Raw genomic sequence first — 71,328 nt, forward strand, 5'->3', positions numbered from 1 at the left:
GTGATGCTCAGTTAGAGGATGCAAACTTCCCTCTTGGGCTCACACGGAAGTAACACAACGTATAAAACCACAGCATTCTCAATGAAAGTAGTCTAAAAATGAATGAATAGTTTTGAATTTCTGAATGCCTCATCTGTCAGCCTGTTTAACACTGAAACCTCATTTCGTCCATAATTTCTTCCTGAAAAAACACCAGATTTTCCTCCAAGTTAACTTGAACTCGAGATAATTTCACTGACAAGCAGAAACGGTCGAAAACTGTGAGCGGGGGTCCCAAGCAGAATTTGAAATTGGGCCCCATCTACCAGCTAAGCACATCACCCATCAGCCACCAGAGCACGTACGTATATCTTTTAAATTGTCCAGACTTCAGTGTTAACAACCTGATTTTCATGGTTCTATATGAAGCTAGAATTTTTTTTATTTTGCATTATTTAACAAATAAATAGGACTAAACAATATGGAGAGATGTTTTTTCTCTGTCTTACTCTTTGGTCTGGCAGTTATGTTGTTTTTTTGTGTGCCATCTATTTACTGACCAATGTGCACTGAGCAAGTGCACAAAATATTAAATGACTCAAAGGGTTTCCTGAATTCAAATTCTGGCCAGGGCCTTTGTGAATAGTGCTTGCATGTTCTCCTGGTCCATGCATTTGTTCTCTCCGGGTACTCCCACAGTCCGTAGCCCTACATGTCATGGTAACTAGGTTCTCTAATTTCCCCTCGGGAATGAGTGAGGGTATACATGGCTGTTTGTCCTGTGTCTCTCTGCATTGCCCTGTGATGGACTGGTGCCTGGTCTGGAGTGTACCATTACTGGAGATGGTGACCCTGACAGGGAAAAAGAGGGTATAGACAATAAATGGAAAAACATTTTTGAAGACAAAGTTCTGTAAAATGAATGAAAATTATTTTGCTGTCCTAATCGGTGCAAACAAATTACCAGACACCTCAGCAACCCCCCCCCCCCCCCCCCCCCCCCCCAGAAAACACAATTAACTTCTAAGTGTTGATTTCCTGTTTAGCAACAAAGCGGACAAAACGTCCACTTCAACGAGCGATACGATAAGGCTTTTTGAAAGTCTTAACAAGGAAGTGGTCAATGGATGAACCCGTCCCTCCACCTGGGACAGTTGACCTGGTTGTCCCCTCCTGTCAGCCGCTGTGTCGGTTCAGTTTCTGGTAAATTTGCACAATACGTTCTCTGTTGACTAACCAGGATATGCTATTTTGGGTTCTGTAGGTTTTTCAGTTACCTTCTGGCTGTTCAGGACAAAAAAAAACAAAAAACTGTTTTAAGACCGATATTTCTTGGCTTCTTGAATAAACGATTGTTTGTTAACGTGTCAAAGGTTTAACCTGTTCTTTGACGTTACTCATTGTATTTTTTTTCTGAAGCTACAAATTCCAAAAGCGCTAAACATAGGAGTAATAGACCTTTGCAGTAAAAGTTTTTTCACACCCAGATGTTTCAGGTAGGAATGGAGCCGGCAGCTACTGGTTGTGTTGTACTGCCCGTGTCTCAATTTGTACCCGCCAGGGGGTCAAGCTAGTGGGGCTTTTAGTAATTCGAATCAGAATCAGCTTTAATGGCCAAGATTTTGGGCAAAAAACAAATATTTTGACTAAATTTCACAGGCTCAGCTCATACAGACAATAAGTTATAATAATATTCATTAAATAATAACATACAAGTTGCTAATATTCAAATAAAGTATATCAACTTATGTTATCCAGCATAAACTGGCAGCTTTATTGATTGTCGGTCTATAAGATGCCTCGCCAGGTTTGTAGTGTTACTTGACTTTGTAGCTAGCTGTAGCGCACCTAGCTAGCTAGCATCAGGGCTTATCAACATCCCTTGGCTTTTCCCGCTGGTCTGCCTCATTGGCAAAATGTCTCCAAACAAACCTTTTACTTTGACCTTTCCAACCAAAGACTCCTATAAAGGCTCCACTCCAGATCTCCTTGCCATGTTAGAGGAGTTTTGATTCTAGTTGATTCTCAGCCATGAACGTTCAGGTCAGATGCAGGCAGGAGAGGCAGAATGTTTCTGTAGTGTGCCGTATTGGTAAGAGCCGACTGGCTCAGTTTATATCAGTTTTGACTCAAATGAGTAAATTGATTTATACAATTATATAGAATATTGAATGTTTTGACAACCTAATACCTGCTGAGCAGAACATGGGTTAAAAACTCCTTCTCCATTAGAGACCACTCTCTGAATGTTTATGCCTTTTTTAGTCAGAATCTTAATGGCTTGAATAAACTTGCAGCCTGTAAACCCCAAAAACAACCCAGCCAGTTTTCAGTCTTATTTTTCCTGCTTTGCATTCTCACTGCTGCTTTTGTTCCTGCTTTAAACTTCCTAGCTGTAAATGAAACAATGCGATGAATTTCCTGCTGACCCGCTGCTGCTCAAACAGCCTGTCTGGCTGACAGCAACCTGCTGAGTATGGACGGACTGTCAGTAGACGCTGACCATCAGTTATATAAAGCTCCCCCTGAACGTCCTCCGTGAACTTTCCAAGGAACTGTTTGTGAATGGGTCGTTTTCAGGAGAGGAAACTGGGGATTAAGAGATCTGCAGTTTACAGTAATGTAGAACTGGACAAGGTACAAAAACAGGAACCGACCTCGACTCTTCCTGTGGGCTGTTTTATGTTTGAGGCGTATGTGAGGGCAGAGGAACATCTTTGCTTCCCCAAAGCCCGTTCAGGTGGACAAAGCTTGTGTGATAGCTGGAATGTGCATGGGAGTCACGGGAGCTCCTCAGTAATGACAGCGTCTGTCATTCTCTCGAGTGTTCCTGGAATCCTTCAGAACGGGAGGAAGGACATGAACATTACAGAGTGCTGACACACTAGGAGGTGATTATCACCTTCAGACCGGGCAAACATGCCCAGCAATGTTATCCAGACACAGAGCAGGGCAAGCGAAGGCAAGGCGAGTTTATTTGTACAGCACAGGTCAGCAGGGAGACAATTCAAAGTTCTTTGGATGGTGAAAACGTAAGAAAGAAAACGCATTAAAAAGTACATTACAATGACATGATAATGGAAAGTACAGAAAAGTTGGACTACGGACTGTAATCAATGTTTCACTTAATCGTTTCAATAGAATAGTGAAATATAACTCTGAACAAACCTTGATTATAAGGAACACTTTTACGGTCTTCTGGGACTTAGTTCCAGATTATTGGAGCATAAAACCTAAATGTTTTTAATTCTGATTCTGGGGATGCAGAGTAGATTTGAACTAGGAGACCTGAGTGGTCTGCAATACTGATAGAGCAACAAGTCTGTGATGTATTTAGGTGCTAAACCATTCAGGGATTTATAGACTAACAGAAGTATTTTAAAGTCTATTCTCTGAGATCCAGGGAGCTAGTGGAAGGACTTTAGAACTGGGGTGATGTTCTCTACTTTCTTAGTCTTAGTGAGGACGCGGGCAGCAGCGTTCTTGCAGCTGTGTGGCCTCTAAGGACACCTTTGCAGCAATCAATTCAACTGAAGATAAACACATTGAATTAAATTGCTTTATTGTCCCGCGTGGGAGAAATGATGTTTCAGTACAGTCACTGAGGCCTTGCTGACTTTTTAAAGGTGCTACCTTTTGCATGGATTAGTTTTTCAATATTCTGCAGAGACATTAAATTTTATTTATAAAGCGCCAATTCATGAAACATGTCATCACAAGGCTCTTTCCAAAGTCACATTCAATCGGATTATACAGATTGGTTAAAAAAATGTCCTATCTAAGGATAAGTCCTCTAACCCTGGAAATATTCTTCAGGTGGTAGAAGCCCGACTTTGTCTTTATGTGTTTTTGAAGGTTCAGGCCTGAGTGCATGACCAAACCCAGATTTCGAGCCTATTCAGGGTTCTAGCTGTAATATCTGAAGCTGTCTGTTGACTCTTGACTCTTGATAGACGACTGTATCCAGACAGCGCTATCAGATGTTTTAGGCTGGAATGCAAACAGAAACCCAGAACAGCAACAAACAGACTGATGAGAGATAAATCAAGCAGCGGATTGACCAGAAATGATGATGATGATTTTACAGGAAAGAGGTTTTTTTTTATTCATCAAAACAGTCATTTAAAAACATCTGCCAAAGGGGTCATTAATGGCATGAAAGTGTAAAAAGGAAACTGGAAACAAAGCAGCTGTATGTCTGAATGTGACTAATAGGAAGATTCCTCCCCTTAAATATCTCTTGACTGACTCTTACAGTTTCCCTTTCAGGGTCACGTTTGCTTTGCAGACACGACCCTGTGAGCGGCACGCCAAGGTTCACAGTTGTAAGGATAAGTTAGCATGGATTACATAATAAGTGGATTTCAGAGTCAGAGTCCATTGCTACTCTGTGTGGTGATGGTTATGCTCAGCAGAGTCAAGATAATATTCAGCAGATATTAAGCACACCATTTTATAATACTGGTATTCATAAAAAGTTTATTTATTCTGATTAAGAGCTGGGAATAAAAAGTTAATATAAAAATATACAATACAAAAATAAATAGAATGTTTTGGCTGGCTGCTTGATTAAAGGACAGTTCATTTTAAAAGTTAAAGGTTCAGAGGGTGGTGCCAAACACACGGCAGATAAAGAAAAGGGAGAGTCAGTAAACTGCACTGATATCCAGGTGAAAAATCCCTTTTGTTTTATTTTTTTTCAGTTCTTTTCTTTTCCTACTTCAGGTCAAACAGGATGGACATTTTTATGGTGAACACTGTGGTTCAAAAACAAAAACAGTACGAATCTGGTCCAAGTGGCTGGAGCTCACAGACGCAGAGAAGTGTCAGTGCATCACAGAGCTCCCTGTTAGTGTTACTGTCTTGTAGAAAATAAGGCAGTGTACAAACCAGTGAACGGTCTTTTCAGCAGACTTCTCTTACTGAAATCCGTTCTCAGCACGTGTTTCACTCAGGAAGATTATTGGTGGCACACCACTTCCTACCTCTGTTTCCAATGTAAACGATCATTAGCCGTGTTTCCATCCAATTTTCATGCGAACTTTGAAATGTTGCAAAACGAAAAAAATGATCGTCAGATGTGATTCCTCTACTGGTCTGTAACAAATTAACCAGGCAACGCATACTGTAATGTCATACTGTAATAAACAGGAAGTAGAGGTTGCTAACTAGCATAGATCAGAGATCAGTAATGGAGCCAGGTTTTAATCAATATGTTTTTTTTTCATGGCTAAGACTAAGAAATGCTTAAATCTCTTCTTCGGTCCACACATAGCTATTGTTGCTTCCAGCCCTGTTTTCGAGCCCTATGGGAACATCCAGGAAGTAAATGTTCGCTACGTCAGAACTGATTCAACAAACGTGTTTCCATCTCCTCTTCACGCATTTACAGTTTTCCCGAAAAAAGTCAAAAACCACCTCAAGCAAGAGCAACAAAGTTTTTGCGAAATTTTGTGAGTTAATAAAAATTTTGCTATGCAATATATTAAAATGCGCATTAAAAAAACGTTGATGGAAATACGACTACTGGCTTCTGTGTAAGTAAGCAGCCAATAGAAATGGGATGGCGGTTTAATGTGTCACAAAGCTCACATAAACCTTTGTCACGTTTCTGAGACCGGGGTTGTTGTAGTTCAGCAGAGGTCCACCGTGTTCTTTTTCTCTGTCGGAATAGCCATTAGCTTCAACAACTGGGACTGGGGGGCCTCATGCCTAAAAGAGGACGGAGCATTCACGCTTAAAGTTGGTGGTGGCGAGGAATTTTGAAACTTGCGGCGTACAAAACCCATCAGGTGTATGAAATTGTGTGCCGACGTGTCACAGGATATGTTGCCTTGATAAATCCAAAAGTGTGCACATGTATTTTGGACCGCCCTCTCTATGTCCCTAAGTACATATGTAAACCTGTACAATAATCTGGTAGGCACACACAAAACTTTATTGATTATTTTGGGATTATTTCAAGTTCAATGGACTCAGAAACAGAAAAGTAAAAGAGAAGGAAAGGAAGTGAAAAAGATGAGGTAAACCGATAAAATCAAGATAAAGTGACAAAAATAGAGCAGAGGAAAAAGGGGGTACAAGATAACATCCTCAGAGTCTGCTTCTACACCTGCAGTGAGAGATAAAAAAAAGAACAGCAAAACTAACCAAAAAAAAAGGATCACAGGCACAAACAACCAACGCCTATGATAACATCACTGAAAAATATGTAGTATTATTTATTACAAAATGTATAAAGTGACAGCCAAAACTAATTCAATTCAATTCAATTTTATTTATATAGCGCCAAATCATGAAACATGTCATCTCAAGGCACTTTACAAAATCAAGTTCAATCAGATTATACAGATTGGTCAAAGATTTCCTATGTAAGGGAACCAGTTGATTGCATCAAAGTCCCGACAAGCAGCATTCACTCCTGGGGAACCGTAGAGCTACAGGGAAAGTCATCTGCATTGTACATGGCTTTGCAGCAATCCCTCATACTGAGCAAGCATGAAGCGACAGTGGAAAGAAAAACTCCCCATTAACGGGAAGGAAAACCTCCAGCAGAACTGGGCTCAGTATTAACGGTCATCTGCCTTGACCGACGGTGGGTTAGAGAAAACAGAGCAGAGACACAACAAGAGAGACAAAAAAGCACAGAAGCACACATTGTTTCATAAGGTTTTCAGTATAGACGTGAAACTGTAAGGACCTGAATCCAAGCAACTGTTGGCGTTTGTGAGAGTGTGCTTGTGTATGTAAGGTTTATCCATAAGACAAATGCTCAAAAGTGGTTGTGAGGAGCCAAAGACCCGCCCCACAGAGAGCCGAGGCAGACACCGGGGAGACCAGAACCTCAGACACCCGAAACAGCCCCCAAAGCCCAAGAAAGGCCTTCATCATCCCCATCCCTGGGAAGAGCAGAGGAGAGCCCCAGGAAACCCCCCAGCAGCCACATTGCTAAAGTCCCCTGGGGCTGCAGCGACTATTAAGGGTTTAGGAGACTTTTATGTGTCTGAACAACATATGGATGCGTCCGTCCAATACAGCTGGTTTAGGACAGCTCAGGGATGACTGGGAAATTCTCCACCTGTCAGACAGTTGTTCCTGGTTTCCTTCTGTAACGCTGAGTCCAGGTCAGAAATAAATGCCCTGGGCAATCTAAACCAGCCAATAAGCCACTCATCATCATAGAAGTACTTTTATTGTCTCCCACAACGAGGAAATTCGGGATGTGGCAGCAGGATCTCGGAAAACACATTACCTCCGCATTCCTCCATCCGCAATGTTCTCCAGCAGTGCCGAAGCTGCCACAGTTCTACATTTACACACAACGTTATGCAGCTATTTATTGGCGTGTGATTGTTTCCACTTTAGGGATCGAAACCCACGACTTGTTGTGAGTTAATCTGCTAATCCGACCATGTTTTCTTTTTTTTTGTGAGATTGAAAGAGCCCAATAGATGACTCACATGTATTTTATCCCCTACGCGCACATACCGATGCACATTAACATTCACATGTGAAAAACAAACAAACAGTGGAACATTTACAGTTTAAATTTGATTGTGGCTGTTTCCATCATTTTTGAGGTGTGTCAGGTTGTTGTCGTCCATACCAATTTATATCATGATAGGTCAAACACAAGAAAAAACTACAGGTTTGATGCTCTTTGAGTTAAATACAGATAAATGAAGTTATATTTCAGTGTTTTTGAGGGATTTTTAGTGCTTTGTTATTGTCAATTCAAAACGTTTGGGAGGATTCTTTCCCAGAACATCCATTTTTATACACCCAGAGTTGTAGGTTAAACATTGCGCTGCAGGTTTTTTTGTGCATCGGCGTGCTTTATACACGAGTCCCCAGGTTTCTTACCGATGCCAAGAAACCATGACTGCAGGTCAGATATTCTCTGTTTATGTGGTTTGAACAGAACCTGATTTCACAAGTTCTAAACTCCTGCAGAATTTTCTATAGCCAGAAGACAAAAGGACTTTGTAGCACTGGGTGCTGGATTGAGTGGTTTTAAACCAGAGCAGTTTTATTTATGGTCCTAATACTGCATGTCATTTTTACCCTCTATAACATTTTGAAGTGTTTTTTTTTTTTTCTTTGCTTGTCTTTTTTTTTTTTTTAACATACCAAACTATTTGAGTTCCAGTAAAGGAAATGGTTCAGGTTTTCCTCTTGTCACACTATGTTGCGTCAAAAGACATGAAATGCAAGAAAGTCCTGTTATGTTGCAACGAAACATAGCGTTACCTTGCACCTTTTGCTGCGCTACGTTTCATCACGACAAGCGGCAAACGAAGATTCCCTCACAACGCCGGCGCTCAGCGCGACTCGCAGAAAAAGCACGAAATGTGTAATTATGACAGGCAAAATGTACGAGTTCAGAAGGCAGGGCGGCACGAACCGAAGCACACAAGCAGGAATGTGACAGAGTCGCAGTCATCAACAGAGTTCCCATTAGAACTGGTCCTCTGGAGACGAGGAATGCTGAAAGTACACCCTGCAGCAGTGAGTACGCGGAGAAATGTTGCACATGCAAAAATAAATAAAATTACAAGATGTTTTGTATTTTATGGGCCAAAACGCTGCTCAGTTCGGCATGGAGACAATTCATACCTTCGCTTCTTTCTTTTATTTAGAACGCATAAAAACCCTTTATTACCTATGTGTTTAAACCGATTTAAACCATTTCAAATCAGTTTATTTTTCTTGTTCAATATTTTCACATAAATATAGAGATAGACAACCATCACTGTTGTCCAACTTGCATTGCTAAATTGTTATTTCATCTTTTACCTTTTTTGTTCTCTGGCCTCACAATACATACATATATACAGTGCCATGGAAAGGTATTTTCCCTCAATAAAAGATGTCCTGCCATAATTAAAAATGTTTAAGATCATCCAACAAATAATAAAAAAAAAAAATCAGATGATTAGAAACAAAATGCAGCTTTCAAGGGATGGTTTAAATTTGAGAAAAGCTAGACGGTAATCTGCCATCTCCTTGATAAATCAAGAATTAAGTGGGTAATCACGCTAACAGTTCCACACCCAGGCCTGTCGAATCATGAAATCCCCTAAACAGATCCAGGGTACGCTGCATAGTACTAAGGGGTGTCAGAGTAAATACCCCATAGGTTTGATCAGTAAAAAACATTCTTAGCACCATGAATCCTTTCCACTTTACAATTATATGCTACTTTTTTGTCTCTCGTATAGTCCCAATAAAATATATTTAAGTTTGGTGGTGTAACGGGGCTAAATGAGGACGAAAGGTCAAAGGGGTATAATTACTTAACAAGGCACTGTATGCATAAGAAGAATAGTTCTACTTCTCAGTTTGTCCCCGGCCCAGAATTGCTGCACACAGGAAGTAAAAGCAGCACATTTTGGGCCCGCAGACCTGGAGGTAAAGGTTGCCGACAGCTGGATGTAGTCATTGATGTTTTTCTGCCATTCACTGAGAACAATGTTACCAAATTTGGCAACGGGCCGTTGCGGTCAGAGGCACACGGAGAACCGGGAGGCAGACGCTGCCACCAGTGACAGTTGTACTTTTACTTCCAGCAATTCTTTGTTCATAGGATGTGGCAGAAAATAGCAGGGGGGTGAAGTGGCGGGGCGCTAAACGCCGTCGCTGTGTCTCCTTATGCGGAGCCACAGGATGAACGCACACACCATGTGTTGCTTTTTTACGAGAAGCTGACATTGATTAAGCACACTCTCACACACTGAGATATCCGAATCTTGCTGACGTCGTCGCTCCCCTCTCTTCCTCTCTGCAGAGCTGGAGCAGCGAAGAGGGCAGGGCGACTGTGACCCACTTCCATCCTGCTGCGTCCCACATCCTGGCTCTCTTCCTCTGTCTGTTGGACAAGCTAAGCCACACGCCGTCTAGTTACACTTAAGGGAGACAGGTCACCGGCTAACTGGGCCAACGCTTGTGTAACTGGCTTATTACCCTGCAGAGGCTTAGCCTCAGCTGTTGGAGCGGTCCTTTTACACAACAGAATAACAAAAAAAAAGGAGCAGTTCATAAGAACGCTGATTGATCTGAGCGCAAACACAGCCAGATGTTCAATCTACAAAAGCACGGTTTGACTTTTTTCTACTGAGTGACAGTCAGACTAAAGTTTTCTGTTTTTTTGCCAGCTAAGAATCCCAAACATGCTTTTTATGTGCTTAATGCCAGAATAATGAGGGAGAATTGATTTTATTAGGGATTATTACCTCCTTTAAATTCAGACATCTCCATACATTAGGTATCCTTCCACAAGCTTCTCACAGTAGTTTGCTAGAATTTTGGCCCATTCCTCCTGACAGAACCTTTCTAAGTCTGGTTTGTTGGGGAACCTTGTGAAAACTCAGCTTTTATTTTATTTTTATTTTTTTTGCCATGCCCACTAGGTTTCAGAAATCAGGACTTTGTGCTAAAGCCATTCCAAAACACTGACTTTGGTGTCCTTAAGCCACGATGTAACGGATTTGGCGGTGTGCATAGGGTCATTGTTCTTTTGGAAGACCCTTTAGCGCCAGAGAATTTACTTCCTGGCTGATGTCTTGTAGATCTCTTATTTATTTATTTATTTATTTATTTAATTAATATTTCCACATGTTGCCTTTGGAGGCTATTTCCTCTCTCAGGGGCCTATCAGTCCTTGTCCAATGACAATTAGTTTCACTATTTAAAATGTCTCTCTTACCAGCTTCATAGAGTCTTTGGGCTTTTGTTCCAGAGTTTATCCACACATTTTGCATCAAAACATGTTCATCTCTGGGATGCAGGCCCCCTCTAATTCCTGAATGATGTGCTTACCATGTTGTTTATTGCATTTTCTTTGAATAATGTCACTCATTAAGACTTTGAGATGTTGAGATAAAATGATTCGCCTGTGTGCCTCAAGTTAATCAGATGCTTAAAAAGCAATGCCATCAGGATCAGGGCTTTCACAGGTTTTTATTTAAAGGGACAGCAACCACAGTGAATCTCAACATCTGGGTTTGGAGAATTTAACAAAAAAGCTTTCTATCATTGTTCTGGTACTAACACAATAGAAATGATTTTGATAATCTTAAGTGACTCAAGACAGGAAAAGGTCTGCCTGATTTCATGGCCGACATTAAGAACAAAAAAAGTTGAGTCTTTTCTTGAACACTGTGTTCAACTGGATGAAGCTATGCAAGGAATCGTATCTAAATGTCACCATTAGTTTGAATTTCCAGAGGTAATTGTGTGACATTTCACACAGCAAAGAGAGAATGCATTCCAAGCTGTCACGTAATGGGAAACCTGACGGTGCTGCTTTTTCTGAAACTGCTTTACAATAAACGCTGCAGGGTTCCTCGTCTACTGGTTCACTCAAGTGCATTTACAGAACGTGTCACCTGTATCAGCACACTGACTTATTCTTCTGTGTTCTACAAGAGACAAAAACAAGAAGTTGATCAAAGGAAAAGAATGCATTTTGATTCAGAATTGTAATGCCTGAGGGACTAGATTTATGAGAATTGCTAAATTCTTATTGGCTGATTGGTGTGGATTGCTTTTTGCAATTGGACAGCTCTGCCGTTTCTGGGATGTAATAATGGATCTTCATTAAACAGTAGGGATGGGCGGTACCACATTTTTTGGATTCAATACGATATGAATACTTTTTGGGCAAAATAAATTGATGTCAGTACCATTACCAATAACTATTCAACTAATATTTTGTTGTCTTAATATACTATTTAATACCTACCACAAATTTTGAAAATCAATGTTAATGTACTGCATCTAAACAAACTATGTGTAATAAAGATTACATGTAAACTGTATTTGAACATATTGACTCAAATGTCAATTGTATCATTTCTATAATCAAACTATGTTGATTGCAATAAATATTCAGCATCACAGTTAAAGTAAATAAACAAAATCAAAAGTGTTCTGCAATTGTAAGAAAGCCCAGAGTGAAATGTATTCCAAGTAAAAAAAAAGACAGAAGCTAACCTGAAATGTGCATCGTAGGGCTCAAATTAGATTTTTTGCAACAATATTTGTGGAAACAAAGAGCAACCTGTTAAAAATGTACACGAAACTGCACAAACTTAAATTAGAAAATAAAACTGTCCACCAAACTCCTCTGTTTGGAAGATTTGGGGGAAACAGTCTCAGACTTTCAATTTAATTAAATAGTATTTGTGTAGCGCCAATTCACAACGTGTGTTATGAATTGGCGCTCTTAGTAAATTGGATTTTATTGAATTTGACTTTTGTAAAGTGTATTGAGATGACGTGTTGTGAATAGGCGCCGTATTAATACATTTTTATTTTATTTAATGGAACATGTCATCTCAAAGCATTTTACTTTAAGTCAAATTCAATCAAATCATCCAGGCAGATTGGTCAAAAGTTTCCTGTCTAAGGAAACCCAGCAGATTGCATCAAGTCTTGACAAGCAGCATTCACTCCTCCTGAAAGAGCGTAGAGCCACAGGGACAGTCGTCTGCATTGTTGATGGCTTTGCAGCAATCCCTCATACTGAGCATGCATGAAGCGACAGTGGAGAGGAAAACTCCCTTTTAACAGGAGGGAAAACCTCAAGCAGAACCAGACATCCCTTTGTTTTGCTTCTGCTTTAGCATAACTCTGTAGGTGAACTGACTTAAGGTGTTGGAAAAGATTGCTTGTATTGCTGCAGCGTAGGACTGCTTCTTTGCTAATGTTCTCTAACGTATCTCTGAGAACAGAACACCTGGGTCAACACTGAGGTTAAACAGCACACAAATTTACTAATCCAGTAACTTCTGAAGCCATTTGGTTGCACTGGACTTTATTTAAGGGTATCAGAGTAAAGGGGGCCTAATTCAAAAGTATTGCCCACTTTGTAGTTTTAACACGAGAGAATGTAAAAATAAAAGTGCAGGAATTCTTTTGCAAGACACTGTAAGCTTCAGAACGTCATATTCTGAATTTACAACAAAAAATATCTTAAACTCCAGAAGGTAACGACATCAAAATGGACAACAGGAGTTTCTAAATGTTATGGAATCGCCCAGTTTTCACCCTGCATCAAATAAGAGGATTTACATTTTAAAATGCGTTCAAACACAACATTGTCGCACTGAATCCTGCTTTTTGTCAGTTTTCATTGACCTTTTATAGCCCGCCTGCTGTAGCAGGTTATCCTGCTGCACGAGCAGCACTGATTTTTGTTTGTGAGCTTTTTTGTTTCAATACAGGACATTCATTCTCATTTATTAGTTTATTTATACAGCCCACCAGAAGGCCAAAGTGCTTCACAATAAAATTGTGACCATCCATCCATTTTCTGTACCTGCTTACCATTTCACCGGTAGGCGTTAGAAGAGAGACGGGTAAACCCATCACAGGGCAACATAAAAGACGACTAAAAGTTTAAAATTTGGAATGAAATGCCACAATGCTACTGAGCATATAAAGCCTTCCTGAATAATTATTTTAGGATTTAAAGAGACCCAGGACATTGATTGAATTCCAGTGTGGGAGCCGCCACTGATGTTCATATTTAGTTCTCTGAACATTACAGAAAAGGAGGACCTCATGGATCTATACCACAAATGCAGAAACCCAATAAATCAGAAATTAAGGGTGAGGCCAGACCACTAAAAGCTTTAAAAACAAAAAATAAAAAGTTTAAAAGTGATTCTAAAACCGACAGGCTGCCAGTGGAGGGAAGGTGACGTGCTCGCTCCTGAACACGTCAGTTAAAAGACGTGCAGGAGCATTTTGGACCAATTGAAGCCTGTTATATTTTTCCTTTCATTTTACTGTTAATTAATTGCAAACACGATTGGAAAATAGAAGAGTAAAAAAAAAACATAGAAACATCTATGAGAGATTTCACACTGTTCTACGTTTTGGAGAACAGTGTGAAGACACCCTCATAAAGAGTGTTACAGTAATCAATTCTTGAGCTAATAAAAGCGTGTATAGCCTTCTCAAGATCATCGCGGTTTAAAAAAGGCCTAACTTCAGCTGAAAGACAAAAGTGGTGAAACCTTGAATCAGCTTAACTGCATTTAAACTCCTTCTCAAGAATCACCAGCAGTTCTTTTTTAATAGCGTCACTAAATTTAAAAGTTCAGATCACTGACGTCAGCGGGGACATTCTCACCGAACAAAATAGAATCGACCTTTTGTTCATTTAAAAAACAGGAAATTTTGGTCTACCCACAGTTTTATAGCAGAATTACCCTTCAGGAGGGAGTTTTGTATGTGACCGTTACCTGGTTTTAAAAACAGGTAAATCTGAACATCAGCTGCATAACGGTGGAGAAGTATCCCCTGGATACACAGAACACAAGTCTCCTGTTAACCCAACACACATGGCTGTGGGTAGGGATCACATCTTAGTGTTTAATCACGCGTGCACAAGGGGAACATGCAAACTCAACACAGAAAGGATCTAGCAGGGATTTCAACCGACAACTTGGTTGTTTGTTTTTGTATAACTATACTGCCCTAGGATGGACCGGTAACCTGTGCATGCTGCAGCCTTCCTCTTTCCCATGAATCACTTGGCATCTGCCAAGATGGATGGATGGATGGATGGATGGATGGATGGATGGATGGATGGATGGGTGAGTGGATGATGGATGGAAGGAAAGAAGGGTGGGTGGATGGAAGGAAGGAAGGGTGTGGGTGGGTGGGTGGATGAATGGAAGGAAGGAAGGAAGGAAGGAAGGAAGGAAGGAAGGAAGGGTGGGTGTGGTGGGGTGGATGGGTGGATGGAAGCTGATGATGGATAGGAATGGAAGGAAGGAAGGAAGGAAGGAAGGAAGAGGACGGAAGTGACACCCAGGGGGTGGGTGGGGTGGGGTGGGTGGCTGGGTGGATGGAGATAGATGGAAGGGAAGGAAGGCCTTAGCCGGCCGGCCGCCGGAAGGAAGGCCGGAAGGAAGGAAGGAAGGAAGAGTGGGTTTCTTTGGATGAAGGAAGGTCGTTGGTTTTTTTTGGATGGATGCCGGGGCCAGGCCGGCCGGCCAGGCCTGCCGGAAGGACGGGGCCCGGTGGTGGGTTGGCTGGATGGCTGGCGGACCGCCTGCCGGAAGGGGTGGGTTGGGTGGTTTTTGGGCCGGAAGGCGGCCGGCCGGGGGTGGCTGGGTGGGTGGATGGGTGGCTGGCTAGCTGGCCGGAAGGCCGGAAGGCCGGAGGCAGGGCGGACGGCCGGCCGGACCGGCCGGAAGCCGGCCGGTGGGCGGGGTGGGTGGGTGGGTGGATGGGTGGATGGCTGTAGGGTGGTGGGTGGTGGGTGGGAAGGCGGAAGGGTGGGCGGGGAAGGAAGGCCGGGGGTGGCCGGTGGGTGGATGTTTTGGATGGCGGAGGCGGCCGGAGGGCCGGCCGGACGGCGAAGGAAGGAAGGAGGACCGGCCCGGCCGGCCGGACCGGAAGCCGGGCCGGCCGCCCGGTGGGTGGAGGGTGTGTGTGGATGCTGGGTGGTGGTGTGTGGGTGGGTGGGTGGGTGGGTGGTGGCTGCTGGGAGGCCGGCCGGCGGCGGCGGCCGGCGGCCGGAGGAGAAGGAGGAAGGAAGAGGAAGAACGGACGGAAGGACGTGTGGGTGGGGGGGTGGTTTTTGGGCGTTGGGTGGTTTTTGGATGGAAGAGGAGGACGGGTGGATGCTGGCTGGAGGAAGGAAGGGTGGTGGATGGATGGTGGCTGGCTGGATGGATGATGGATGGATGGATGGATGGATGGATGAATGAATGACTGAATGGATGGATGGATGGATGGATGGATGGCATGGACTGGACGGACGTGACGGACGGCACGGAACGGACGGACGACGATGGATGGACGGCATGGATGATGGATGGATGGATGGATGGCCATCTCCAGCAGATGAACACTGGCAGATGTCCATGTGTTTAACAGGTTAATGAACCAGGAATGAGCTGAAACAGGACCTGACAGGTGGATCCTCTACAGTCACAGCACAGTTCACTCACAGGTCAAACAAGCGGCTAAAGTTCAAAGAAAACTTCTGGGAGAGCTTCAGAAAGTCCACTGCGAGGGAAGTCTGACTCACGCCATGACAGTCTGAAGAAACGAGGGATGTCAAAAGACGTTTGCTCTGTGTGGCACAGGTGCTCATTGATGCAACGCTGTTCTGCGGCCCGTCCTCCTCCGTTCTTACAGACTGTTTCCGAAATGGACGGAACATTCTGAAAAGAGAAAAACCCCAGTCTTGCTTGACAGAGGGCCACGGTGTCTCTAAACTCTGGGGCCTCTTTTGTAATCATTGTGCAACGCCACAAATGTCGGGCGTGAGTAATAGATTTGCCCCGTGAGTCAGTTCAGCGTCGGATCACAGTCACTGCAGATGCTGCTGTGAACCAAGTGGAGCGTGGTTCCTTCTGGAGTAAGGGTGACTGGAGGAGATGTTTATCTGGACTGGATGGTTTGCTCTTAGGAAACTTGTCTGTATGACTCAGCTTTATTTCACTCTGCCACATGCTGCTCACATGCATTCATTTAGGCCCCTTTCAGTCCTCGTGCTGGCTTTTACTGACTTTATTTAGAAACAGATGCTACGTGTCCTACTAAGGTTTCCCCTTTGAAAATGGACAAACATTATTTATGGTTAGTGGTGATCAGAGCATCAACTGTAATTTTCCTCTGGGATAATTAAAGTATTTCTGATTCTGAACTGAGTGGTATCATTTGGTCACACTAGTTGTCACAGCGGTAGAGACACAAATGTAAATATCTAAAGATTAATTTAGTTATTGGCCTAACAGGGAACCAAATTAATATGCATCAACTCCAGGAAATATCCTGTGGGTTCTTCACGGTAAGCAAAGATACCTTTGGATTTGGTGCCACCTAGGGTTCGATAAATTAAACTGCAACCAGCTATAAGTGCCAAGTACTGGTCTTATTAAACCTATAAGATATGTATATCTATATCTATATATATATCTATATCTATATATATCTATATATATATATATATATATATATATATATATATATATATATATATATATATATATATATATATATATATATATAAACTTACAACACAGCGATAGGTTTGATTCCTTTCAGGAGATGATCACAACATCTCACCTGTAAACCAGGCCAACGATGACCCTAACGACTCCCATTGCTAAGTACTGGACCAGTTTCAGTTTAATTTGTATGTTATCTAAACCACGACAAGCCCTTTTTGGGCAATAAAATAAAGCTTGAAACTCCACACTACTCCAGACATTTGAATTGAGAAAGCTTTCTGGATGGAAAGCGAAACGCATTCAAACTTGAGAAAAAAAGTCCAGTTGTTTTGTTTTTTAACTTTTTTTGGAATGATCATGACCTGGATGACTGAGAATCTTCACCAGCAATAAATATCAATGGCTGCATCCTTCGAAGGTGTACGTGGGCTGGGTCCTTGGAAGGCAACATGGCAGTATGCCATATTTGTATTTCCGGTTGGTACAGCCTGACCGAGCAGGCAGCACCTTCTTCTGTACGAACAAGGGTACTACTCAAAAGTAACGGATCATTTTTACGGTGTGACATTTGGAGCAAAAGTGAAAATGAAGGTGTAACTTGTAAAGTTGAATTTGTGACTCACAGCAGCAGATTCGTGCAGTTGTATTCATTGATTTGTATTTGTGTTAAGGGAAAAAAATTGTTAAAAAAAATTGTGAAGATTTTAATACATGTGTTTGAATTTGTTTTGCACCATTTGTTTTAGATCAACTGGAGCAAAACTGAATGGAAGACATTTTTGATGTGCAACTCACAGAACACAATTTGTGTACTTGTACTCAAGAATTTGAAGCGGTGTATTTTTTTTTTTTTTTTGTAATTGTGACAGAATTGTAGAAAAAAAATTATACAATTACAAAACACCAAAGTTACAATGCACAAATAGTTTTGCAACATAAGTTCTGGACCATTTGGCGCAAAACTGAGAATGTTAGAGGTTTTTGATGTGCAACTTATAATGCACAAATAGTTTTGATTCAAAATTACCTTCATATTGGACACAGAGCGCTGTGAACAGCCAGCCTTTAGCAATGACCTTTGTGTCGTACCCTCCTGGTGCGAGGTGTCAATGGTCATCTTCTGGACAACAATTAAGTCAGCAGTCTTCCCCATGATTGTGTCGCCTACAGAACCAAACTAGCCTGGGAGACCATTTAAAAGCCTTGTGACACCAGGTGTCTTCAATATTAGACCATCCATCCATCTTTTAACACGTCTATCCCTTGTGGGGTCATGAGGGGTGCTGGTGCCTATCTCCAGCTGTCAAAGGGCGAGAGGCGGGGTTAATATTGGACCTTTTCATAATATTCTAATTTTCTTAGACACTGAATTTGGGGTTTTCATTAGTTGTCAGTTATAATCTTCAAAAATAAACACTTGAAATATATCAGTCTGACTGTGACAAATTAATATACAAGTTTCACTTTTTGAATGGAATTACTGGGGGGAAAAAAATCTACTTTTTCATGATATTCAAATTATATGACCAGCACCTGTATTTATGGTTAAATCTGAGTGTGTAAAGGGCAGAACCTCAGGCGGTACCGGGTATGCAAACGTTTAGGTGCTACTGTGATCTATAAAGAAACAGCGTGCTGTTGTGTGCATTGTTTTATAAATCAGATTTTTTTTGCCATGCACCATTTTCTTGCCGTACGTACACTTTTAGTATAGATTATACGCAGAGTTTTATAAATCTGATTTTTTTTTTGGCATTCACCATTTTCTTGCTGTACGTACACTTTTAGTATTATACACAGAGTTTTATAAATCAGAGCCCCAGCCCTTCAGGCGGCTGCTGGAAAGCTGAGGAGGAATTTAATATTTCAGCCTCATGGAGAGTTCATGAATACACCTACAGCAGAATGACTCCATGAGAAGACATTTAGTTAGCCCACAGTTCAGAAGTAAATCTGACAGTAAATGTGCAATAGCTGCAGAAGAATAATGCATTTATGATGAGAGCTATAGAAACATTAGCAGGGCAGAACATGGAAATATGGCCATGGTGTGCTAACAGTCTCACCAAAGACGTCTGATATTCTAACAAAAGGTTTTTCACCAATTGGTTGAAGGATTTGCACACTTATGACACTAAACATTTGTTTGTGTCACATTTTTCCTTCTGAAAGATCCATTTGTCTTTTATTTAAATGGACAAGGAAACATGTCTAAATGTGGAAGAAGTTTTGAAATGATTAATTAAAGTCTTGCTTTATTAACATGTTTTAAATGATCAAAAAGATGTGAAAGCAGTGAAAAACGAAACCCAGACAAGGCAGGTTTCCAGATGTTTCGTTTAATGTCCACTTTCTGCTTTTGGTCCAGAGGAAAACATTTGGTCATCGATTTATGTTGATTATCTGCTGAGACTCATTTGTGTTAATTTAAACCATTTAAACTTTCACAAAACTATTCTGCAGGCGACTACTATGAATCCCGGCAGAAAGATAAATGTGAAATGGTACATCATATATAAAATATATTTAGATAAGATAGTCCCACATTTGATTTTATTATATAAAATATATAATAATTTATTATTTTAACAAGGAAAGCATAGTGTCTTCATTTGCCGTTGAACTATTTCATTATAATCCAGTTGTAGAGAACTTCAGAATCAGTGTTTGTGGTCCAGTTAATCTTCTTGTAAAGATGTTACTATTTTTTGTAGTAACTCAGATTATCTCTTCCAATGTGAAAAGATGTTTGTTTTTCAACTAAGAAAAAAAACAATAGTGACTGAAGCTTAATTTCTTCACTCACTTCATTATTTTCTTCAATAATTTCAGTCTTTAACTACATCTAAAATGTAAAAAAACAAAAAAGCAGTCATAAGGTCACTTTCTTGATTTTCTGCTATGTTATGTGATGTTAAATTGAGTAACAACTTTGCTACCCGTTTTATTGGGAATCAATCAAACAATAAAACGCTTTAGTATCAAACTAGACTTCCATCAGGGCTGCAGTCAGAGCTCCCCCTGGAGGCGGAGAGGAGAACATGGAAGAAAACCTGTCAACTGTTCAAGTAGTGTAATTATGCTTCAATGCCATTAGGTGTCAGTCTTGCTCCAAAGATAGGAAGCTCGATTATAGAAACACATTTATCTCTAAATAAATGTTTAGAGATATTTTCTCTTTTCCTATAAGTAACACTGAATATTCTATGGAAACATTGCCAGATGTGAAATAAAAACGTATCAGACTATACATTTTACATTTAAAGAGAACATGGATTTCTGTTTTTGTGGACTTGGGCAGATCGAGACAAGCTTTAGGCATCCCCATCCCTTGCTGGGTTTAAATGTGCGACCCTGACAACGTGTCAGGTTATATGTGAGAGCAGGATCATTCTTGACCAGAACAATCCACGCTTTAAAATCTGCCAAAAGGGTTCTTAGAAGTCCTCTGACAGCATGTTACACAAAGAACTCCTGTCCCCAGCATCTCTAATGGAGTGATGGATGCGCCGTCTCTCAGTGCTATGAGGTGAAGCTGGACCTAAGCTTTTTAGCGTTCCTGGTCTTTTAGTCTGGGCCACAGTGTGACAACAGTCTGTGTGGGTCTGGTGACTCGTTAGACGAGTAGAGGGTTGTCCAGAACGGCCACGCCGGCGGCCACGCCCCCGTCCTCGTGCTCTGAACTCTTGGTCCTCAGCAGGTGACCAACGCACTCATTCATCACCATGTGCTCCCCCTGCCTGAGAGGAGACAAGGAAACATGAGAAAATAGGGGTTTAAAAGTAGCATTATTGCACAAAGAGACTGACCAAAGCAGGCGTCTGTCAGATCCAGGTTCACATCGTTTTAAACTTTATGCACAGTTGAAGCCGGATATAAAAGAAGAGACATAACCTGTTTATTCCCACCGAGGGAAATCAAGGCATATGAGTTTTAAGGAAACACTCATACAGGGTTTGCTACAAAGTCTCCAGAGCATTGAGGAGATTCCTGGAGACAGGCAGCTACTCTAGGTCCTGCTGATGCTGAACTCATCAGCAGGAGCGACATCTGCTCCTTTGTACAAGGAGGAACAGGATAAGTTCTGCCAGAGCTCTACAAAGAGACTTTCACCGGGCCGCTGCCGTGAATGTCTCTGACCAAACTATTAGCAACAGGTTTCATGAGGGGGGCCTGAGGGCCCCATGTCCTCTAGTAGATTTGTTGCATTTGCCTGAGAACACCAGAATGTGCAGGTCCAGTACTGGTGTCCTGTTGTTCTCACGATCGTAGCAGGTTCTCTCTAGTGTTGCGCTGACGCCATTTTTTGGCCCGATACCGATACCCGATACCTGGCTGTGCAGTATCGGCCGATACCGATACCATACCGATACCATTACTTTGAAATTTATGTGTGTGTGTGTATATATGAAGAAAAGCATATTACTTGGATGTAAAATAATTGGGATCATGGCTTTGTCAAGCTGCTACCTTATTAAAGCAGGAAAAAAAGACTAATACAAAGTGAATCCAGTAGAACTAGTGAGTGTCGGGAGAGAGAAGGCTGCGTTCAAGTGACATACAAACATCAAAATGGTATCTGTGCCCTATTTGTTGGTGTTCGCCGATACCGATACCACCATTTTAGTGCGGTATCGGCGCCCCGGCCGATACTGGTATCGGTATCGGTGCAACACTAGTTCTCTCTGAGCTCATGTGACAGACATGAAAGGTTCTGGAGAAGCTGCGGTTCAGGATGATCAGTTTAGTGGTGGGTCAGTGTTGGTCTGGGGAGGCAGATCCATGGTGGGACACTCAGACCTGTACAGGATGAACGATGGCACCTTGTCTGCTGTTAGGTATCAGGATTAAATCCTCAGACCCATTCTTAGACCCTTCACTGGTGTACTGGGTCCTGGTACCTCCTGGTGCTGAATAAAGCCTCATGTGGTAACAGTATGCAGGCAGTATGAAGGAATAACCTGACCTAAATCCAACAGAACATCATGTTTAGCTCCATGCGACACCACCAGGTTGCTCCTCAGACTGTCTCAGAGCTCAGCTGGTCAGGATGTGAGAGGACATACCCCAGGACACCATCATCTCATAAGCAGCATGCTCTGTTGTTGTCAGCATGCATACAAGCACCTGGGGGCCTTAGAAACCACTGAGGACCATTTGGAGCTGCTGAAAGACATCTGAGCATATTGGACCAGCTGCTGCATCAGTTTTCCAGTTTCACTTTCTCGTTAACATCCTCTGTGGTTTAATCTTTTTCATATACATCAAATGGTGAGGCTTCCTTTGATCCTAAACACCATTTCATGTCAGTCTGGATATCCAGCAGCATTTCTTTTCCAATTGAGATCTGATGTGTTTTCAATGTGTTCCTTTGATTTCTTGAGCGGTGTAGAATAATCTAAAATTATGTGGAGAACTGATGAGGAAAGCTACAAAGTATTGATCATTTTAGCTTTAATACTAAACATTTTTACTTGGATGCTTTTATTTTTAAATGTATTCTTTTTCTGGGTTTTGTGGCACTAGTGGCTCATTTTTACAAAGTAGGCTGACAGTGAAGGGGGTTTGAGAGATGGGGGAGAGACTTTTCAAAAACCTTCGTCTCCCTCAGTATTGTGTGAAAACAGCGAGGCACTGGCACGTACCTGACATACGCCCCGAACACTCCCAGCTCACTCAGACAGTTACTGATCACCAGGGGAGCGTCTCTTCTCAGCAAGTAGTTCTGTACTGGAGCGGGATTAATTTTATCCATCAGGATATAGGCCGTCCGCTCTGTGCTCCCCTTCACCGCCTCTAGGACCCGGACAATCTCTGAGCCATAGATGTTGTTACCTAGAGTGACGGGATCAAAGTTAGACATGGATTAGGGTAGAAAGCACCGAATGACACAGAGCCACCTAACAAAGGATCGGATTAGAGCGGCCAGTTTCAGGATGTGGAAAAGTGGACTAGGACCTGAGACAGGACTACACCTGTCCGCTGAGACATTCATCTTCTTTAACGCTTAAAGAAGATGTCTGATAGCTTACAGTAGCAGGTCTACACCAAATTTGGCAGAGGAGCCAGGGTGTTTTCACGGGGGCACAGAACGAAAGAATGAAACAAAAACAACATTTCGTCATTTGACATTAAATGAGCCAAACAGCAAGCTGCAGGTGTCAGAACGCTGACCTAGAAGATGAAAACCGTGATCCTGTCTCAATACGGCTGCAGCTGAGGGTGAAACACCTTCGTTTTGTGATCATTGTTAAAGTAAAACTGTAATGGTAAAAAAATCTAATTGGTCCAAGGGTTCCTGTGCCAGCATATTTCATCATAAGAAATGGATTTAGTATAATGTCTTCAGTACGAGGCCTAGAACAGGAGTCAGAACCCGTGCTATAGGGGCACTGGCCCCCATTGGGCCCCGTCTAGAGCCGCCCATGGTCACAAAAAGCATTTTGTGCTTTTTGTGACCATGTCATGTCATCGAGTAATTCAAGAAAAACTATCTGAACCAGACTGGATCTATGTGAAAAACAGAAAAAGTTCAGTGAAAGTGTTTGGGCCCTTCATCACTGGCATGTTTATGTTTAATTACATACAAAAGAATAACTGGGATGGATTAATATGACTGTATGTAGTTAGCCTGGAATCTGTCGGTTTCATAGGACTTCTTCGTGGCACGATGAAAGTGGTAAAGTGTCTTGAGACACATCTGCGCTATGGAAATAAACTGAAGTGAATGGATTTTGGAGGATTGTTGGGCGTGAAGTCATGCTTCACCACAGACTTTGACTAGGACTCTTCCGTTTTGCTGTCCTTAAGCCAATCAGAGGGGACTTGCTGCTGTGTTTTGGATTATTGTTCTGTTGCATCACCAGGTGTCCTCGATCTTAAGGCCACAGACTGACGGCCAGACGTCATGGTTCCACCAGTTCTGAAGATTTCCCCAGTCTTAAAGATCATCAAAACATGTTTTTTGCTAAACGTGAAACTGGCCTTTGTGTTTTTTAGTCAGCAGTGGTTCTTGCCTCAGAACCATAGATTCCATTTTTGCTTAAACTTGTGCTTTTGTGACTTGGATGACTGCTTGGAGTTATTCTTGTTGGCCGGCTACTCGCGGGAACATTCACTACTGTTCCGTGTTCTCCCTATTTTGGGATAATGGCTCTTTCTTTGCTTTATTGGAATCCCACAGCCATAAAAGTAACACCTGAAGACTGACAGATGCCGATGAAAACATGTTTCTCACCAGTTCCTGATTTTCCTTACCTCAGGGCATGATGTGTTTATTGCCATCTTTTCTTGACAACTTAATGTTGTCCAACTGGTTGTGTTCAAGTGATTTCTTGAATCTGCAGGTTTGACATTAGGCCTGGGTGTGGCTAATGAAATCCAACCCAGCCTTCCTCCCGAAAAACAAGGTTAAATCAGTTATTTTATGATTTAACAAGACAGCACTTGCCTTAACCAATCGTAGGGCCAGGTTGGTTTGAATTCTTTCTTTTTACCTTAACACAAAAACGTAGGCGTGTGTGATGGCTGCATTTACAGCCACACAGATGTGGTAACAAATACCATTTATTTAATTTCATTTCTTTTCATATAGTGTTTTAATTTACAGAGCCATTTTATTATTTGGAATTAATTTATCACCATTACACTGCATTTCAAAATGAGTGTGCACATTTTGGTTTACCCTGTTTTTGTTATGACTGTTTCTCTTCGTCTCATTAAGCGAAGTCAGTTTGTTTGAGTTAGTTTTGTTCTGTTACTAGTTATCTTGAGTAGTTTTTGTTCCTTTCACCTCTTTTCTGGATCCATTTTTGACAAGTTTTTGTACTTTTATCTTTTTTGGGGTAAATAAAACAACCTAGTTTTGTCGGACATATGCATGTGCCCGACTGTCCTTACTGCTCGGTCCATCACAGAGTGACTGGGCCCCAACACTCTTCAATAAGAGGCTCAAAACGGACCCGTCTTACAACCAATGCTTCCTTTAAGGGTTTTAAATAATAGATGAAACCACCTTTGGAAGACTACGTTTCATTTTTACTCAAATGACGCTGAAATTTGTTAGATGATCAAATACGTTTAGGTGAGTGACAGAAAAGGCACGAAACAGAACTGCTCCCTCAAACGCTTTTTCCACAGCAACCCTCTGATAGGGTTTCCTGGGGGGGGGAAACCCTGTAAAAGGTTCTGGACTGAGCAGGTACCGAACACACGCTGCAGCTAAAATCATAAAGAGATGTGATTATTTTGTATCAGTCTTGTTTTACAGATTTGAAGCGTAGCTTTTCTTACTAACAAAATTAAACTGGGCTCAACTTCCATTCTCCATTGCTGTAAGGCTCAAATATGAAAGAAGTGTTCACATCCAGACCCGAGAACTTTGCATATACCTCTAAGAAGAAAACCCCAACTTAAAGGCTATTATGCTTATATAAATCAGTAATACGGCAGGAATCCACGCACCTCCTCCCTCTCGCTGAGGCTTCAGAACAAACCGGTCTGGTTCTGCCAAGGCCATCGCTACCGTGTTGTCACCCTCTGGTCCCTGTGGACAAAAATCACCAAAGCAAAAACAGAAATAAACCAGACAATTTTAAAATACAAAAACAGAGCCAAATCCACTGCATTACATATTTAAAAGCAAAAAGCTTTCGATGACAATAAGCTCTGCTCACCACGTCTAGCGTGTAGAGGCCAGCAAAAGTCGCTCTGATTTGTTGCACCACCTCGGGCCGTTCTGGGAAAAACCTCTCCAGAACTCCAGGCCTGGTCAGCACTTGCTGGACCTTCTTGGTTCCTGCCAGGTGAGTGCTGATATCTGGACACTTTACAGCCCGAGAGCGCTCCATCATGAGACGAACATCCCAGCACTGGAATTCACAAACCAGAAACATGATTATGAATCTCTACTGCGAGGCATACAGACACCGCAGGTGGGGGAGGGTGGGGGGGGGGGGGGGGGGGGGGGGGCGATCACACACACATTGTTACTTCCAGCAAGGCTTTTCAAAAGGCCACTATTCACTGGACCAGCAGGTCCAGCTTTGGTTCCAGACGTGCTCCAGGATTCATGGTTTCACCAGTCATGGCAAACCTTCATCACTCTGGGACTTCCTTTAGGAGCAGTCTTTTCTTTCTTTTTTTCTTTCTTTCTTACAACTTTTGGTTCTGATTTGAATTCAAGTTGGATACTAGCAGTTAAGCAGAGACGTCCCTGTCACCAGAGTTGAGAAGTACAGGTCTAGAGACCCAGTCAGGTTCGCTGGGAGGAGACGGAACAGGATCCGGACCACAGTAAGATGGCAGATTCTGCAGATAAGAAACTGATGTGTCCACGAGTCGTGGGACCTTTAAACTAATTTTCTTCCTCTCAACATTACTTTTAGATACCAAGACTCCAAATTAGGCCTCAACTTCCTTCTCTAAACTCCAGAAAGACCAGAAAAGTTCAACCTTATGGTTGTCAAAGTTATACCTTCCTTTTATCCTTAGCTGGTAAAAAGTGTAAGAGTAAATTAGATGGATTAGCTATTAGCTTAATTTGGGACTATTAGTGACCAGCTCCAGTGATCATCCAATATTGATTGAAGTGATAATTTGGCGTATTTATCGAGATTAAAACCTTTGGGCTGTTCTTAAAGAGCTGGTGGATAAACATCAGGGCATGAATGGGTGGGGATTTCCCACTTATAAGAGGGACTTGCTGAAGTTCTAAAACGACGAGTCAAAACTGCGTAGATTTAACATGTTGGAAAATAGAGTCCTTTGAAACGTCTGAAATGGTTAAACAGTTTAAATAAATTATTAAACATAAAAACACCGTAGCTGACCTCACAAAACAATATCTGGCTAAAATGCTGGCCAGGATTAGATTCATGTCATTTTACTTATTTTGCCTAAAAATCGTAGGTATTCTGACTCTTTTTATTCCAATATTATTGATTATTTCCACGTCATCTTTCTCCTTTGAGCTTTGAACCACTTCAGTTGTTTTTAACGAGCCACACACACACACACACACACACACACACACACACACACACACACACACACACACACACACACAGATAGATATTCTCCAGATCCAAAAGTAAGCTTCTGCAAAGAAGGAAATATTAAAACATTCTGTGCAACATAATGATTTTTTCCTTTGAGACAGAGCCGTCTCTGATGAAGTATTTTTACACTAAATAAATCAGGACTGATCTACTTAACATCTGCTTAATTAAGTCCAAATCAATTAGAAGTTAGCAATAAGGTAACTTAAAGTGGAGCGATTAGCTCCACAATAATCCATGTAGTTTGTGTCCCTTACTGGAGAGACTAAGGCACCGCTGCCTGGCAGCTTTGTAGAAATATAATGTGATAATACATTTATCAGTTATCTTAAAGCAGCAACTAACAGCTTTACTACTTCAGCATCTTTTACTAATCAAACTGCAACGTTTCCCCTTTTGGAAGAAAAAGACTGAAGTACCTGTTCGTTGATGTAGTTCTGTGGCATGTAACCGTCCCTGAAGTACACCACTGCTACTTCTTTTCCATCCCTGAAATTCAAATTAATCTCTTATCTTTATTTATCCTAACAATGCATAGAATGTAGCTTTTAGCGAGGAGGGGGGGTGGGGGGGGGGGGGTTCATACAGTTCTAGGACTTATTGCTGAGAATGACTTACACAAACAGCCGCTTGTCCGGATCAAGAGATCCTGTTTCATAGACCTCATCAAACCGTTTTCTTACTGAGGGGATGTTTCTGAAACAAAGTTTTGGACATAAAAAGCAGAGTTTACAACAAAATACAATCATTTCCCTCACTCAAGCAGATCATGTCCATCCTTTTTAGTATAGAGGCACTGAGAACTAGTCAGGTTTTCAGTTACCTGGCCTTAACACTGGATGGCCCAGTCAGACTCTTGACTCTTTCTAGTCAGTGAAGGCCTCGTACATTCAGATCATAGAAGTATTTTGTTTAACTGGCAAAGGGGTGAACTTATGGAACTATCCCATTTTCTAGGGTATAAACATGGAGGCAGCTGTTTACAGTGGCTAATCCTGCTAGTTATACAACTTTTATGTATTTCTTTTTAAATTAGGAACCACTACTTTGTTACCGGATCGCTGGGAAATCTGGTTCTTCAACAGAAATCAGAATTGGCTAAAATCTGTAACAGCAGGTCAAAATTTTGCCAAAAGCAGAGATCAGAAATCTGCCCCGCATCTCTGATCGCTGTAGCTCTACTTCTTGCTCACGCAAAAATGAACCAAGTGAGTAAAAGGAAACTTTGGGCCAACGCTGAGGTATCTGTGCAAGAGAGACATTATATGTACAGATTTGGATCTGTAAGCTTCTTAATAACTCAGATCCAATTCTTACCTCTTCCAGAGTTCACTTTCAATGTAGCGGTGGTCAAAGATGTTCCTCTGGACTTCCTCCACCAAGAACAGGACAACCGCTCTGAAATGACAACAAGCACTCATGGCAACACGGCTTTCAACTACAACAAGAACAGATCCTCTAGCTTTAAAGACAGGAAGATAAAGACCTGGAACCAGGGGTTCGCAAGAAAAAATAAAATTCAAAATCAAAAAGTTCTTCTCTGTTCTGTGTTTGTCATCTGGGTTCATCTGCTGGTCATCTATTCATCGGAGTTTATTAAAAGTATTTCTGGCAAAATCCACTCTGGGGGAACGTGCTAAATAAGCTTCAATTCCTCCCTACAAACTGTCATTTTCCACTTTGTTTGATTTCTTTGGTTCTCTGTTTCAGATGTTACTAAATTGAACTCTTTTTAAATTAAACTAATCCCCTTTAAAGCAAGTTCCAGGAACCCAACCTGATTAAGGGAACTGCAGCATTTCTGATTCTTTATATAGCGATCAGAACAGTTTAACACCAACCAAAATTAGACCACACACTTGCTTATAACGATATAAAGTGTGCCATTGCTGTACAACTTACTCAGAGACAATTTTTCATATATTAGTGTATGTATATATTTGAGCTTTTATGTAGGATTTTGACCATGTTGATTACAGAAAATCCACCATAACTTTAGACGTCTACTACAAAAATCCAAAAAACAAAGAGCGGCTGTAAAATCTGCGCATGCACCTGTAAGTGAGAAATATTTGAGTTACCTCTCTGATGCGTACAGCTCCCAGGCTTTGGCGAGTGCCCTGGCCAGACCGGCCGCAGGGTTGTTGGCCAGGATCTGACGGCTCTCCTCCAGCCTGCCGCACACCTTCAGGATGTGTCTGTGGAGCCAGAGGCAGAGCACCATGGGTAATCCTTACACTGAGCTTTTTGTCTTTGTCTCCACGTTTAAGCAATCATTTATTCTTTATTCAAATTAAACCAAGTTTGTAGGACATTTTTTTTAAAGATGACCTATTATGAAAAATTATCTTTTGGCATGTTTTGTAGTCACATCTGTACTGCTTCTAGAAACAGTCGAAGTGCTAAATAACAAAAATAAAAAAAACCCGCGTCCCGGAGCGGTTAGCGTGAACCATGTTAGGAGGCCTTTAGTCCTCAACGCGGTCAGCCCGGGATCGACTCCGACCCGCGGCGCTTTGCCGCCTGTCTTCCCTCCTCTTCCTGTCAGCTCACTGTCAATAAAACGCGCGCCTCTAGAGCCGCAAACACATTAAAAAAAAATTTTGTTTTTTCCTGCGTCGCTCTCACAGCATCACGGGTTGGCCTCGGTGTGAGTGGTTGAAATAGCACGTCGATAAAGATGACAGACAAGTGGCTTATCCAATCATATGCAAGAAGTTTTGATAAGGCCCAGCCTTCAATAAAGGCAATTCCTATGGCGGTGTCCCAGATGGATGTGAGTGGAGCTAGGCGGAGCGAGACATGCATCTGGCTGTTGTCAGGTTAGGGCACTGTTGCCTCACCTAGCAAACCAAGCGGAGCTCCTCTAACTTTACAAACAAGCACTAAAAATATTCAATCAAAAACCGGTGAAGTGGCATCACTGCAAAATTATTAAAAAATACAACATGATGACATTTGAAAATTTTATAAATTTTTCATTTTTAAAAGCTATTTTTAAATGCCTTAATGGTCTTGCCCCTGAAGTAATCTGTAAATTTGTTCTAAAGTATACAAATGAAGGAATCAGAACAAGAGCTGGAGCTAGTGGGAACTGCAGGATTAAAAGATGTCGGACATCTATGGGTCAGTCCGCCTTCTCAGTGAAACCATCACATCTCTAGAACTCTTTGCCTCTGGAGCTTAAGTCACAGAGTGATGTTCGACTTTTCTCCACAAGATTGAAAAAATGGCTCAAAGACAATCAAAAGTGTGAGCACTAAACTGGCTTGTATTGTATTGTTTGTTTTAACTTCTCTTGTTTTTTATGCATTTGTGTGTCTTTACTAACCTCCCTCCCCCTTAATGCTTACACCTTTTAAAAGCCTAACCAGGGACGAAGGCTGCAAATTAGCCCATGGCTACAAGCCTTATGTACTTGGACTTCGGCCACCTGTCTGGTTGCAATGTTTAATTGTACTGTCCCTGTCAAATAAATAAATAAAATAAAACAAACTTCGTTTTTTGAGGAGCAGCCCGTTTGGTCAGCTGCTTTTCCCGGAGTATGCGCTGCACAACGGCTGCAGGAGAGGACAAACGTTTTGTTGTTGGCTGCATAAACAAGGCGTGTCCGTGCACGATCTCCCAGTCACGGAGAGCAGAGACGTGTGGCTTCACGTTAGTTTTGATGGCAATCTCCCAGCCAGGGACAACCTTCCTTGACATTGCCATGTTTTGAAAACTACCGACGGCATCTGGCAGGATTTACCAAAAGACTCATACTGAAGCCAAGCTCCACCTCGACTGTTCATTGGAAATCTGCAGCTCATGGAGATGCGAGAACTTTGCTTTGCATTGTTGTTTGGCAAGAACGTGATCTATCATTTAGCACAAGCTAACGCTAACGGCTACTGATAGCCTAGGGCTACTCTTGCTAGCTGTGCACTTCTGTGTCTGGGTGTGACTCGGGATCAAAGACGTACAGCTGTACCACTGCATCAGCTGGCAGACTGTTCAGGTGTATGAAGTCTGAGTGCAAGTTAAACTTTGAGTTGGGAGCGCAACCAGCTTTTTTGCATAAAATAAAAACAGCACATTCTAAATGAGCTCAGAATAGGTGAAACTGGGGAGGTGAAATCTCATTATTTGAGAATGACTGTACAAAAAAACATAGCAAACATGTTTGGTAAAGTCCACAAACCTATCCTAAAGGTTTAAAGGAAGCAGAACAGGTCACCTTTAACAGAAAACAACCCCTCCATCTCCAATCACTGGGAAAAATAAAGAACCTAATTTTGGTCACGTAATTTCCATCTGGTTTCGTATGTGGCCCGTTCTGTGGGATGCACTGCTGACGGACTGACTCACCTGTGTACGTCAGGCGTGCGAGAGGAGAGGCCGCCAAAGCTTGCAGCAATAGTATTGATCTCGATCTGCTTCAGAGAAGATGTTTTCTCATCCTTCTGGTCCAACATGTAGTCAGAACGATTGAGACCCAACACAATAGACTAAACAATTAAAAAAAGAAAGAAAAATAAGCAAATGATTGAGGTCCACCAATGAACATTCAGCACAAACTCAGCAAAAACTGCAAGTTAAAAAAAAAAAAATACTTTTTCCTTTGTGTCTTTCACACTTAACAATTCATCTTTTACCATATTATAGAATGGCTCCATATATGCATCTTTAGCATATATGGAGCCAGAATGGCTCGTTTAAATGAAAGTAGATGCGAACCTAAAGATCTTCCACATCAACATACCTGAGACTTTCCTTCTTTTAGGATCTGCTGGTGGATCTTGAACAGCCTCGCAGTGAAATCGTCTACTTCAATGGTGCTGTAAACAGAAACTGTTCAATTACTGACAAGGCATTCTGAGCAACACGTTTATGGATCACATTAAGATTGTATTCAATAGGGCTGGGCGATAAATGTATTTTACCGATTAATAATTTTTTTTTGCCAATGCACTCTTTGGGCTTCCATGAAAAAAATGCTTTCTATCCAGAAAAGGGGAAATTGTTTTGGTAAATCCATGCAATGTTGAATGTTACATAATATAGGAATATATGTTTCTACCCACCTGCGTGCAAAAATCAACCACACAGTTGCTTCTTTTTGACCAGCAACAAAATCCACAACTGAAAAGAAATCTGGGAGCCCCCATTTGAGATTGTGTTGGGCTTTCCCGCGCGCATCCGATCCATCTCTCGTTTGTTTCTTTCATTTAAGAAACATCTTTAAAATGCGAGCCATGGTCTCTCGAGTAGATCTACAGAACATTATTCATGCATGTGTTTCATCTCGTCTAGACGTTTGTAATGCTCCCTTTATAAAGCCACACAGATCTTCTATTCCACGCCTCCAAGCTATCCAGAACGCAGCACCCAGACTTACAAAAAATAAAAATAAGATAAATTGTAAATTCTCTCACATCCCTCCAGTCTTACATTCCTTACACCGGCTCCCAGTGGATTTTAGGATTGGTTTTTAAATACTTGTGCTTGTCTACAGGGCTCGAAATCCCACCATGTTTGTTTACCAGCATCTTTCACAGCTTGTATTTAGTTGTACTTTGAATTCAGGTCAACTCTCAGACAAGACAAGTGAAATAAAAGCAAGTCTTGAAATATAATTTCTGGAATTTGCTTTTATGAAACAAAAGGGAGACAAAATATCGATTTACTGGACCTGGTATGATAAAACCTGAGACTTTATTTTTAAGCTGTATCGCCCAGCACTAGTATTTCTTTACGTTCTATAGCGAGATTAAACAGTTTACTGTTACTCTTGCCGTGCACGACTGAATCCTAACATCACTCTGCATAGAAAAACAGATGATTTTCATGGTCCTGCTGTATCCAACCTGGCTAAAGCCTCCTGCAGGAAGTCTGTGTCCTGGCTGATCTTGTCCACCATTGTGTTGAAGTGGGTCTGCACCGCAAGAGCCTGGTGGAACACGGGTTTGGGCACAGGCGAAGGGAAGAGAGTGAACGGAGCGTACGTCACCAACTGCAACGAGAATGAAGGAAATATATGGAAAAAAAAAAACTCACTTCCTCAGGTCTGAGGAATAAAAACAGAGAAATAACTGTGCTGAGAAAATAACTTCAATAACTAATACTTTCAAACAGGATTAAATGGAGCCGTCTTATTAAATCCCATCTAGCATGATTGTTCTGCTTGTTTCATCAGCGGTAGCTTACAGGCCCATTCAAACTGAACTGATTCCAGTTTCTGGAGGCTACGCCTATACATTTTTTTTTTTTTTTTATTTTTTTTTAGAATTCACTCTCATCCAAATTTAGTTTTAAAGGGGACAACCCCAAAAAGCTCGGTTACACTACTAATTAAAAGGATCATGGTCACACAGCGGCGTACAGTTTACAGAAAACTAATTATGTGGATCCCGCCGTCTGTTTTTGAGCGACGGGAGCCGACAACTGGAGCCGACCGCATCAAACAGGAAGAAGGTAAGAAGAAAGCTGCACAGCTACTAATGGCTTTTTGTGGAGCTGTGACTGCCACTGCTGTAGTCTGTGTGGGTGTGTATTGAACCTGGACAGCGACATAAACAGAGGACGGATTTCTTCTTGTGAACGTTATCGTACTTAGTAATTGAAACCCAATAAAATAGACGCTAACCGGTCAAACAATCCCTAAACTTAACGTGAACAATAATGCAATGAACAAAAAGTTCGCTCTGCAATTATCTGTTTTTGCGTCTGTGCCCACCACAGGCTTCGGCACCTTCAGCTTGGACTACAAAAATCACTGTGAGGAATAAAAATGGCGGATGTGCGAAATCAGTTTTTCGCACACCTACAAACTCCAAGTACACAGCAAAATACATTGAAGTGCTAAAAGAAAGTAGATTTTGCAGGATATGTCCCGTTTAATCAACCTACTGATCTGACCACAACAGAGTGAGCTTTTTCACACTGGACTTATAACAGCATAAAATTTTTTTTTGACTTTGCAAGCCAGCTAAAATGTTTCCAAAAATGCACCTCAGATGAGTTCGGGGTCTCCTTGGTCCTCATTAATACTCCCTGCAGAAGGGCTTCATCTTTTGCCACATCGGCTAATTCTTTTATCAGAGCAGCGTTCATCATCACCTCATCCGGTATGCTGGAGGCCATTCTGGTAGGAATATGAGACAAGGGGGGGAAAAAAAACAGCTTTATTAAAACTGGGAAGTGTTTGCCTTGCTATTCCTGCACAAACTGTATCATAATAAATGAAACAGGTTTTTTTTCTAATCTGGTTGTGTTTGGAAGGATCTGGCTCTGATATGATTTAAAAAAACGATAAAATGTCTGATATATTCTATGATCAACTTTAAATTAAGATCCAAAGTTATTTCTAAGCTTTTGACCTGCTGACAGGGTTTATAAAGACAACCGACAATGTTCAAGACGCAGAAGAAGAACTCCGTGGTCAACGGCACTGAAAGCTCAATAATTGAGACAAAAAGGGGAAATAAATTACATTTATAAAAGAGGTCTACGCAGATTTAACAAACAAAACAAAACAAAATTTGGTTGTGTGATATTGGTCAACACTGAATCCACACCAGTAAACAAAAAAAGAAACTGTACTATAATAAGCATTAGTTTTACTAGTTTTTGTTAAAATATCACAGAAAAGCAATAAGAGATGAGTTAGAAACATTATTTGAAAACATCCATCATAGAGTCATAGCATCTATTTTGGTGAACAGATCAGAGGTCTCATTTATAAACCATCGTGTGGACTTCCCACTAAAAAGGTACTTACGCAAATCATTCAGATTTAGAAAACCACGCCCACCAGCACCGAATTTCCCTTTCTAGATCCCAGCTGCCCTCTACACGCAAAGCTCCTCATCAACAGCAAAGCGTGTTTAAACAGCTGACCCATCGTGGTGACGTGGCAGCCACGGAGAAAAAGCAAAGAAAGTTTGGAAAAATGTCAGTTTATTAAACATGCCACGTTTATTAGATCAAACGTAAAAGCACAGATGTTAAAAGCTTGTTAAAAATTAAACCATACTGCTGTTTTAAATGCCGCATGAACGCCGTGCTCCGTGTTTGAAATTCCTCTGAGGCCGTGCGCTCAGATCGACCAGGAGGAAACGTTTCCCCTAAGATGATAAAAGACCAAAAATGATAAAAAAAAAAAGCAAACAAAAAAACAAAAACACTGCAAAAAAGCATTTTAGGAAGCCAATGGAGGCTGACTGGGTGCGTTTATAGCCACTTTCCCCTGTAGGTTATAGCAGAATGTAATGCTCAGAGTCTGGCATCTTGCCCAGGAAATGCATGATCCCATCTGCAAGGTCTTCCAGCTGTGCCAATGCATCCATCAATGGTGATCATCGGGGAAAAGGGATGTGATGGTAGAAAACCCCGATACAACGTTGTGCAGAGTTTTATTTTAAAAATATATTTTCATGGTCCTTTCTGTAGTTACGATCAAGTCGATCTACAATTAAAGTCTGACATGGAGTGACATTGAACGTCTGAGAAGATGCAGTTTGGCTGCAATTCACCACCTTACCATCTGTGGCGCCAATTCCCCCGTCTCCAGCGTGAGCGTACGTCTGGGTCACAGTTGGACCGCACGTTTTCCCGTCAAGTTCTTCTTTTCTTTTTTCTATAAATGCCAATTTTTGCGTGGTAAGTGACGTACGCAAGTTTTTCATGCGCCGTTTTCTGCGTACGCAAGCTTTATAAACGAGACCCCAGGTCATTGTTTGAATACAACAGTACATTAAAAGAAATAAAAAAAGCACAGAGATATCAGCTAGAACTAGACTGCTGACCCCTGTCTAGACTCCACTTCTGCGGGAATTAGAGCTGGATTTAAGTCGGGCTCCAGTTTCAATGTTCCGTCTTTGAAACTCCGGCCAGGTAAGGTTCCCACCTGTCTAAAACGCGTCAATTCCACACCTACTGCATGTAGCCGGTTAGCTTCCTACCTTAGCTAGCGATAGCAGGATTATTGTTGTGTTCGGCTCGACATACTCACGGTGCAGTCTGTCGGCCGTACGCTGACGCGGGGGAACGTGTCTCGGCTGCTCTCCCAGGCTATTAAAGCGGACGTCTCTGAAATATGCGCTCCGTCTGACAGAATGAATGAGCGGCTGGCTACGCAACAGGGCTGGGTTAATAATACTCGAATTGAACACATGGCTGGTTACACATTTAAAAGCTCAGCAAAGTGTTTACTTACCTCGGCATGTAGTTTAATACATGCAGCCCCTTGAAATGAGTGCGTCGATAGAGGAAAAACTACTAGTTCGTCTTATTCGTGGGTGAATCTCGACGCTGCGTTTAAAGTTCCTCGGAACTAAAACTTCCAAATTAAAGTGTTTTCGGATTTTTGCGCTTGCTACATCAAGTTTTTTTTTTTTACTGTGAGCAGACAAGGGTCAGAGACAAACTATTCATAAACTACCCAGAGCACCCCTACATTAATGTTGCGTTGAAGCAATAAAGAGTATTACACCTTGTTTTGGTGAATAAGCCAATTTTCCAGTTATCCGCGAATGCAGCAGCACACCTCCATAAACCCAGTAGCCGGGGGCGATTGGTCAACGTACATCTGATCAACCAACCGTGAGTGTTGACGTCACGAAAAAATGCGTAGAGTGCAACGCATGACTGGATATTGCTGACTAAAGGTGAAACAGCAGTTTTATTTGTACAAGAAAAGTCGGTGACGTGACTCATATTTTTGGTGCGTTATGAGTTGCAATTTTATTAGTCCAGTAGATACATAGGTAGATAAAGTTCAAAACCATACACTGGCCTGACCCTAAATCAAACTAAGCTTTTCCTGTTTTATAATTCAGTCTAAATTTTACCAATCTATGTATTGTGCTTTTCATACTTGCCTTAATCCAAGGGAACAAAAGAAGCATTAAAAATATGGTTCTGTGGGTGTGTGTCTTCTGTCCGTTTCACAACTTCTGTGGCATCAGTTGTTTTCCTTTTTGATCTAGTAATGTTGGAATACAGTCCAGATCTCTTTAGAAAAGAAACACATTTGGGTGGATTATTATTATTATTATTATTATTATTATTATTATTATTTTATTATTAAAATTGCTTTTTACTATGTAGACCACTAGGGGGCATTATCTCCTCGTTGATTGGGCACAGCTGACAGAGAACATTTCCCTTTAAAACTTTAAGTGCTCTTGCTGCCGCCCTGGGCCACCCTAAGCCACATCGTATGTGTCAAAAACGCCACTGACCACAGCAAGAGGATGGTAGCTTTCAAAGCCAACGCATTAGTAGTAGTCTGCTGCAGATGTTGCAGTGCCACAGGCATCCTGACTGTCCTTTCCTGTGGCGTGTATCCATTTGTACTGACTCATGACTCAACAGAATAGCTCTCTGTTAATCCAGACCACCTCCTCTTTCACCCCCTTGATTAGATATTTGCGGTTGATGTGGCTTGTTCTGTCTGATATCCACCGTGATATCTTTTATCTGTGAGCTGTTCGGCTGCAAATGGATAGCTCAGGAAGTTCCTCAATCGAGGCCCTTGTACTGGTGATCTCTGACACAATGATGTTCAAATTGTATTCCTGTACACAATACAGCCCAGACTCAAACTGATAATTCAAAAGTGGGGGGAAAGACGGTACCCTGTGTGAACCCATGACGCCGTCCGTTTTGTGCATCAAACCAACTTTCAGAATCAGAAATCAGAATCAGAAATGGGCTACTTTAATAATCCCAGAGGGAAATTGCTGTTTCAGTACAACCGCCATCACAAACATCCCAAACATTTCAGGGGGAGACGATTTACTGAGGCCTTGCTGCCAAGGACACCGCCTTACACGCTGCCCACAGGGCGCTGCCATTACTCTGTGGAAAAATAGAGGCCACAAAAAAAGGAAGGTGAGAGGAAAAAAAAAAACATACCTCATACTTTATTCTATTACAGGATACAGTTTGAGATATCAAAAACCTCTTAGACAAAAAGCACAAATAAGACGAGACACATATAGGGTAGTTCACGCGTGACGTCAGCGCTACATCCGGGTCACGGTGGTTGGCAAAAACAGAGCTGTTCTCGTCTACTACATGACAAAACGGGTGATTTAGAGCGTACTTTTAGTTCGTTTTATTTTTGGAATCTAAACAATGCCTATGACTTGTTGCGCTCCCGGTTGCACACAGAGGCATTCCAAATCGTTGGATGTACGTTTCTGTCGTTTACCGAAGGAGGAAGGACGAAGAAAGAAATGGATATTTTCAATGAAAAGGGCGCAGGCAGACACTCCCAATGGACTGGGGGAGCCAACATACTACGACAGAATTTGCAGTCTACACTTCATCTCCGGTAAATACATCTTAATTCTGCTCTAGTCATTAAATAGCTACTTAAATAGCGGCGGAGGGGAGGTGGCGATCGCTACACGGGCCGGAGAAGCGGCTGCTGCTCCAGACAGCGGCTGCATTACGCCCCGGTTCACGGGCGCTAGTACTTCTGTGTTTACGCTGCAATGTTGCCGACACCCCCACCCATTTTAATAAGACAAAAACACCAAAATAATCCGTAGTGAACAATGTTTTTTTTAACTTACCAGGCGGGTCTTCCTCTCTGCTGAGACGCGGCCTGTGTCCGATGCCGCTTTGTGCTGTTGCACAAACATGTCTGAACATCCGTCCATCCATCCATTTTCTGACCCGCTTAATCCCTCATGGCGTCGCGGGCGTTGCTGAAGCCTTTTTCCCGATATAAAATAATTGTAGCCGTCCAGTGGTTTCAGGGGCTTTCATGCTCTCTCGTCTGTACTGGCCTGCCGTGTTTATAAGGCAGCTGTATGCGGTACGGAACACTTGGCCAGCATTTCACAGACTCGCTCCGTCCCTTCAGGCTTTTGCTGTGTGGATCTGGCAATCTGATACCATCAACAATCAACTTACTCTTAAAACGATCTTGTGATACGTTATCTAAAGAAGAAAAATACGTGGAGAACTCGTCAGTTTCTGTGTTTGCGTCCGCCATTGTGTTCGTCTTTTGCCAACCAGTCCGGCGCGCATGCGCGAAAAACCCGGATCAAAACAATAACAATGAAATGGTCTATAGCAGAAGGTCAACATTTGAGACTAGTCGGGTGTAAGTTCATCAGTTTATATGAGCATCAGTTATGTGTGTCTGTTTGGGTGAAAATGTTTATATTTCTGTGAACACTCTCCAGAGGCCATTGTCCTTGATGTTATCAGCCAGCCAACAGTTCAGAAAGCATCCGCAGATGTCAGCGGGGGAGGAGGGAGCAGGGAAGAGTTCTGAGCACTCTCCGCCATAACAATCCAGGAGTGATTAGATAGGGAAGGCATAGTCCAAATATGTTATTTGTTATGAGACAAGCTGTACTGACTTTCCCGTCAGCTTTAAGTCTTTTTGCTGGCTCCAAATGGTGAAATCCAAATTTCCAAATTGTTGGGCTTTTCCGCGTTTCACTTCCAGATTTTATCCTATCTCCACCAAAGCCAGTCTGTGTTCCAGTGCAGCCAGCTTTTCGGTGTCGCTCCTCCACCTTCCAGGTCTGTCCGTTCACCGCCTTAGTGAGCGCGTCATATGCAGCCGGATCAAGGCCAAATGGCTACCGACATCCGCTGTATTTGCTGATACATCAAAAATCCACCAGATCCAATAAGTAGAAATCCAAGTATCCTGAATCCAAACATGCAAAGTTTCAAACGTCCAGGAATGACAAAGTCGAAAGACACATCGTTTTCCATCTAAGAATATAAGGTGTATCCCACGAAATGAGTCAAATCAGGACCGGACGGGTCCCCCTTTCGTTGCCTACCTGTCGAAACAATTTGATCAATAGCACTGAGAGACCAGCTTACCAGATCCATGTTTTTCAGAGTGCGGGTGATATGAAGAAAGTGCTCAGAAAGACAAGACATAGCAGCAGAAGCAGGAGGGGGGAGGTGAAAGCTGGAGAGGAGAGAAAAAACACGACCGACCTCGAAGAGAGACAGAACAGAAATCAAAGGAGCTCAGGTGTCCTGGTGTCTGGTCTATCGGTAGTGGTGGAGTGAGAAATGGATGGAAGTATTGGGATCTCGTATGCGGTGGGGGTTTTCAGCTGACGTCACGCTCACGTGACTACTCAGCGCGTTCGCCATATTGGGTGGCAGTCGTTTCGCACCGTTGACCTGCATTGTATGACGCCTTAGGCAGTATTGGAAGTGAACAATGGGGAAAACGTGTTTAATGGTTGGTTGCACGGCCCGTGGAGGTGGAGAACAACGCTCTTTCTATCGCCTACTAGCCGTAATAGTGAATCAGTGTGAAAAAACAAAACAGCTATCTGAACAACGCCGTCACCTATGGCTGACACGGATATCCAGGTCCGATTTGGACGGTGTTAAGCTGGAATACGCCAGAGTCTGCGGTGCTCACTTTGTCACAGGTAATTAACTGTTAAGTATTTAAAACATGTAAGAAGAATATATTAATAATAGGGCTTGGGCGTCATGACTTATTACTTTCCGCGGCTGCCGTGTTGACTGCCTCCGCCGCCTCTACTGCCTATTACTACCGCGTACTGTACTCCCTCTCTCAGCCGTGTTTTAATTTGATTAATTTCACCTTAACTTGATTTCAACCATGGTAAACCGTTGCTATATTGTGGGCTGTAACAGCGCAACACATGATCGCCATGGGAAAAACATAGAAACAGATTAATTTTCCACCGCTTTCCTGCCTGGAGGCGCAACCACGGAGAACAACTGTTAGTGATAACAAAGAGTCGTCGGCTCGCTTGGATCGCGGCTGTAAGTCGACCGAACATAACTTTCCACAGTATCCCGATGTCAATGAGAGTGTGTTCTAAACCTTTGAAACACATAGCAGCAAGTTAAAAGTACATTACATGCGTGAGTGGTTGTTAGCGCTAACGGTTAGCATGTGCCAGAGCCCGTCTGAGCACAGCTTACCTTTGAACGAGTTGCTGTGTTCCCACTGTTTGCTGGCTTTATGATCTGCAGCTCCTAGCGCCAATACGGTAAATTCAACTTAATTTTGCACTGGTCATTGTTCTGCTTAAATAATTAAAGCCGCGAGCGGCGTCGAGCGGCCCTGCAGCCAAGCGCCTTCGCGCACCGCCGGCCGCCGGCCGTCAGCCACCGCAGAAGCATGCGCCGCATTTGCGTCGGATCGTTTACATTTTTACCATCTTATTAAAACTCACCCGTCCACGTATGATGGCGATTTCCTTGATGTACATAACCAGATGTGAACTGGTTGTGAGCCTCTAGACCCTTGTAAGCTCTCATTTCCTCAAGAGTGTGCAGAGGGTTTTCACCGAACACCAGGTAATGCGTCTGGATTACGGCTAAACAAGGCACCGTGGAGGGCATACGGGTCCATATGGTCGATCACGGAACATTTCCTCAGGTATACGTCCTTATCTGGTCGCTCTAGCCCGCTGGCGTACTTATCCATTCGCGATACGATAATACGTGTACGACAACTAGAGATAAGGAAGTGAACCACCCAATATGGCGGACCGGAAGTTGGCCAGTGACGTCAGTGAAAACCCCCTATTCAGGAATTCTTCCAGTCTGCAATTGCATAGCTGAGCTAAAATGTTTGGCTGAGCCACAAAAGGGAGGTTTTATATATATACACCGGTCTGCCTACAATCCAACCTTCACCTATGGTTAGTAGGCCAGTGATGATGGATGCCTTTCTCTGATGGGATCAGCTCAGAGTTAAATGTGAAGCTGTGCTAAAAGTAACCGCGGTGATGGGACTTTCCCACTGAGTGTGTCAGCATTTGTAATCAAGCAACACATTTGAGGTGCACTGGTATGAACTGTTCATGAAGATATATTTCAGGGGTTTGTGACCCTGCGCCATACACATAGGGGGAGCTAAAGTGTTTGCTATCAAGAGGAAAAGATTTTCCTTCAGACTTCCTCCTTTCCATGACTTCCTCTAAATGCAGAGATTTCTCCTGGCTTATCGGCTGGTTGCAGTCAGGACTCTTGGCTCAGCACATAAAGAAGGGAAAACAGGTAAAAAGAGTACTTGCATGATTGACTCAGTACGGGGCTTCAGCGTGGTGATCAGGGGTCACTGGGCTGTGACTGCTTGGATGTCTTGTTTGTTTGCGGGTCTGCTTGTAGATGGCGAGTGGACAGCTGTCGAGGGACGAAGCGCTGGAATGCTCTCACAGCAGGCATGCATGCCACGTGATGCTCTACTCTGATACGGCATCTCAGCTGTTTGGCAGGATTCCCATCAGGCACGTTGTACTGGTGAGTACAGTCTGAGTGGTGACTTTCCACACCCATGGGGGTTTGTTTAACAGCCTTGTGTGTGTGATCCGACACGAGCCACTCACATGTGACATGAACAATAACATCACCCTGTTTAAAGCGAAAACTCCACATTTTTCCTTGTGTAACTTTCAATGGACACGTTGTCGCATGAGTATTTAACGGTACCTGTCACCTCAAACAGATGCAGATGCGCTTCGACGGTCTGCTGGGCTTCCCTGGCGGGTGAGTTTTTGCTGTTGCAGTTTTAAATTTAGCAAATTCTCTTATACAGCATTCCCCTTAGAACCTTTGTGTAACCCATAGCTGAACATGGTTGTGGCAGCATTATGCTACGTTTGAGGTGATTGAAAAAAAAAAAAAAAAAAACGAATGGACCTTAAAGGAGCGTAGCGCACGTTCCAGAGTTTTTGCAGAGGTTTGCCCCCTCTGGCGACAAGTTGAAATGACAAAGTGTCGTACACATATATGGGAGAAGTGACTGCACAGGTCTTTTGTTTAGAGGCGTAATGTCTTCTGAGGTAAGAAACTTCTAAACATTGAAGTTAGCCTGTGTTCTCTCGCTATCGTGTCAATGGAGATTAAGCAAAGTAGCCAGGTGAGCAAGGGCACGCAGCATGTTACGTGCACAACCCAGAGAATAAGACCCACAGCACTCTCTTATGAATTGACTAATGCAGCCTCTAGAGGCAACTGCGGTAAACAGAGGAAAATTCCTTTTACACCTAATTGTAAGGGCATGTATGGGGAAGAAAAAATAATAATATTTAACCTTTAAACTTACGCAGTGCTCCTTTTTTAATATATTGGACACCTGGAAGGAAACCTGTTAGAAACTGCTTGAGAAAATAGCAGGTGTTCAACTTCCAGCAGGATAACCACCCTAAATATACAATAAGGGTCACAATACAATGGTTTACATCAAAGCATAGTCATGCATTAGAATGGCACAGTCAAAGTCCAAACTTAAATTCAACTTAGCATCCAGCAGAAGACTTAGAAAAAGGATGTTTATGCTATTTTGCAAAGAGAAATGGGTAAAGTTTCTAGATGTACAGAGCTTACAAAGACTTATTACTGCAGATTTCCAGATGTAATTGGGGAGGAAGGGGATTTAGTTTTAAAGGCCTTTTGCATGGCACAATAGCTTTTCTTAATACATCTTTTTCCTTCATGAGCAGACCCCCCCTCCCAATAAAGATATTAATCTTTCACAGCACAGCACAAACAATCACGTCATCTCTAGAATACTGATGCAGCAAAGACTGTACAAGATAAGGAAACATGTATGAGAAGTCCCTTTGTACGAGCTTTTCTAAACAGACTGTTAATCAAACAGATTAGTATTCAGCATAATATGAATCACTTGTGTCTTTTTATCTGTGTATTACATGACTCTCTGCCAGATCTGCCGGTGCGTCATTCACCGACACGTTGACATTATGTAACAAACCAAGAAATCACAAAATAAATGACATGTGCAAAAACAGAGGAAAAGAAATCTGCAACACATCGTAACGCCGTGCTAAAATGTGTTAACATATTCAGCTAAAGTTTGAACATCACTTAGAGAAGTGTATGAGAATACATATGAACAATTAGATGATTGTAATTATTGCGTGGACATCGGGGGCAGTTCCCCTGAATTGGCAGACTGGGGTGGTGGTCCCCCTATTTAAAAAGGGGGACCGGAGGGTGTGTTCCAACTACAGAGGAATCACACTCTTAACCTTACCTCCCTGGTAAGGTCTATTCAGGGGTTCTGGAAAGGAGGGTCCGTCAGATAGTTGAATCTCGGATTCAGGAAGAGCAGTGTGGTTTTCGTCCTGGCCGTGGAACACTGGATCAGCTCTACACCCTCAGCAGGATCCTGGAGGGGGCATGGGAGTTTGCCCAACCAGTCTACGTGTGTTTTGTGGATCTGGAGAAGGCATTCGACCGTGTCCCCCGAGGGATCCTGTAGGGGTACTCCGGGAGTATGGACTGGAGTACTGGACCCTTCAATAAGGGCTGTCAGGTGTCTGTACGACCGGTGTCAGAGTCTGGTCCGCATTGCCGGCAGTAAGTCGGACTCGTTTCCAGTGAGAGTTGGACTCCGCCAAGGTTGCCCTTTGTCACCGATTCTGTTCATAACTTTTACGGACAGAATTTCTAGGCGCAGCCAAGGTGTTGAGGGGATCAGTTTTGGTGGCCTTGGGATTGTGTCTCTGCTATTCGCGGATGACGTGGTCCTATTGGCTTCATCAGGGCATGATCTACAGCTCTCACTGTAGCAGATGCAGCTGAGTGTGAAGCGGCCAGGATGAGGATCAGTGCCTCCAAATCCGAGGTCTTGAGCCGGAAAAGGGTAGAGTGCCTCCTCCGTGTTGGGGAGGATGTGCTGCCCCTAGTAAAGGAGTTTACGTATCTTTGGGTCTTGTTCACGAATGACAAGATGGAGCGGGAGATCGACAGGCAGATTGGTGCAGCGTCTGCTGTGAAGCGGGCGCTGTACCGATTCGTTGTGGTGAAGAGAGAACTGAGCCAAAAGGCGAAGCTCTCGATTTACCGGTCGATCTACGTTCCTACCCTCACGCTGGAGAGACTATGTTTGTCGGCTGGCCTGGAAACGCCTTGGGATTCCCCCGGAGGAGCTGGCCCAAGTGGCTGGGGAGAGGGACGTCTGGGCCTCCCTACTAAAGCTGCTACCCCCGCGACCCGACCCCGGATAAGCGGAAGAAGATGGATGGACGGATGCATGGATGGATAATTAAAAATGTAGAAAATAAACCATCACTTTCAGTTCATTAAAGGAAAGAGGGTAATTTTCTGTTTGTTAGTGACTCACAGCAGGTTGACAATTTCCAGAGTAGGCTTTCTGGTTTTAATAGTAGATATTAAACAGTTTTTGGCAATAGAAGGTAGTCTAAATCCTAATTAAATCTGAACTAAGGCTTAAACTGTATGGAAGCTGAAACTTTATATAGAGATTTTAATTTCTGTACTAATAAGAATGAGGTTTTCCTGTACAGCTTCCAAGAAGAATTCTGACCTGAGTGAAAACCGAAACTTTAGTAGCTGTAGTACATAAAACAATACATCAAACAAATGTGTTTTGGTTTTCTGCAATGTTTGTTGTTGGTTTTAGAATGAAAAGTTCTAGTTATGATTTGAAAGTATTTGTAGTCTTTTATGACAACCTTTTCCATCACCTGTAAAACTAACAGTTTTGTTCCATCACACTTTTCCGCTTTGGCACCTCAGATTTGTGGAGTACTTCAGGGCACTAAACCTGGACCAGATTAGCTCTCTTTTTACACGCCCCTTTTAGGGAATACGTATGTTGGTGAAGATTCTCAGTCATCCAGGTTATGATCAATTCAAAAAAAAATAATTAATAAAATAAAACAACTGGACTTCTATTCTGAAGATGTTTTACTTCCCATCCAGGAAGCTTTTTTTTGTGTTATTACGCTGATGATGCACAGCTGTACTTACCAATGAACATTCCACGGGGCTACATGGAGAAAGCAGCTGTCAGCACCATTGCTTTACAACAGCTAGGTCCTCTTTCGAATTCTCCACACCACACTGCAAAAGTATTCTGATCCGATTGGCTGCTGCTTGCCATCTGGCTGGATTCCTAGAGAGAGAAAAAAAAAATGTTTCTCTGGGTGTGACGCTGCGTTATGTTATGGCTGAGGATGCACCCCTGTCGCCTACTGTCTATTTGCACACTTCTCAGGGAATATAATTTGAAGTTCTGTAACTTGAAGATTTAAATTAATTGCACAGTATTTTACATCATCCTGTAAATTGACAGCTACTGGTCTTTCTGTTTCTAGCATCAATGGACTTAGCCATTTTAACTTGCACATTTAAATTCTTCATACTGACTATCTGCACACTTTTTAACTTCTAGGCGCGTTTGTCTGATACAGTCGTGCAACTGCACAACCACATTGTCTTTAAAGGGCCCGCTGTCTGTATTTTTTACTCGAACATGAATCTTATCAGATCCTAGGGACTATTTGCACACCCCAAGCTTCTGTTGCACAATTATTTGATTGTTTCAACTTTTTGACTAAGTCGTTTTATTCCTCAATTGTTCAACACCTTAGTTTGGTTGAGCCCTCGGAGGAGACCCTGGAGGAGGGACTTACCAGGGAATTGTTGGAGGAGCTGGGTGTAGCCGTGCCAGTTTCCATAGAAGACCACGTGGCGTCTTCCTTTGCCCCTTCTCGTCCAGGCTCCTCCTCCCGCTTGATGCTTCACTTTTACGTGAAGAAGATGGAGGAGGAGGGGATTCTAGAGGTCGAGAAAGCAGCCGCGTCCACCGCGGTCGATCACGGTCTCGAGGTAACAAGTGATGAAGGGCAGCAATTTGCAGGATCTCGGCACCTGCTCTGCTTCACCTCCTCTCTCTCCCTCCCAGGTGCTGGGAATGGTCCGAGTCCCTCTTTACACCACTAAATCCGACGGAGGCCTCCCCTTCTTCCTGTCGCACTCGTTCATAGGCAACGCTCGCTCCCAGCTGGTGGACTCCCTGCTGCGCCTCCACCTGGTGTCCCCTCAGGAGCTGCGGCATGCTCTCAGGAGCTCCCAGAGGAAGCACTCTGAGGCCGCGCGGGACCTGCGCGCGGCTCTGGAGCTGACAGAGGCGCCGAGAAGATGACCTGGAAACACGTCTCCACGTGCGCATCCTGACATGAACGCTTATCAGAATTTGCAATTCCTCCCACGCACGACTAATAATTGTTTTTTCTATGCATCATTCTTTAAGCAAGGCCTCATCACTCCCTTTTCAGTTAATGGAAACAAATTCCCTCTATGGTTTTTTAAGCTTCTGTCTCTTCACTCCCTTGTATCATCAGCATATGTTTGATTTTTCTCCTAAAATCTCAGCAGCATTTACTGTAACAAATATTCATAAAGGATCAGGTTTTTAATACAGTCGCTCATGATTGTACTGTTGTTCTTTGAACTTCTCCAGATTTTGGCATGTCGCGGCCACAAACCTAGGTTTCTTTAATGGGATTTGATGATAGACCAACACAACTGTGAGGGGGAATACATGAAGGCATACATGCTATTGAGATATTTCTACAAATATAAATCTGAAATGTGTGTCGTGTATTTGTATGCAAGCCCTCAAAATGTGATACCCCTCAAACAATTCAGTGCAACCAAACGTCTTGAGAAGTCAACGGACGAATCAGCAGGGTCATACCCGAGGGCAATTTAGAGAGACAGGTTAGCCTAGCAGTCATGTTTTTGGACTGTGGGAGAAAGCCGGAGTACAGAGAACCCGTGCGCGCACGGTAACAACACGCAAACTCCATGCAGAACGGCCCGAGCTGGGGATTTGAACCCGAGGCCTTCTTGCTGCAAGGGAACAGTGCGGGCCCATGGTAACTCTGGAGGAGCTGCAGGCGTCCACAGCTCAGGTGGGTGAATTTGTTAACGAGACCACTATAAGTGGCACCACGGAGTGGCAAAATGAAATCTATTATTGAAAGAAAGCTGAAAGTCAAATGTGCTGTTTTCAACAATAAATGTAGATAGCATGGTTAAAATGTGGGGGAACGTTCTCTTGTCTGGTCAGACCAAAACGGAACTTTTTGGCCTACATGAATGAAACATCAGCTACTCTGTGAACCGTTGTGGTGACAGCATCATGGTATATGGGTCAGCTTCTGCAAGAACAGGGGAGCAGGTTAATTAATGGAAACTTGGATGGAGATAAACAGTCTCGGAGGAAGATATTCAAGCCCGACAAGCACCCTAAAGATAGGACCTGGGCTATTTAAATCCTATTGGTGAGTAAAAACAAAGCCCCATTTATATTCTCTGCTGAAATCCAAATGAGCATTGGGGGCAAGACAGTAAGACTGATGTCCACAGCTTCTCGTCCAATCTGACTGCGATTTAGCAATTCTCGGAAGAAAGATGCAAATTTTAAAAACTGCTGTTAGAAACTCAAAGCTATTGCATGCCACTTTGTCGGCGTAAATTCTAATAAAATCCTCTGAAGTGTGCAATTTAAATCTGACAAAAAGTCCTGGCAATAAATTCTGATCCGGATGTTGAAAAACTGAATATTCTGTTGCAGCTACTTTAATGCCTTCATTTCAGCAACATTAGCTAAAAAAAAAAATGTGACTAACGGAAAGACAAACATAGAAGATGCGAGGCTGCGTTACCCTATATGGTTCTGCAGGCAGCCTTGTGGTTTTCTATCTCTTTCAGGATCAAAGGGGCACGATTCAGCAGAAATGCCTGTCTTCCGTAGCCAGGTAGAAGTCTTTCTGCGTGCCGCTCTGCTCTCCTGCTGCAAACGCGAAGTTATTGCACCGCCTCATCACGGCTTGAATCCGTGGATTAATTACGTCCCTGACACACTGTAGGGCCTGCAGGCGAAGATTTTGATCCGGTTTAAGTGCACCCTCGGTGCGCATAACCTGCCGGCACCAGATGTTGGTTAACCTCGTTCCCTGACAATGGTGCTGGCAGTGAGCAGAAGCAGAACAACAAAACCTTTTTTCACATGTACTGAAACTGCACTTTCTCTCCACCACGGTGTTAATTTCTTTTATTTATTTATTTTTATCTTTCATTACCATCAATTTTTGCATTTTCATCTCTAATGTCCACACAAGTGTCCTGAACTAGTGAGCTAAAGGGGAATGTTTTGCTTTAACATGACAACTCTGTCATTCTCCATGTTTAAAATACTTCCTAATCTTCTTAGAGACATTTTGCTCAACAATAATGTTTTTGTGCTGATGGATCTGCCTCCACATTCTTGCATTACTATCCGAATCAGCAGCAGCGTCTGCAAGGCTGGACGCGGTGGGTAAAGCGTAATATTTCTCAGCGAGCCTTATGGCTCTGCAAGAGAGGACAGGTGGAAGTGTTAATTACGCACAGATTGGATTATCTTTTGAGCAACATAAAAAAAAAAGGTCACACGGGTGCGATCAGTCGACGCATCATGACTACATCTCTGTGTTTTTCACAGCGGTCGGTAGATTTGGGGGGGGGGGGAGGAAAGGGAAGACATCCGCTGCAACAGACAGGAAGCCTGGGAGACGGGGCAGCTCGATCAACACCACCTCTGTGGTTGTCGTTCACGTGAAACGTCGCTCCTTTCTTTCTCCCCTTTCATATCGGCTGCATCTCGCACGCAAATGGGTGGCGAGGCGGGGATGTCTCATGTGATGGTGTGGCACCAACGTGGCACAAGGTCATCAGGAGCAGGTTTAGAGCAGAAACGGCAGGGATGGATGGATGGATGGATGGAGCACAGGGAGAGAGAGAGGGGGAAGATGCCGAGGGAGAAAGACGGTATATTCATAGCAGCAGCGGTATTTATAGCCGCCCAGAGGAGAGGAGAGGACAGAGTGGGGCGGGGGGGGGGGCGTGGCTTGCGCCGGGGCTTTCTCGCTGCTGCGTACGGCAGAGGGGAGGGGAGGAGACACGCTGCTCTGGCGTGAGTGGAGAGAGGCTATCTGGCATATTTTGAAAGATGGAGGGGGAGGGCTGTGTGTGTGTGTGTGTGTGTCTGAGAAATGAGAGAGGAGAGTACTGAGCTGGGAGAAATCTGTCAGATTCAAACACACTCCGCTCTGTATGAGCACGCCTGCATGTGTGTGTGTGTGTGTGTGAGTGAGTGAGAGTGTGTGTGTGAGTGAGTGAACGCGTGTGGGTCCGTGCGATACAAAATAAACGAGGGATGAGAAGAGAAGAGCAGAGGAAGAGCTAGAAAGGGGCAGAGGAGGACCACAAAGTGAGGTATGTACAGCTGTCATGCTGCCTTTCCATATGATAACAACCTGTGTATGTGTGTGTGTGTGTGTGTGTGATCCATAGAGTGTGATGTTTATTTATGGTGAAGTCTCACTCAATAAACCCTATTTTTCACTTTCCTTTAACAAAAGCAACCACGGCCTGTTTTAAGATCAATTATGTAATGTGTGTGTGCACCATTTGCAGACTGTGTTTACAACGCTCGTGTAATTATCCTGAGGTGTTTCTGTGGCCATTGTGTGGAGCCCCCTCTTCCACAGTTGCCTCAACCATATGGTCTGGTCTACAGCAAACTGCACCTACAACTCAGCACTCTGTTGATGTTGTTTGTCTTTCGGCGGAGCCTTAATTCCCTATTAAATCCCTGTCCTCATCAGCAACACTGTGTGCAATCAGAAGATGCAGGCGAGCAACGCACGCTGCAACGCCGCCTTCCCATTGCAACCGTGCAACTGTGACAAAAAGGAGAAAAACTGCAACCTTCAAAGCTTCTGTTTGTTTGTTTTTTCTACTATATTGAGTGAGTTAAATCAAGAAGGAAGTCCTGATTTAGTCAGGCCATGGTGCATATTGATTTCATCCAAATTTCCTGTAGATTACAGGCTGGAGAGCGACGTTATTAAGATTTAAATCCCCTGACCTGAAACGGCAACAGGGCAGAAAAGGTTTGCAGGCCAACCTGTCCCCTGTGTCGAACGAGGTTTTCTGCGAGCCACATTTGGGGCGCTGCGCTCGCTCAAAGTGCATCATGTGTTACTTATTGGGAGCTGCCCCACTTCCTTCATGTGGCGGTTAGCCTGAGAGCATGTAAGTGGCGGCCTCTGTGACATAACACAAACTAGAGATGTTTCGTTTCATTTGTCCCCACGTTTGGATACGCGGTTGTTTTTGGGGAACGTCTCTTTCAGCGTCGCACATCTAGAGATGGATATTTGGGCCAATTCTACTTTGAAAAAATAGCCGAAGCTCAGTCAGATTAGATTAAAAGCATCCGAGAACAGCAGTTATTTATTCTTTCCCCTTCACTGGCCCATTCTAACGCATCTTTTTGCTTTGACCTGACCCTTCCCGTTGTATTTTTGGCTCAATGTCCTGCTAGAAGGTGGACCTCCACCCCGGTCTCAACTCTTTTGCCGCCTCCAACCGGGTTTCTTCCCTGATAAGCTTGTATTTGGCTTCATACATATTCCCACCAACTCTGACTCACTTTCCTGCTCCTGATAAATAACTAGAAAAGATCCCCCCAGCACGACGCTGCCACTACCATGTTTCATGACAGCGTGTTCAGATTGATGTGTTTTTAGTTTTCCTTCACACAGCACCATACATGTAGACCAGAAAGTTCAATTTTAGTCTTGTCTAACTAAAGCTCCGTCCCTCAATTTACTTACAACCTCCCCTACATAGCTTAGGTCAAGATGGCGGATCTTATGGCTTTGTTTTTAATAATCCCTTCCAATTTATACAGGACAGATTCTCCTACATGAGCTGTAGATATCTGCAGCTCCTCCAGTGTTACCATGGGCCTTTTGGCTGCTTCTCTCATTAAAGCACCTTCCAAGTCCGCCTATCAGTATAGTGGCCATGTATTGCTAGGTTTGCATTTTGTGCCATACTCTTTCCATTTTCAGATGATGGATTGAACAGAGTTCTGGGAGATATTCAAAGCTTGGAATATTCTAGAACTTAACGCTGGTTTAATCCTCTCCACTATCTTCTCCCTGACCCGTCTGCTGTGTTCCTCGGTCTTCATCACAGGTGTCAAACTCAAGGCCCACGGGCCGAATCCGGCCCGTCAAGGTAAATTATCCGGCCCTCAAGAGCCAATAAAAAAAGGCATATCATGTCATAAAGTAGAGGTATATATCCTTTTAAAGTGTATAAAGTGGCTAAAACTGTGCCTCCTGTAAGTGTAACTCACCCCAATATTAACTTTTCTTGCAGATAAACTGTATAAACTGGGCCTAAGGTTGCTATTTCTATGTTACTGTGCATTTTTTATACTTCTATGTGAACTTGAATGAAATTATGAAATGAAAAGTATCGTCTATACACGTGCAACCGGCCCTTTTAATGACATCATGACGTCAAAGTGGCCCCATATGGAAATGAGTTTGACACCCCTGGTCTTCATGATGCTGTAAATGACACAGGGGTGGGCTCTAACTCAGTTGATACGTCACTTTTATTGGGAAATGATTATGTGGGATTTTATTTTGGGGGTGTCAGACTCAAAGACTGAAGGCAAATGCACAACGGCCTTCTTTAGATTTTATTTTTCATCAATTTTCTTCCACTTCACAACTATGTACTACACTGTGTTAGTCTGTCACACAACATCCCAAACAAAAACATAGAAGTTTATCATTTTAGTTCAGTTCAGTTCATAAAACACTTTATCAATCCTGGAGGGAAATTAAATGTTGTTGTAGCTCGTTACACAACGTTCTTCAAAGAGTTCTTGTAGATGCTGATGGCCGCAAGAAGGAAGGATCTCCTGTAGTGATAAGTCCTACAGCAGATCTGAGGAAGCCTCTGACTGAAGACTCTCACTGGGTTTACTTGTGCAAAATTCCTTGATTGGATTGAAATCTGAATACACAGTTTATATGGGCACAAAATCAATTAATCTGGTCATGTGTGCGTTTACATGCGCCGGGCTTTATTCAGAATAGAAACTCTCTGACATACCTGGAGATTTCAAATTACCTTAAACATAGCGACAGAAGTGTCAGGATTGAGTTAAATGGATCAGAACCAGAGCGCAGACAAGAGCAGAGAGGCTGCATGTTGAATATTGAGTTGTGAAAATAAAGCAAGATGGCAGGGAAAATGGGAATCAGAAGCACGGCACGGAAGATACCAGAATGGGGTAATAAGACAGAGGACCTGACAATGAGCGTGACAGAACTGGCTGAACTTATAGGGGAGCAGACGGAAGGAACAGCAGGTGGACAAATGAGCACAGGTGAACTGAATGAAGGCAGTTAGGCTGCAGGGGAGGGAGGACAGTGAACTGGCAGGGGCAGGGGGAATACAGAATCTAACAGGGAACATGAAAATGGCCAGACACGAGGGGAAACCTAGCTAAACTAAGAAGGCAGAAAATAAAAAATCCAGCAGGACTTCTGAGATCAGAAATAACAGAAGCAAACTAAAACAGAAACCGAAAATAACAGACACAATAATGCACTCTAAACATAAATGCTGAACAGAGAACTGAACTGATGACATAAACAAGGGCCTAAGGATACAAAATACTAAAGGTGTCAAACATAAGCAGACTACAGGATCCCCACAGAGCTACAAGAAGTAATCAAACCCCTGGGAATCCTGACAAGAAAAAGTAGTACTTCTGTGCTGAAAAAAACCCTAAACAAACGCTGAAGCGTGTTTGTTCTGCGTATCCTTCCTGCGTGCTCAGAATCGTTTGGCGTTATAACCAGAGCACACAGTGGGACCGGTGTGTGCATTTAAATCTCACACCACTAGCTCAGTACGTGACTGGTGCATGCCTGACTGCACGCTCAATTTGGTGACACAAGTATATCGCCATATTCTTTAGTTATGGGCCGAGAGACCTAGTGCACACATGCACCCCTACCCGAATGACACGGTCGGCACAAACCACCCGTCTCATTCGAAATACAATTAGATTCCGATTGAGCTTAATTCAATCATAATATTCCGATTGGTGTGCTTACATGACGCATTTTTATTCCGTTCGTCCCTGTATTCCGATTGCTTATGTCCATGCAAACGTAGCTGTTATTGTATGACAGTTTTGTGAAGATGAGGCTCAGGGTTGCCTGTAGCTTTCCTCATTTTATGAAGAATCCTTCTTTTGGTTGTAACATTAAGAATTAGGAAAAAGAGGTCATGTATCTTTAAGCATTCCCTTTTTTTCCAAATGTGTCCCTGTCTTATTGATGGTGAACTAGCCTGCAAAGCTACCAGCTGACTGAAATTATGCTTTAAAGCCGCACAAACATAGCATAATGTTAGTATCGATAACGTAAAAGTACAGCGTGTCCATCACGGGTCTGATGGATACTGACTCATCCTTCTGCACGGCGTAAATACGGATCATAGTTGACAGTAGATCCAGATACTGTGGAGGCCTATATTTCAGTTCTCTTTGGGAACATTCCAGTGTTAAAGAAGAAGAATCCGAGCTTTGAGCCCTGTCCCAAAGACGGATGTGTCCAGTGTGCCAGCCGACGCTGTCACACTGACCCTCTGTTTCGTCTAAGGGTTTTTTATTTTATTTCTTTTTTGCCCTCTCCTGAGACCATCAGGTATGCCTTTAATAAACACAGCCTAACGATCCTCCGCGTTATAAGTCAAGCATGGCATGACAACACTGGAAATCTTTGTGAGCTGCTTGGCATCAACCTGAGCTTTCGCAGACGGGGAGCGAGGCCGAATCTAAGAGGCCGTTCATGTCCCGAGTATGATATAGTAAAGACTCACGCTTCTTCGCAAGTATGCAGTGTTTTACAATCTGTATCAAAACTTAAGTCTCCTGAATGTATTTCAGGTGCAGCAATTATGTGCTGCTCTGAAAACTAGCTTTCCCCCCGCAACGTGTGTTTTAGCAGCGATGAGAGGATTAAGCTGCCGCTGAGAGCGTGAAGGAACAGAATAATTGCCTGCTGATTGTGCAGGAGTAAAAGCCTGTGGTGGCATAAGACGGTAGAGTTTCCTGTTTCCGGAGACAAAGGCAGCACATATTGGTGTCTTCTCACACTGATACAAGGTGAACGTAAGCATGCTGTCAATGAAGCCTGGGGGGTGGAGTCGGTTTCAGGGGCCCTACCTGTTGCATCAAGGTGCTTAAAGATTTGCAGTCCACAAGCCAATAAATTGTTGGAAAGCTTTTAGCTGTGGGAATATAATATATATATTTTTTTCAATGTAGCAGGTATGGTTTTGTCCAAATGAAAGGTTCTAACTTTTATACAAAGATGTAATACATATCCCTTTCAACTGTAAAACACATTTTGATGGAACATCCTGTTCTAGTCTTGTGATTTTTTTTTTGCCCTCCTTTTTGTTCTCCTTTTATGGGTCTCTATAGTGGTGCATCTGTCTCCATCCCATCCAGTCAACTCACATCTGTGATTGTGCCACTTACATCCTCTTGCGTCACACAAACTCTGGGTGTCTTCCTTCATTAAAATAAAATTCCAAATAACGTTTTTTTTTGTTTTTTTTTTTGTATTTTTTGCATTCTAACTTGTTTAACAAGAAATAAAGTAAATGCCATATAATGTTCTAATTTAAATTTGTAAGTTCAAGTCTGCTTTTGAGTAAATGTTTTGAGTAAAAGTCACTGAATGTTTGTGGTCCCAATTTCAAAATAAATCAAGATAAATGGAATGCACAAAAATCTGGTTTGTATAAGATGAATACTTTGTGTTGCAACTTACATTTTCCTTTGCATACGATTTTAATTTGTCTGTAGCTGTATAAATCGGCTGGAGTTTTTTTCTTCCACTTTCAAATAGTTTTTTCCTTTGTTCAATTTTTACTCTGGTATTTACCCTTATCTTCTAGTCTTGGTGTTTCTTTAGAGCTAATTTTAGATTACACTGGTTTGCTCTTTTTCTACTTCTCTTTTTTTTTCATTGCTAATAATTGTGTGTGTGTGTGTGTGTGTACACCCAAAATTCTCCATCGCGGGACAATAAAGGTCTTCTTATTCTTATTCTTATTCTTGAAAAGGTCTCCCATCGGGGAAAATTGGACCCAAACATTTTTATATACATGTTTCCACATCAACAGACTGAGTTAGCAAACCAAATTTATGCTATTCTTGAGTTGTTGTTGCCAGAAAATGACCCTCGGGTTATAACTTAGACACCCCTGATCCCTGTGGTTAGAATGGGGGAAAACTGATGACCATCCTTTCTATCCCAAACCAGCAGAGTTCCAATCCCTGCTGACTGCATGTTCAATTGCTCACATGGGAGCAGGATATTACCTGCTTGATTTTTGGGGTTTTAGAGGCAGCTCGGAGATGGTCTAATTACATGAGTTTATGATGGATTTGTTTCCTGAAAAGCTTTATGTCGCCAAACAACTTACCAACTTTTCCAAATTGTAAATCTTCCCTTAACCCCGTGTTTCCCTTAACTCCGGCACAAAACACCCCTGACACCTTTGTCCTTCCACTGCCCCCTGGCTGTACTGTCTTCTTCTCCATTCTTCTGCAATACCTTGATGCTTTGGGAAAAAAACAAAACCATCTGCCTTCAATGTCATTACTCCTTGCGGGAGCATATGCCTGCATCTCAGTCGCTCTTAGTTCTACTGACTTTAATTCTCTTGCAGCTAATTATTCTGTTCTCACTACATATCTCAGTAACCTGACTCCGCCGGATGGATTTGCTCCGCATATCCATCTGGAAACCTTCCGTTGAAGTAATTTTGGGAAGGGGCAAAAATACTGGTTAGCTGATTGGCCTATGTTGGTGATAGATGGGCCAAATAAACCAATCAGATCAACGAAGCATATGACGTACTAACAGCAACGACAAAAACACAACCACAAGCTCTTGCCGAAACCAGTCTGGAGAAGAGCAAAAACATCTTTTCCTCTGAGAAAAGCCTCCAGAGCGTTGTTTTGCTCTTCTTTCAGTGAAGAAAAACTCTGTAATTCCGATAAAACTTGCGCCATAGCCACGCTAACGCTAGTTTCATCGGCTGAAGTCGCCATGTTCTTTAGACTGAACTGTCACGCTTTTGGTTGCGTCACACCTCAACCCGCCTCAAAGCCAACGCTGATTGAACGTTCGTTTGGTGAACGGCTCCAAATTTTCTTTAACGGAAAGTAGCCAGACTGATCTGCGAGTAAAAACCTTGAAAGCTCGCGAGATCAGGATGGTCTCACGAGGCTAATATCTCAGTGTCATCTGCAAACATTGCCATCCATTTTTGGCTCCTGCCTGACATTGTCTGTCTTTTCCTTTTAATAACTAATGTTTAAGCTTATATATGTATTCTGCAGTATTGCTATCTTACAATATAGCTGAAGTGGCATAAGTAATCATCTTTATTTTATTTTTTGGCTAATCTACTCTATGTGCACAACAAAAGTGAAATGTGTGAACTGTAAAGGGAAAGTTTCCAGGTCAGTCTAATTCAACCCAACCAAAATACAACTCAATTAGTTTATAGTTATTTGCAGTTGAATGAAACTGACTCCATTTATAATCCAGTTCAACAATCTGATTTAGTGTAATAATGTTAATCCTTATTTGGCAAAACACTGGTTAAATAAGGAAATCAAAGTCATGCATTTAGGTGTGAGAATACTTATCATCAGCAGGGTTGCTGTCTGGTTTAAGTTCATGGGTAGAAAGATGGAGCTAAATGCCGGACAATCGTAAAAGAAAAATTGTGAGAGGCTGCAAGAAACTTTAGACTGTATGGATGCTCGCCTTCCAATTGTGCAACCCCAACACCAGGATTCCACTGAATGTGGAAGTGCTGTGGGAGCGCCGTGGTGCCGGCTGCGGTCACCCTATTCCAGTCGCCCTATTCCACCAGAGGTGTTTCAGAGCAGAGTCCCTCTGCGAGGATTGCAATGGCATAAAATCAAATACCTTTTACGTAATATGTTTGTGGTTGTGGTGTTACAAAATGTGAAGCGGTTCACTGTGTGACTGTCTTTGGAAGATTGTGTTTCATTGATTTCTCCGTCAGCTTTCAGTGCAATAACAAGCTCTGCCTACAAGAACCGCTTCAATCCATCCATCAGTCGTCACACCTGTCTCTCCGAGTGAATGCATAGCTGAAGTGTGGCTGACGGCGCATATTAGCACAAGATCAAGTTTGACCTCTTCGTTCAAATCTCAGCGTTCGGCTGTAACCCCAGCACGATACATACGCACCTTCTCTTTTTTTTTTCAGCAGGCTAAAACTTTAGTTTTTCCCAAAAGAGTTGTTTTCAGGAAATGAGATCATCTGGCTGGGAGCGATTTGTTTCCGTCCTTTTATTTTTGCACAGCCTTAGTTTGGTTTTTATCTGAAGTTTGCAGGGCTCAGGGAGAATTTTCTTGGTACAGAAAGCTCCTTTTGAGAGAACACAGAGCTGCAAGAACCGAACCCATTTGTAAAGTTTTCTGCAAAAATACCCGCAGCATAAAATTACAGTACGCGGTCAAGAAAACAGAAGGTTGTTTGCTGTCAGCAGCATCAGGAAATCCCCTCCAGAGAATCAGGACGTTGCAGCTAACACAATGTCCCGTTTGTGCTGCCTCACTCTTTGTACTCGTGTTTTTTTTTCCCTCTGATGAAATTGGTCGAAAAATCACATGGCAGTAAGGAGCTAATACTGTACACGATGCACCATTTCCTCTCTTGCCATCAGTTTATTCCTCACAGCATCGCATTCCTCCTTTCATTAACCGTGACTTCAAGCATAAAAATCTGTTCTCCAATAACCTCCATTTCTCTAGCCTCCCTGGCCTTTCAGCTTTGAGCTGCTTCTTTTTCTCCTGATCTCTCTCTCTCTCTCTCCTACAACCCCCTCCTGTTTCTTTCTCAGATCATTTACATCCGCTTTGTTCTTCTCAGATTAGGGTCGCATGCTGACGAAACCCCTCCGTACACTTCGGTGGTCTCAGGGCCTCGCTCCCTCGTTCGCAGACGTCCCTTTTGTGCGTTTTGTGCCGCTTCTGCATTTACTCCCTGCTTCCTTCTGAAACCGTCGCTGAAACGCGTCTGATTCACAACCGCCGCACTGCCCTGGCGGAGGAAATGAGAGTACAGTTCAGAGCTGAAAGAATGAGCGGTCGACTTCAGTTAAGCTTGAGGTGTGAGGCGTGCCTGACGTTTGAGGCCATCTTCATCTTCGTTTCTCACTCTTTTTTTTTGATGTGACGCTTCGCCGTGCCTCAAAAGCAGACAGAATTCAACCTGTTTGTTGTAGAGGATGGCGGGGTTGTCCAAAACCAAAAGACATCTTTAGAATCTGTCTGTCAGTGAAAGGAGTACCTTTTGGCACGCATCACAGAGTGCCGACACACAGGATGTGAGATGTGAATATGTCTGCATCTGTTTGCTTTCAAGGGTGTGTATTTATGTGTCTGCTTGTGTTCATTTTTTAAAGGAACGTAAGAACAGATCTAAGAACGCATTGTCATCCCTTAAAAATAACAAAGCCTGTCAGCAATTTAAGTTGTCAGTTGTGCGAATAAGACTAATGGCAGCAGGTCTCCTTATTGGAATCTTTTCAGAGTTGCTGGAACGCAACCGGCTGGGTTCCAGAAATGTCTGAATGCAGCTCATAAGGCACTTCGGTTTGGTACAGCGTCACCAGAAAGTATTAATACCACTTTGTTACAGTCTTCAAATAAAGGCTTTCAAAAATAATTGGTACAGAATAATTAACTATGAGTCTTTTCAGGTTATGTCTCTACCATCCTGACCCACTGTTTGGGATTTTGTCCACTTCTATGTAGATCCTCTCAAGTTCAGTCAGGTTGGATGGGGAGCATCTGTAGCCAGTTGTTTTAGGTCTTTCCAGTGATGGTTAGTTGGATTTAATTCCAAGTTCTGGCTGGACCACTCAAGGACATTGGCAGGCTCTTTCTGAAGCCGCTCGTTCTGTCTTATGGCTGGGTGCCTTGTATCAAAGTCCTGTTGAAATGACAATTTGTTTGCTTAGTCTGATCTAGCACTCTAGAGAAGGTTTCCTTGGTGAATCTCTGTATTTTGCCTTGGTCATCTTACCCTCCATGCAAACAAGTCACCCAGCAACAAAAGAAAATATTCCCACACCATAATGCTGCCGCCTCCATCCTTTACAGAAATGCATCTCTGCATTGGACCATGGTATTAATTTAGGGGCTTCCATCTTCTTTCAGTATCTAATGATAAACTCGACAGCTGCTGCGGTTGTTTTTTTAAAATACGGGAGTTCTGATTCTTGTTTTGGAGTTGCCACAACAGTGACTCTACCTCCTACCGAATTAGCAACCAGTCTTCCAACGTTTCTTCACGTGACTCGCTGCACTTCGAAGCAGTTAATAAAAATAGTAACGGTTCCTTGTAGCCATTACTTATGGAAAAGCAGAATAAGTGAGTTGACCTGTAGTGAGCGGCTAACAGTTGGTACTAATGCACAAGGGGCATCCCCAGGTGCCAAGTGATCAGCACTGCCTGCTTTCTTTTTCAGACACAACATTCATATATTCTTTGCTCTGATGAAACCAAATGTTGTATTTTGGAGTTTTTTTTCTTGGTCTGATAATCTCTAAGGTCCTTTTTGACAAAGTTCTAGTTGGCTGCCATGTCTGTTTGGTCTGTCTTCCATGCTTGGTTGGTGGAGTGCATGATGTTTAGCACTGTTGTGTGACGGCAAATAGGGTGTTGGGTCCATATATCTCAGCCCAGGACATTCCATGTTTTACCTATTTCCTTCCATTGTGAAAAAAAAACTTTGATGTGATGTGATCCTAAATTGTCTTCAAGTATGAGTTTATGGACAAATAAGCCTCATGAGATAAATTATGTTGAATAGACAATAGGGATTTGTGTAAAGATATCTACTGGCTCCTAATTGTGGTTGAAAGCTGGTTGATATATGGCTCACCAAGCCTGACTTTCATGATTTTGTTCAGGCTAAATTTGGATGGGCTAAAAATGTCCAGTTTTCACCGTAAAGACAAGGACTGACTAATCACAACTGGTCATAAAGTAGATGTCCATGGTCATCCAATGTTTAGAGCAGGGCTATCAAACTTCAGTCCTCAAGGACTGGGGTGTCCTGCAACTTTTATGTGTCCTTGATCCAACATATCCAAGTCAAATAATCAGGTAATTAGCAGGATTCTGGAGAACCTGACTGCATACTGAGGAGCTATTTCAGCCATTTGATTCAGGTGTGCTGGACCAGGGACACATCTAAAAGTTGCAGGACACTGGTCCTTGAGAACTGGAGTTTGACACCCCTGGTTTAGAGGGTGTTGTCTGTAGAGATGCACCGATCCAGTTTTTTCCGATGCAATCCAATACCGATACCTGGGCTAGCGTGTCGGCCGATACCCGATACAGATCCCATGCTACTGTTGAATGAATAAACCGTGTACCTTGCCATGTGAGTAAAGTTTTCATAAACATTGTTAAAAAAAACGTCTGCATGTTCTTTAGCATGGTGCTTTTCGAGCTGCTTACTTAAGTTTGTGCCGTTGACTTTACCAACCTTATCAACCCCCCTCGCAACTTATGCATTGCAGATGCTGCATGTTGCAGTCGGACTTGTTGGCATATCAAGTTTGAAATGTTTCCAAATAGTAGACTTGGCTCGCTCCGGCGCTTGCTCTGTGTTTGCTCATCGCTAACTGCTGTGCGTGCTCTGTGTAACCAATGTTTCAAACATAGAAAAGAAGTGAATAGATCGCGGTGACTATATTGTGGTGTATGAGATTAATAAAAAAAGAAATGACAGGATCAGTATGCTGGATCAACATCAATCCTCCAATATCCGATCCGGCTGATTAGTCAATATCGGAGCCGATATCCGTTTTGGGTATCGGATCGGTGCATCTCCAGTTGTCTGCCATTTGTCTCTGATAGCTTGCGATGGACATTTTCCCCAAAGGCTGCTAGGATATAGGCCTTTCTTTCAGACTCAACCTTTACTAGAATGTCACTCAATGTTTATGCATTTGGCAGGTTAGTGAGGTCGTTATTTACTGTAATACTTGGCACTTGTTATGATCCATCACAGAATCATGTATTGTGTATTTATTTAAAAAAGCTATAAGACTGACAATCTGAAAAAAGGAAAACGGGGCTCCACAGAGGACAGTGAATGGTAATTTTTTCTCTAAGTGTACATTTGAAGAGCGTTAGCTGGCATTTACTCTTTTTTGGTGTTGCCATGATTGTACTCCTGGACCGCTGCCTCTCTATTCTTTGTTTTCTTTCTGTCCTCTTAACCCCAAGTCATGCTGAACCTGATTGTGCTGTTCCCATCCACTAACTCTACATGCTTGCATAGGAGGAGAGATTGCTGCGAAGTCGATAACTTGCTGTAATCGGCAAGACTTTGTTGGAAAAACTTTTACCAACTGGCATTATTTGATCACCTGAGTCTGATCCATTGTAATATGGATGGAATTGGACTGGGTGTAATCTAACTGTATGACTGCAGTGTATTGGAATGAATTAGTTTGATCCGAATACAGTTTGGACCTTCCTGGATTCTGTACAAAAGAACATGAACTGGCTTGTAGAGTGCCTTAGGATTACATTTGATTTGAATTGGTGTTATTATTGGTATTATTTAAGGCTGCATGGTGTCTTGTTGTTTGCACTGTTGCCTGTTGTTCCTGGGCCTTTTCTGCATGGATTTTGTATATTGTTCCTATGCATATTTAATCCCCTTCCACTGTCCTTTTTCTCTATGTTGCCCTGTGATATACTGATGACCTGTCCAGCGTGCACACCACTGTGCCGCTGGAGACAGCCAGCAGCAGGCACGTTTTTAGTTTGCAGAGTGGCAGATTCACAAAATGACAAGAGGATCGAAGTAGATCGTTTTGTTGTTGTTCTTTCTTCATCGTTAAAGTGTATCATTCATTTTTGTGCTACAGATGGAATTTTAACTGGTAAAACGATGAAAATACTGAAGATGGAAATAAAAAAAGAAGCTGCTCTGCTTATTTCAAATCCCAAAAACTGCACAAAAAAAAAATCATATACAAAAAAAATAAATCTATGCCGCAAATGCATACGCATAACATACGATAAGACGATTTGAATTGAGAAACAACTTGCTGTACTTTTGTTGCATGGCAAAAAGTATAATTTAATGTAATTTAGCTTGAATTTTGAGAATAGACATTTTGTTATGTTTATAAGCATTTTATAGCTTGTAGTTGCAGGGATTGTTCTGACGCCAGTGGGACTGGTACTAACCGGGGATGAAGCTGAGTGTATGAGTAGACCATTAATAAATTAAAATGGGCATTCAGAATGGGAAGAAGGTCATTACAGTATTTATGACGTGTTAATATATTCCACATAAAGGTCATCTGTTTTTCCCAGGCTCATTCCTTAGTCACAGCAAAGTTTTTTCAATCTGAGAAGCGTGTTTCACTCTGGCTGCTTTGTTGTGTCATTCGTGGAATAACGTGTTAAAACCACAGGCAAATCAGTCTGTTGGAGGCCTTCAGTCAGTGCTACGTTGCCAATTCTCTCATCTTACCATACAAGAATACTGATTTCCGCTTTTTTTTTTTAAAACATTACTTTTACTGGGCATCCCCAGCCACCGACCTCGAGGCAGCGAATGCCCTTTATTACTGCTGTTATTCATCACCTCTCATCTCCCCATCCCCCCCCATCCTTCAGTTTTATCACTCTGCTCTCTCGCTGTCTGCTCGCCGTTCTGCAGTCTCTCCTCCCTGGTGTCACTGTCCCTTTCCTCTCCTGTCACCCTGATCTCATTTGCCCTCTTCCTCTGACTCTCTTTTCTTCACCCTGATCCGTGTAATCCTCTGGCCCCTTGTGGCCCTCCTGTCATCATATCGGCGCCCTTTCTGATTGCGTTCCCTGTTTGTCTTTCTTCTCAGGCCCGTTCGCCTACGGATCAGGGACCCACTGGATTCCATGGACAAATCGACCCGGCCGACATCCCCGCCGAGAACTGTCTATCGACCCTGACGCTGATGCGCCGCTCGCCGCTGTAGAGCAAGAAGGCAAAAGAGGGAGGGAGGGGATCAGGGGTGTGAAGGGTCACAGACCGCAGAGCTGCAGCAGAAGCCGAGGTTGAGAAGGTCGAGGAGCGAGGGCTTTGGGCGGGAAGGTCAAAGGTCAACAGATCAAAGATGATGACTTCACACGGAAAGCTGAGGAGGGAGAAGGGCAGCCTGGCCGAGTATGAATCTCAGATAAAGGGTAAGTTTCTCTGTACGCGCACGTCTTCCTGTGCACCTATCTGCACACGAGTGTGTTAGAGATGTAGTGATGCGTGAATGTATGCAGATGATCTGCACAGGCGCCCATGCATATACTTGTATGCAGGAGCATCCGCGCCCCTGCATTCAAATGCGCGATGTGCATCCAAAATGGATGGACACTAGAGCAAAACTTTCTTGCAGTTAGAGATTTTTTTTTCCAAGAAGCAGGGGCTATGATAAAAAGCAGAACCTGGCTGGTCTTGGCAATATGAGGATTTCACATGGCGTGTTTATGCGTACTACGGTCTGGCAGGTCCGTATTAAGACAATGTGGTGCCCCTGGGCACTATACCTCAAAGCCCCCCCCCCCCTTACCCGTGCTGTAATTTACGTTTCTGTAATGTAATTTACTATTTACTAACTTACACAACTACATGTAGGCATCTCATTTTAAAATGTTGAAATCGAAAAAATCTTGATTTATTTATCATTTATTATTATTGTGACATCAGTGTTTACAAAACTAATAATTAATGGTCTTTCAACAATTTCAAGTAAATAATATAACAATTTATGAAAAATATATTTTTAAAGCATGTGTCATGTGGTGCCCCCCCCATGGTTGGTGCCCCTGGGCACTGGCCCACTGGCCCTTATGGATAATCCGGCCCTGGGTCTGGAATGTGCGTGTCTTAGCCGGCTGCCTGGCCGTACTGTACTATAACGGGAGGTATTTATAGCTAGTATTAGTGATGTTGTCTCCTCACATCCAGTCAGCCCGGGGCAGAGTAAGGAGGAGGATGGGGAATGTAGCAGGAGAAAAGTGGGATGATGGAGGTATAAAAAGAGAAAGAGAAGAGAGTGGGGTAGGAGAAGGAGAATGAGATTTGATGGAGCAAATTGAAAACGGGGAAATCTCAGATAGCGGTGTTTGTGTTAGCCTTTTCATATTAAAGCGCAGCGTGGGGATGGTGCGCTCGCTGGATCCGCTGTTTGCTTACAAGCTTGTGCAAATAATGTAATGTCACGCTGGATTAAAGCAAGTGATCCAAAAAGTATTATCAAAGTACTCTGACACACAAAGGGAACCTAACCTAGGAGCATTTTCTTCAGATTTCCCCCAAAGAAAAGTTTTTCATTGTGCAGAAATAATACCGTACACACAGGACCTTGAGAAAGTAGTCATACAAGTTGAACATGTTCTCATGTTACAGCCCCAAACCCCAAAGTATTTAATTGGGGTTTTCATGTGATAGACCAACACAAAGTAGCACACAACAGTGAAGTGGAAGGAAAAGAATACAACAGTAGTTGGACACTACTGCTGACCAATAAAATCAACCGCTTTTAAACCAACACCCCCCGGAAATAATCCAGTGCAACCGTGTCCTGTATGGCTCCTGGTAACTCTGGAGCAGCTGCAGAGATCCACTGCCCAGGTAGGAGAATTTGCCGGACTATATCAGTCTTGTGAAGTGGAACAGTTGCTCTGGTTATGGGTGGTGGAAAACTGACGCTGCACAACACAACCTTCCCCACCTTGAATGAATGCTGTCAGCATCGTGGTGTGGTTATGTTATGGTTCAGCAGGGACAGTGAAGCTGGTCAGAGCTAAATGCAGCACAATCATGGTAGAAAAAGTGTTAGATCGAAGCATATTAATTGGTCGGAATGGCCCGGTCAAATTCCAGACATTCAAATTGAGAATGGATGGATTGGAAAGCTGCTGCCCACCGACTCTCTCAGGGTGAAATATTTTGCTGTCCAGGTGTGCTACGCCGATAGAGACAAAGCCTAAAAAAACTCTGCCATTGCCGTGACAGCTTGTTAAAGTATTTTCCGCTATTCCCATTTGTTTTTTTAACCTACAATACATTTTGAAAACCGCGTATCATTGGCCTTTCAATGATCCACTTTGTGTTGTTTTATCACATCCAGTTCCAAAAGCCCGCATTGGACTTTACGATTGCATTGTTGTGCCAGTTCAGACGTGACAGAAAGCGGTAACGGACTACGTTACCCATGATGCAATGTGGTCAAAATGGCCACCAACTCATGTGGTCAAAATGGCCACCAACTCCCATCACGCAACACGGCAAAATGGCCGCCGATCAAGGAAACGGCATCAATTCGGGACGTAACGGACTGCGTTACCCATGATGCAATGTGGTCAAAATGGCCACCAACTCCCATCACGCAACACGGCAAAATGGCCGCCGATCAAGATAAGGTTGCTATAGTGATGGCTATAAAAGCCGATCACACACGATGAGCTTCCTTCTTCCCTGGCTTTTAGCCAACCCGAGAAGACACGCACAGCTGATTCCCACGCCACGTGTTCGATTGCTCGCTGGACCGAGATTTTTCGACGCAACGGTTATTCCCTGCTTTATAACAGGAGGTCGACTTAAATAAGTACTTTTAAATTCCCTCTGATCAAAAGACTGAGAGACGCCGCATCTCCCACTGATCGAAGAGGACCCCGCTTTTGTCTGGCCAACAAAGCGACTGTTGAACCCGGAGGAAGAAACGAAGGAGCTTCTTCCCCGTGCCGCTGCAGCCTGTGGACAACTGCGCTCGTCGAAGCGCGTCCAGAAAGCCACACTCGGAGCGTTCCGGACCAGCCCCGAGGCAACTCAAAGTAACGGGGTTTTTCCCCTTTCATTTCTGTTTCACCAACAGGGTGTTTAGAAGTGCCTGGGCAGGCGTAGAACTTTGTAGGTGTTGGTTAATGCTTTTATTCCACGACGAAGTTGGAATTATTTTGCTGAACATTTTCTTTGTATGTGCATGTATTTTACAATTGATTTTGCTGTGTTGATTTGTGATTCATCAATAACCCCGCCGTGGGTTACCGCCTTATTTCTTTGCATCTTTTCCCTGCTCCCCCCCCCTCTCTCTTTTCGCTTCTCCTTATCAGTTTAATCTCTTTGTCCGAGCAAGTCGCGGGCTTTGCTTTAAACTCCCAGTTAGCTACGCCCCTCGAAGCGAGGCATTACCCCATCAGCGTAAGCGTGGTTACGTCATTAGGACCTCCCCTCATACGTCATCGTAGCAGCCATCTTGGGAGGGTCACGTGTATCTGAACTGTAGGTAGCTTAGCTGAATTAGCTTTCGTAAGATATCAAAGCGTCCAGTGAGATTCCCGAAGCTGTTCTGTCTATCAATGCTGATACGTGAAATGCCGGTGTTTCGAGGGCGGTGTTAAACAACTTTGAGTTAAGTTAAGATCTGCTAACCGCTCATTTTAATCCATTGTTTATTTTGTTTTATTCTTTATTTCCACATATATATTTTGCATGTTTTAGTTTAGTAATGAGTAAGAATTCCAAAGTTGTTTGAATCAGAGAATTACTGTAACAGGGAATTGCTTTTGGTTCAATAAAACCAACCACTGCGGAATAGACATTGTTTTGTGTTCAGTCCAATTCACAGTTGCCTGGGTATTCAGAAATCAGAGCTAACCTCCTTTGGAGTTAACATCTGACATTAATACAGAGACAATATCATTGGATGGTGATAAGGAATAAGGATTTAAACTCTAATTGCAGTTACATTGGGGTTCTCACAGCCTGCTGGATAAACCTGGTCGGTGAACAGTCCGACCTGATCATTTATTCCAGCATAAATGAGTTCATAACAGCAAGTTAACTAATGCATTAGTGGTATAAATACTTATAAGCTTATAGCTAACATCACCACCATTTGAACTATATTTGTTATAGCGAAATTTTGAGTTGAATGATTTATTATTTAAATTATAATACCAAATTATAATTAATAATAATAATAAGCATATTCAACCAGCTTATGGCATAGCATAAATTGGCGTTTCCCTGGGTGGGCGAGTCTACTTATTGGCGTTCCTTTAGACTAAATCGAATAACCAGCAACTTATGAATTTAATGAACACAATCCATATTCCAGCATTTTGACTGCTCACCTTGCCAAAAGGACTATTCAGTCATAATTGATTAAGGAGGTATCATTACTAAATATATACGTGTTTGTGGTGGTTTGAGGTTGTTAACCTGAGGTTTGAATATTGATTTCTGGACTGGAAGTCAGCTAGATTGAAATACACAGCAGCCAGCGTCTGCTACTTGTCAATCAGAGTCTGTGTCGTGTTCTGCTTTGAAAAGAGAGACCCTGCCTCCATCTGGTGGCCAGGATAGGTAGTTGCAGTCACGGTTTTAAAGACAGCTTAGATCGCTCAGTGTCCCGGAGGGACAGTTTTGAAAGTCAGTTTCTTTAAACTTACCTTACGGTTACGCCCTTTTTGTTTTTTTTTTTAATTTTATTTTATTCATATTTTTTTTTTTTACTTATTATCATATCTTAATTTTTTTTTTTTCCTTTTTGAATTTTTATTTTATTTTACTTTTACTATTATTTTATTTTGAACATTTTTCTTTTTTTTTTTTTCCTCCTTTATCCCCTTCTGCTCATCATAAGTGGTCAAAATTGAGCTGTGATTTTGAAACTAAGGTTGCAATTTAGCGGTTTTTAACTGTCATTCTTTGCCACCTCTGAAGCTCCAAAACACTTTGCTATTTTCCACACATGTGTAGAGCACCTGTTCTTAAATAACTTACATCACAAACAAAGCCACAGCTTTATCACTTAATTACTGGCCGAAAGGTTAGTGGTCCATGTCACTCAAAGTTAATATTCTCAAAGTTAAACAAGCATATTAACCGTTCCTAAACATAGGAATTGTAAGTCGCAGGGTTGATTTTCCCTTGCGCAGCCTAATTAAACGCACGTATTTGAATCCACTTTCTGCGGTAAAGTGAGTCATAGTGCGTGTTTGCTGTTAACAGTTAAAGTGAAGCCACTTAACAGTTGTTGTTAGCAGTTGTTGTTTAGCGCTGAGCTAAATTAAAGTGTATGCGTTGTTGCTTAGTGCTAAGCTAGAATACAGCGTTGTTATTTGTTGTCTGTCATTTAGCGCTCTGCTAAATTACAGTGTTGTTACTTGTTGTGTTGTTATCCATAGCTGACACAGAATGGATAGTGAAGATTCCTCAGTGTTTAGGTCTGAAGGAGCTGAAGGTCCAAACCATTCCATTGGAATGGAGGCCCAGGATGTCATTAGCTCACTGCTTAAAATGACACCGGACGAACAAACCCGTCTGAATCAGTTTAACATGGAGGACTGTGAGAGGAGAATTCAGGAATTGGTGGAGGAGGTCCAGAGCAAGCCAAAGGGTAGATTGGTAGCAGATGTTTTGGGTGAATTATCTGCGTTATACCACCGAAGGTTAACGCTAGAGACTGAGAGGCGTGTTTTAGCTGAGGAAAGAATCAGGGAGCTAGAACAGAGAGTTCAGGGCAGCTGTCATCTCACAGAGGAGCGAGAGGAGGATCACATGAGCTTGCAGACTGAAGGATCTGAGTATGAGGACTCCAAAGGAAAACATGGAGATCACACCTGGAGGACATTGGATGAACTGGGCCCTCAGACACCTTCTGAGCGAAGGGTAAGCGAAGGTCAGGACCGATATAGCAGTGTGATACGAAAAGAAATGCCTAAACAACTTAAGGTGGCAATCAGGACTGACCCACATGATGTAAATCATGGGAAAACACCTGCTTCCCACCTGACCCCTGACACGGCCCGCTATGATCTTTTCCCCCCACCAGGGCGACGAGAGCACCGTTCCTGGGACACAGGTGAACCCCACTCCTCTGAACTGCGTCCACGGACAAGAGTTCATGACAGGGGGGGTCCCCCTGCGTCCCACGAACGGCCGCCTCCGCCAGGTAGGTGGTCAGAACTGGAACCTCCCTCCTATCGTGGTTACCGCAGGCAGGAGTCGTCAGGAGAGGACTCAGATGGACCAGCTCCGATCCCTGAACAGGGACTGCGGATGCGTCAACTTGAGTCCCTGGCCCGAGACATAGAGCGTTTTGATCCTAGCAATACAGAATCCACCATTGATGACTATCTCAGAGAGGTAGAGCGCTGTCTGTTAGACTTATATAGCCCCTCGGCTCGAGAAAAGTTGAGGCTTATCTGGAAAACCACGTCCAGAAGTGTCCATGTTTTCATAGAAAGCCTCCCTCCAGCTACACGTGACCGTTACTCAGCTCTTTGTCAGGCTTTAAGAGAAGAATATTCTGTGTTTACAGACCCAGCTTCTGCGACTCTTGGAGCTTTTGCAATTCAGCACAAGAGAACTGAAGCACCAAAAGAGTACTACCGTCGCTTGCGGGCTGCTTACTTTCAGGGACGAAATGCTCCCGGCTTGGAGGAAGACCACGCTTTCAAATCTTTGTTCCTCCATAATCTTCATGAAAGCGTGCGTTATGAGGTTACCATGCATTGTAGAACCAAGAAACTTACCATGCAGGAAATCAGGAAATACGCGCAGGTGGCATGGGAAACACGTGTCCGGCCCAACAAAGGAGCCGATAGTGATAAAAAGGTTCTGCAGATTCAAGCCGAACCAGAAAAGAGTTTAGGTCTGGAGGGACATGAGATGCCTCCCTTCAAACCTAAAACTAGATTTGGTCCCAAGAAGCAACATGGTTTTGAGCCGCAGCAGAAGAAAGCTTCTCAGGATAGGAGAGGTCAGCATGGCAGCATGGAAGGTGAGAGGTTTCAAAAAGGGCACAGGCCGGATCCAGCTCGATACGGTAAGCAAACTGACAGGCCAGAAAGGTCGAAAAGCACACATGACAACAAAGGCTGGAACCTGCGCATGGAGGAGTCAATGAGAAAGGAGATGGAGGAGATTTGTCGCAGGTTGCTAGCCGAAACAGTGCATCAGATCGCGCCGCAGCCATCCCAGCCAACATCCAATCCTGTCGACCCTCCTGGAAAACCAGGCTCAAAACACCCGCCAGCATGACTAGGCGTGGACCAGGCTTCCCCTTCTAACAGAGTGTATTTGATTAAGTGGGGGAACCAACCGAAAAATCACCAACAACCTTCTAAGATCCCATCAGCAGGTGATCAGAAAGCCCCTTTTCTAAGGTTTTTAGGTGAGCTAAACCATCATGAAAATGCACACCGCTTATACTGCTCAACAGTTATCGGAGGATGTGTAACTGCAAATGCTCTTTTAGACACGGGTTCCGAGATCAGTCTAATGTGCTCAGATTTGTTTGATGAGGTGACCAGAGCTATGGTGTCTCTTGGGAAACCGTTACAGGTGGAGACCTGTAACGTGGGCATCACCAGCTACACTCAGGATCAGTCATGCATCACCAAACGGGCGTGGTTAGACATCACTTTCCGTGACATGACCCTGGTGCACCCCATCTACATATGTACTTTGGACACAGAACCTTTTCTTGTGGGTCAGGACCTGTTGAACA

At 42.9% G+C, this 71,328-nt stretch overlaps 3 protein-coding genes across 7 annotated transcripts in view; 2 read left to right on the forward strand and 1 right to left on the reverse strand.

The window, feature by feature from the left end:
- Positions 1-19,277: 19,277 nt before the first annotated feature.
- Positions 19,278-36,569, reverse strand: LOC105915241 (glutathione synthetase). Of its 4 annotated transcripts, XM_036150557.1 has the most exons (15): positions 35,538-35,632; positions 35,031-35,121; positions 34,776-34,889; positions 34,007-34,139; positions 32,863-33,008; positions 31,758-31,833; positions 31,364-31,503; positions 29,098-29,214; positions 28,334-28,414; positions 27,635-27,712; positions 27,436-27,505; positions 25,634-25,828; positions 25,422-25,503; positions 22,604-22,793; positions 19,278-20,698 (listed from the first exon to the last, which is right to left on the reverse strand). In XM_036150557.1, the coding sequence occupies exons 4-15, from the start codon at positions 34,136-34,138 to the stop codon at positions 20,575-20,577; spliced, it is 1,431 nt and encodes a 476-aa protein (XP_036006450.1). In that variant the 5' UTR covers position 34,139; positions 34,776-34,889; positions 35,031-35,121; positions 35,538-35,632; the 3' UTR covers positions 19,278-20,574. The 4 variants fall into 4 exon arrangements, with proteins under 4 accessions (XP_036006450.1, XP_036006415.1, XP_012704731.2 ...); XM_036150522.1 differs by lacking the exon at positions 35,538-35,632 and adding an exon at positions 36,213-36,569 and having other exon boundaries at positions 34,776-35,121; XM_012849277.3 differs by lacking the exons at positions 34,776-34,889; positions 35,031-35,121; positions 35,538-35,632 and adding an exon at positions 36,213-36,568.
- zgc:103759 (U8 snoRNA-decapping enzyme) lies at positions 35,666-47,233 on the forward strand. Of its 2 annotated transcripts, none has more exons than XM_021308823.2 (6): positions 35,666-35,890; positions 41,965-42,034; positions 42,146-42,277; positions 42,483-42,523; positions 46,399-46,636; positions 46,713-47,233. In XM_021308823.2, the coding sequence occupies exons 3-6, from the start codon at positions 42,146-42,148 to the stop codon at positions 46,950-46,952; spliced, it is 651 nt and encodes a 216-aa protein (XP_021164498.2). In that variant the 5' UTR covers positions 35,666-35,890; positions 41,965-42,034; the 3' UTR covers positions 46,953-47,233. The 2 variants fall into 2 exon arrangements, with proteins under 2 accessions (XP_021164498.2, XP_012704733.2); XM_012849279.3 differs by lacking the exon at positions 35,666-35,890 and adding an exon at positions 37,110-37,340.
- A 2,549-nt stretch (positions 47,234-49,782) lies between these two features.
- LOC118556598 (SLIT-ROBO Rho GTPase-activating protein 3-like) overlaps positions 49,783-71,328 on the forward strand; it is a 36,692-nt gene continuing 15,146 nt past the window's right edge. The window contains exons 1-2 of the mRNA XM_036150774.1: positions 49,783-50,071; positions 63,676-64,000. Of these exons, the coding sequence (XP_036006667.1) occupies positions 63,931-64,000 (70 nt within the window). The 5' untranslated portion in view covers positions 49,783-50,071; positions 63,676-63,930. The remainder of the gene's footprint in view (positions 50,072-63,675; positions 64,001-71,328) is intronic.

The sequence above is a fragment of the Fundulus heteroclitus genome, chromosome 1, assembly GCF_011125445.2.
Source record: "Fundulus heteroclitus isolate FHET01 chromosome 1, MU-UCD_Fhet_4.1, whole genome shotgun sequence".
Taxonomy (NCBI): domain Eukaryota; kingdom Metazoa; phylum Chordata; class Actinopteri; order Cyprinodontiformes; family Fundulidae; genus Fundulus; species Fundulus heteroclitus.

Excerpts from the sequence above, each read along its gene's own strand:
- LOC105915241 (XM_012849277.3), bottom strand. Across the intron at positions 28,415-29,097 it reads GAGCTGTACGCATCAGAGAG|AGCGGTTGTCCTGTTCTTGG; the intron begins GTAACTCAAATA and ends TTGTCATTTCAG. Across the intron at positions 25,829-27,435 it reads AGAACTACATCAACGAACAG|TGCTGGGATGTTCGTCTCAT; the intron begins GTACTTCAGTCT and ends TGTGAATTCCAG.
- zgc:103759 (XM_012849279.3), top strand. The coding sequence starts at position 37,252 with ATGGTAGCTTTCAAAGCCAACGCATTAGTAGTAGTCTGCTGCAGATGT. Across the intron at positions 42,278-42,482 it reads CCATCAGGCACGTTGTACTG|ATGCAGATGCGCTTCGACGG; the intron begins GTGAGTACAGTC and ends CACCTCAAACAG. Across the intron at positions 42,524-46,398 it reads CTGCTGGGCTTCCCTGGCGG|TTTGGTTGAGCCCTCGGAGG; the intron begins GTGAGTTTTTGC and ends TCAACACCTTAG.